We start from the raw sequence: 72,089 nt of genomic DNA, 5'->3' as shown, positions 1-72,089 counted from the left end.
CAACAAAAAACCTTTGGCTTATGGTCAAACTTTCTGGGAGAATTTATTGAACTTCTTTGAGAAGACGAAATAAACTTCCTGGAGACGCTGGCAGAAGCTTCCTAAGGTAGATTGGAAGAAACATCTGAAGAAAGTCGGAATCCAGAGCGCTTACGGAACAGTCGAAATAAACAAGGACATAATTCCGGAAGAAAGAAATTCCTGGGGGATGTTCTAATGATCCAGAAAATTTTCCTAATATTCAAAAAACATCCCTGAAGATTCCGAAATTTCCCTGAAGTTTTCGGAAAATTCCTGAAATGCACATAGGAATATTCCGTAGTTCCTCGAAATTCCATAAAAGTTTTTGTAATTTTTCTGAAATAAAGGGCTGTTTTGGAGTTCTCTGGTCATCCTCGAAGCACTCGGAACTTCCCTGATAATAATAAGACTACCGGAATATCTCTAATCATCTTAGAAGGTCTCTGGACTTTCTTGAATTTATTTTAACATCAGCATTGAAGTTCTCTGATCTTCCCGATTTTTTAATTTTTAAAAGTTATCAACACTGCCATTAAAAAGCATAGAACTTCCCATAAAATGTTCTCACAATGATCTAATGTTCATGTAACTTCCCTTACGTTTCCTAAATTTGCATGGACATTGCTGAAGTTTTCGGAAATTGCTTGAGTTTCTCGGAACTCCTTTATAATTTCAGTTCGCTGGACTTTTCTGAAATTTCCGGGTTTTCGAATTTTAACAGAAGTTAATGAAACTGTCTTTAATTTATCGAAACTTTCACAAAAGTCTGGACTTTTCTGAAGTTTCAGACCTTTTTAAATGTACCTGCAGCTAGTGTGCATCCGCAATAAAAATCTGATAGCATCCTTGAAGCTCCAGGAAAGTTAAAAAAAAAACTGGCGGGAGAAGATAAAAGAATCATTCGAGCGAAGTCTGAAGAAGCTTCCAAGGTAAGGTGGAAGAAAATTCCAGGGAAAGTTTTGATGAAACTTCAGGAAGTTTAAAAATGAATATAAACTTCCGGAAGTTAGATAATGTATACAATATATTTCTCGATTCCCTAGGAATTACCGGAAAGAGCCATCGACTATTTCTCGATTGACCGGTAGCCAAAAACGGTGAGGAAATGTAAACATTAGTCGAAAGAGTATCAAGCATAAGGCATCTTTAGAGATGATTGTTTAGAATTTTGAAGGCTCAAAAAATAGGAGGTATTCAAAAAGATACAAGTCTCTCACAAAAATTTTCTCCGAAATTCGAGCACGGGCAGGCAATAACTATTTTGATTATTTGAAAAAAAAAAACGGTATAAATCGGTTTAAAATCTTAACAATCGGTATTCTGAGGAATCTAATCTGTGTATCGGTATCTAGTTTGGAAATCGGTATATCTGGCAACGCTGGTTAAGCAGTAACGTAGAACAGCATCTTTCGCAAATACTATCAAAACTCCTCAGCCGCGTAGCTTCCGACTGTTCAGTGGATTGCGATTAGTCCCAAAGACTGTGTAAGCACCTCCAAACAGCAGTGGTGAAAAGATGAATAAAGCCAAAACTTTTTTTTTTAAATTTATTTGATAAGGTTCAACCAAATTAACTTTACAGAGCCGAGGATTCTTGTTCACTATACAATACATCTTAAAACTATAGTCAAACGGTACAACACAATAAACATTTTATCTTGCGCTATACAATAAGCCTCCTCCACCAGAACGGGAGCCGCTTCGAGTGGTTTCATTGTATGGCAGATTCGCCAACGGGGAGCAGAGCGCTTCCATTGCAGCAATGGACGCAAAACGTGATCAGCACTCACACATTCATCACGAAACGGTTGCTTTGCAAAGTCGACGACGCATCGACTGAAAGAACTGATGGAGAACAATGAGTAGGACCACACAATGGTTGCTGCCGAGTAAACAGACGATCGCGTGACACACCTTGAAAGTGATCTGCTTCTGTCGACAGCCGAGTGAACACTCCAAGCCAAAACTATCTTCGAACCTGCTACCGCGAGAAAGAAAGCGTCGATCTTAGTTCGAAGACCACGCACGTTTTGTTAGTAGATACGAAGTTGCGGAAAAGGTGCAATTTGGGGCCGATCGGTGACGTCGTTTGCTGGACAGTAGATGGAGTGACAACAGTGCTGGAAGTTAATGCACTTTCAAGCAAGAAAGAGGTTATTGACTGATTACACTTGCCTGCTAGGGTCTCTTTGGTCTCGGCACTGTACAAACCATTTTTTTTTGTTTTTAAAAACTCCTTTCACCATCAGTGTTGTCTTTTTTTAACAAAGTCTTTTTAAAAACCTAAAAGTTGGGTGTATAGGCAAAAGTGTCGATTTTTTGGACATCCCAAAAAGGTTCGAAATCGAAGCAAATTTTCTGTATTGATAGTTCTTTTTTTCATGGAATTGCTGTGGATATCGCTGTATTTAGAGTAAAGGGTGTCCACGATGAAATTGCCACACTATGAAATTGCTCTAACTTTTTAACCGTTGGGTAGAATTTAATGAAAATTTTGGTGGATTTAGTTCATAGTGCATTATTTACATACTGCAAGTTTTAAAGTCCTGTGATCAAAACTCGCGGAAATGGAGTCGAAAGAACAGCTCGTGCGTGATAAAATCTTGCGCATTCATCACGAGAACAAGGATCTCTCGCATCGTTCCATCGCTAAAACGTTGGGAATCGCGAATTCCACGGTGTCGCGAGTGATTAAGCGGTTCGAGGAACGGTTGACCACCGATCGGAAGCCCAGAAGTGAAGGAAAAAGTATTCCGTACAACACCAAAAATCACAACCGCGTAGTTGGGGCCTTCAACCGAAATCCGAACGCCTCCGTTAGGGATGTGGCTAAGAAGCTGCACCTAAGCCGAAGTTTTGTCCAGAAGGCCAAAACTAAGGCTGGGCTTCGAACGTTCAAGGTACAAAAGGCCCCTAATCGCGACGAGAAGCAGAACAAGTCCGCCAAAATCCGTGCCAGGAAGTTGTGCTCAACATGCTGACGAAAGTTGAATGCTGCATCATGGACGACGAAACATATGTGAAGGCCGACTTCAAACAGATCCCCGGCAACCTGTTTTTCACGGCCAAGGATAAGTTCAGCGTTCCGGAGCATGTCCGCACTCAGAAGATGTCCAAATTTGCGAAGAAATTCCTGGTTTGGCAAGCCATCTGCACGTGCGGGAATCGGAGTGCACCTTTCGTGAGCCAGGACACGATGAACGGACAGGTGTACATAAAAGAGTGCCTCCAGAAGCGGCTGCTTCCTCTCCTGAAGGCCCACAACGTCCCAACAATCTTCTGGCCGGATTTGGCCTCATGCCACTACTCCAAGGACGTGCTGAAGTGGTATGCGGACAATAAGGTCAATTTCGTGCCGAAAATGTTCAACCCTCCCAACACTCCGGAGCTCCGCCCCATCGAGAAGTACTGGGCGATTATGAAGCAGCACCTTCTTAAACGACCTAAGGTAGTGAAGACAGTCGAGGAACTGAAGAAAGTATGGGTTTACATGCAAAAAACGGTTGATTCACAGGTTGTGCAGAATCTTATGGCCGGGGTTAAGGCCAAGGTACGGGCATTTGCGTATGGACTGTAAATAAAATACGAGTAAAATGGTAAAATGAAGTTTAATAGTTATTTCTCAATCCCTGAAAATTTGATGGCAATCGGATGAAAACTCGAATTTTGCGAATCAATTTTGTGTGTGGCAATTTCATCGTGGACACCCTTTATTTGCTACTACCTACGCCTCGAATTTCCACTTCATTTTTGTCGATGTGCCCACGCTGGGACTCTGACTCTGATGAAAACTATGTAGGTATCAACTTGAAGTTAAATCGTAAATGAACAAGTGAATATAAATAACTGTGTGAAAAGTCAAACATATAATATGATCAGTGGCAAGTGTCAGAAAACTTTTCAGTAATTAATACCAAGTACGTTTTTTTAACTCTGTATTTGGTCCAAAATCATATAAAATTACATATCATTTAAATCTAGCTGATCCAGCTACTTAAGTAACTAACCAGCCTTAAATAATTACCAAATAAGCTAATACATAATTGGAAGCATTCTATGCCAACCAATGTATGCATTTGTACATTGTGTGACCCAGGCAAGTCCAAAAAAATTTCAGGTCGATAGATTTTATAGACTGGCCTGGATTTTGATCTCCCCACCCCCAGTTTAGTAATACCGTGCTTAAACTCATTGAAGAAAAGTAACGATTCTATTACAGATTTGTATAAAACCACAAAAGAATTTCTGTATTGTGGTTGTCGGAAGGTGTCTTTAATAATGCTGTAATGTTTATGTTCGGTAGACTAGGAAACGTTACAGTCCACTGTAGAAAGTACCATTACATTGATATAGGAAAAAAATGCACTGAATGTCTACATTTAATGTCCATGCCAGTTTGTTTGCGTGTATATTTTCAAGCCCCGATTTGGGTCGGTTAGTATATCATATTATCAATATTTCCAAACGTGCAGCCTTTTGTACGAATTTTAAAACGATTATCAAATATTTGCTGTATGTTTGTCGTAGTCAATAATCACTCCCGAACTACCAACAAATCCATTTCCACTCCCATCACTAGCAATCTAGTGCACACAGAGACTGAGAATGAAAAAAAAACTCTCAGCGACCTGTTACTTCCGGTGTCACAAATGATTTCACAAACTTTGCATGCGGTGCACCTGCGCTACGAACCGCATCGCATATAAGCGCGGTAGAAGAGAACTCTTGGCTGCTGGGCCCTATCGAATGCTAGGTGCGGTCGTCGGGTGCGTTCATGTGTGGTACCTTCCATCATACACTGGGGTTCAGGTATGTACTGTAAATCTGCACGGTAGCGAGAACGACTTCAGCCCACCAGGAACCGTATACCGAGGAATGACAAGGGGCGCGCGCGTCAAGTCATAAAATCACCAAGTATGAAAAGTTTCCGGTTTTGAATTTTTAATGCGTCGTTGCTTGGCAGCCACTCACTCTATGTTAGCACAGAACAAAAAAAAAGTATAACATACCCACAAAAGCGGCAAAGTTTGACGGGGCCATAGATGTGCCACCTGTAGAAGCGTCGAGTCGCTCGTGGAGCATACCCACATACCATGTACGGTACTGAACCATGTCCCTGGTCCCGCTGGGATATGGTCGCGTTCGCTGCTGCCGCGCATTGTGGTACTGTAAAAAGTTAAATTATGTAATATCAAACAAATTGCGAAAATGTGAAAAGTTTCTCCTGTCTGGGCTCGATCTTCAAGCATCTCTCGGCTTTGCTCTCTAGGAGTGGATTGAAATGGAAGCGAATCGATGCATGAAACCATAATCATTTCCTTGTGCACACATCGGTGTCGTGTATGAACAGTGAAGTGCCATTCACACGGGCTTTTTGCAGCATGAATAATTGAGGTGAAATATTGAGTGCCAAGTATGGGAATAAAGGAATAGTAGAATATAGTTCGAGGGCTTGAAAGCGAGCTTGGTGGAATTATTAATAAAAGCACGAAAAGTTCGCATATTGGCGATAAATTATTATATTATCATTGCGGATTCGAACAGAGAGAAATAAATTCATAAGCTTGATTGTGTTTAGTAGTTTTTTTTATCTGTAATGCAGTTTTCTAAAAATACAATTCAAGTCATTAGTTCCGCTGAACATCAAGAATTACTCTTCTTCTTCTTCCTCGCATTTCAAGCTTATTGCGTATGGCATATTAGCTTATTGCGTGCTCTCAACTTAGTGTTCTAGATGCACTTCCACAGTTATTAATTGAGAGCTTTCGATGCCTGTACCATTTTTGCATTAGTATAATTGTGTGGCAAGTACAATCTACTCTATGCCCAGGGAAGTCGAGAAATTTTCCAACCCGAAAAATTCCTAGACCGGACCGGGAATCGAATCCAGCCACCTCCAGCATGGTCTTGCTTTGTAGCTGTGCCTTTACCGACTGAGCTAAGGGACGTCCCTCAAGAATTACTCCTAAGTATTTAATCTGCCCACTAAATTTCATTCCTACTCCCACAAGCTTAAGATCGTTTAAATTTATTGGGCAAGCGTTAGAGCGTGTTGCAATCTTTCCGATACTATATTGTCAAATTAAAGTCTTACTGAGATGACTATGTCATCCGCAAAGCCCACAACCTCGAAACTTTTTTTTTTGAGAAGATCGTCAACAACTAAAGACCACATAAGTGGCGAAAGTAAACCTTCTTGTGAACAACATTTATTATCATCCTAAAATTTCGCAGAGACCGTTTTAGAAGACTCAGTTGTACCCTTGACATTTTCTCAACAACTTTATAGCATTTTTTTGTAGGACACAAAAAAAAAACTGTCCAGGATTCTTTATACTTTTAAGATATCAATTTATTAACTATGAATTTACCATGGATTCATTTATTTGTAGAATTTTTATTTAATTAACCTTAATCCGTCTGCGGATAAGTTAGATTTTATTCCTACTCCTCTACTACATTACTACAAATTCTTCAGGAATTTTATCATCAACATTAAATATTACAAACACCCATTCCTCTTTATTATAATTATAATTAATTGTTTTTAATTCATCATTTAATTAAGATAGTTTCCATACAAAACTTTCCAGCTTTTTATAATTTTACAACTTGCCAACAATTATATGAGGGGCCTTCCTTAGCTCAGTCGATAAAGGCGCAGCTACAAAGCAAGACCATACTGGCCCAAGTAACAATCCAGTTACCATTTAGCATCCACTCTGATTTATGATGGTTTTATAACGACAATGAACAATCCAATTAGTTTAAATATAGCATTTCAAAGTGTAAAACATTCCTGTTCAGTAATTCAGCTTTTGTTGTTGTAAAAACCTTTTATAGTCTTGCAAGAAAGTCAAAAACTGTCTTGTTTTAAAAATAAATTTAAAACGGTTATCAATCCCTCCTTAAAACTGTTCTGTAATTCAAGCATAAACGTCATTAGCAATTGTTTATTAATGTCTTGATAAAATACTTTATAAACGTGTTCTATCATTATAAAAGCAACCATAAAACCATTTGGTTTTGCATTAGAGCAAAAAGCATTTATTGTTGCTTTTTAGGCTTTTTAAAGTGCATCATTAACTCCCCAATTACTCTGTTTACAAATTGAGCTTAAAAGATGGTTCCTCATAATTAATAAATGCCAATTTTATGACAAAGAAATCTCATAGGATAGACGAAGTAGGATGAAAAATTCAAGTCGATTTCAGAAAAATTTACTTCCTTAGAAGAATCAGCGACTGACCATCTGGCGGAGAAGAGTAAACTGAGCGGTGCTATAAAACATTGTCGAAAGTTAAAACACATACCAGCCTTCTCCAGATCTTGCGAAGTATCAACCGACAGCAAACCACTGAAACTGTTCGTAAGCGGAGATTAGCTGGTTTCCGATCCATAGCAGCGATTTTAGAATCAAATCTTCGAAAATTTCATTCAAGCGTACATCCCTGCATTGTTGGATGGTGCACTTCTGTAACGATCCGAAAGAAGGGGATCTTTTTCGGGAACGATTGCACTTCCAGCTGTTCGACATGCGAAATGTTGTAAAACAGTATCGCAAACTATCTGAGTAACTGCTTCCAATCCATCGGGAGAAAACCGCCTGGAAGAATCCTGGATCTCACAGCGCAACTATCGAAAGATAAACAAACTTTGACGTTTAACTTTTTGCAGGCAACTTTGCCTCCTTAAATGCTGCCATAAATCGGAACGGGTTAGGATCAAGCAAAATGGCTTTAGATAAATACAATTCAGCCTGCAAGTTTTCTTGATAAAAGCCATTTTAAACTCTTATTAATTTGTTAAGTAATTCTTGAAAGCAAAACAACTTTTTCACAAATGACCCATGAAAATCAACTTTTATGCCACCGCCATGTTACAATTAGTTTACTTGTTTTTTGCAATCTTCGATTTTCAATCAATATTTTCTTAGATATAACTATATTTTGGTAAATTTAGCAATGAGCAAACATTTAAATGCGAAAATAATAAAAAAAAGTCTCGGCAAAGCTCGATCTGAAGAATATATTTTTTTTTTATGTTAAATAATTAGTCAAATCGACGTTTTACGAGGGTTGACTTAATTTTTTCGATGTTTTCACGTACATTTCACATAAAATTTAATATGGCACTTAAAACTAGGCCACTTAATGAGAACTATTGCAATAAATTTGGATATTCAACAAGATTTTTATACCATCAGTTTCTATTTTCATTATTTTGATAAGATCGGATTCATAAATCCTTTTCTATCTTGATTGATGCTTTCCTAGTGGATTCAGCATGCGGCTAGGGGAAATGACTCGGAAAGGGTTTTTATTGTTGCTAAATAACTTTTATTGTAGCTTTCAAATGGTTATCAATGCGTTCGTCATACAACCTTTTGCAGTAAATCAATCTTGAAGAGCTTCGAGAATACACCCTTCAAAACCTTCTCCAGGGTGGGCCAACTAGACATATTCTAGTCTTAATGAGGTTTTGGTGGATGCATTAATGACAAAATAGCCTTGACCAGGGTTTTATGAATGTTGTTTTATAGTTGCTTTGTAGTATTTCATAAAACTTAAAATGTTACTTGGGGGATGTGGCAAGGTTCGATTTCCCGACTTCCCTGAGCATAGAGTATGATTGTACTTGCCACACAATTATTCTAATGCAAAAAATGGTACAGGCATCGGAAGCTCTTAATTAATAACTGTGGAAGTGCACCTAGAACAGAAAGTTGAGAGCACGCAATAAGCTAATATACTATATGTAATAAGTTTAAAATGCGACGAAGAAGAAGAAAAGGAAGAAAAAGAAAAAGGAGAAGAAGAAGAAGAAGAAGAATTATATGAAGATTTCAGAAAAAAAAAAATATCTTTATTAACGAGACTTTTAGCCCTGGGCTGGTTCGTCTCCCAGTTCAGAAAAGTTGTAGAAAATATTATCAGAAGAAGCTTTGTAGAGGACGATCAGGTATACCGTATGCGTGATAATGTTTGCACCATTGAGCAATGTCAAAATTTAAAAAAATCTCAAAAATTTCGTTTTCGAGTTTTTTTATTTATTTATTTAAAGGGGGATGTTTCTCAGAGTCTTAAACTATGTTAATCATCGTTCGATTTTCCACTTGCTGCAATTACGGCCTCCATACGCTTCCGGAATGCACGGCAGGTTCTAATAATGTAGTCTGGATCCATTTCTCTCCAGGTACGGGTCAATGTTTGTCTGAAGCTTGCTGTACTCGGGTGGCGTTTAGAGCAGGGCTTGGCCTTCATGACGCGCCATATTGAGTAATCCAGCGGATTAAGATCAGGCCACATATCCTTCGCCCAGAACAGAAGATGTTCCTGCAACCACTTCTGAGTGCGGTTGGATGTGTGGCACGGAGCCCCATCTTGTTGAAATACAACATTTGGCTTCGGACCGTACTGTTCTTTGATCCACAGAAGAACATACTTACTTAAAATCCCGATGTAGACCTCCGTGTTGACCTTGTCGCCTTCTGGAATGAACACCGGGTCCATTTTTTTGCCATCGGAAGCCACCAATCCAAACACCATAACGCTAGCAGGATGCTTGGTCAGATACGGAAAGAAATCGAGCCCAATTCAAGTCACTTCAGGCGTCCCCCAAGGCTCTCATTTGGGACCTCTCCTTTTTATTCTATACGTAAACGACATATCTTACATTCTCAAAAAACTTAAATTGCTTATTTATGCCGACGACATGAAGCTCTTTTTGGAAATAAGAAATGAAGAAGACATCAATATATTCCGGAATGAAATACACATATTCTACATATGGTGCAAAAAAAGTCTACTAGAATTGAATGTAAAAAAATGTAGCTTAATATCATTTAGTAGAAAAAGAACAACTTCAAACATTTCAATTGCATTAGGAAATCAAACTGTAGACAAATGTGAAAGAGTTAAGGATTTAGGAATTATCTTAGACTCTAAGCTAACTTTCATAGACCATTACAATACAATTATTCACAGGGCAAATAACATGCTAGGCTTTATCAAGCGCTTTTGCTATAACTTTCAGAACCCTTACACAATTAAAACACTATATATTGCCTATGTGAGGTCAATACTGGAATATTGCAGCATTTTATGGTCTCCATTTTCAATCACGCACGAAGAAAGATTAGAATCAGTACAAAAACAATTTCTATTATACGCTCTTCGTAAATTAGGTTGGACTTCATTTCCTCTTCCATCATATGAAGCACGCTGCATGCTTATAAACATACAAACATTAAAAGAGCGTCGTGAATATGCAATGGTTTCATTTGTAAATGATATCGTTTCGCAGCGAATTGACTCAACAGAACTTTTATCAAAATTAAACTTCCATGCACCCACTCGGCAACTCCGAAATCGAAATTTATTTGCCATAAAACATCATCGCACAAATTATGCAAAATATGGGCCATTAAACCGCATAATGGCCTCTTACAATAAACACTGCGAAACCATTGACTTTACAATGTCTCGGCATAAACTAAAGCAATATTTTTATTCCATAAGAAATAACAACTCATAAAAGAAAAGACAAGAAAGCTGACATTACTTTTTTTTATATAAATATACGTACTAGTCTACGTTGGTTGACGAAATAAATAAATAAATAAATAAAAAAAATACACGTTCTTGTGCTCGTCGGTCACGTATTTTACCGGAAGAGAACTAATATACCGGTCGGTTCTGGAATTTGATACGGGATCGACGGCAAACATGCTCTCGTCGGTGAACAGGATTACCGGATTTTTTCGCTTAAGGAAGTTCAAGATTTTCTTGCATCGTTCGACTCGTAGCTCCCGGATGCGGTGTGTTTTTTTTCCGTGCCCTCGACTTCGCCCCGCAATCTTCCTGTACGATCTTTCGTGCCGTAAAGTCACTGATCCCGTGTTCCTTTGCCATTTTCCTTATTGAACGCACTGGATTCACCCGAATCTTTCTTTTGATAGCAGCGATAACCCTCGGAACCCGAGCTGACCTCGGACGACCTGTGGCCACCTTCGCGGATAGTTGTCCTTGCTTTTCTCGGTCTAAAACCCTTTAGACGGTCCTCCGGGACACTCCCACGGTGATTGAAATGTCATTTTGCAACATTTGCGCGTGGGACAAATCACGAATACGCTGCCACTTCGTCATGGTGCAACTGTCAAACTAAGTAAATCATTTTCTTTTATACACAGCCCACTACGGTATGAGCTATAGGTTACGTGTATGCAAAGAAAACCAAGGCATTGTATGCACAGGTGAAACGGGAACCTTATTTGTACGATGGTGCAAACATTATCACGCATACGGTAATTTTCTTCGAAAAATTGCCGGAACGTGGTGGTTAGCTCATCCGCAAGATCTGCTAACGTTGTACCGATTTTATCGGTTTAGAGTACGGTAGTTTTTAATTTTTTATCGGCGGCTAAAACTCACATCATCAAATTCAACCGTATCCAGTATCGCAGTCTTCGTATCGCGTTAGGATTGCCACTTTCGGATCGATTTTCGGAATTGTCCCCAAGGCTCCTCACCCGTTGTGAAATTATGAACCCACCTTTGATTGCAAACTTTGAGAAGCTTCTTGAGCTAAACCTTCAAACTCCTTTTACGTCATTGTACTACGTCTACATAACACAGGATGTCAGCCCTTCACAGCATAATCCTCATCGGGTATGCTTCTCCGACTTCAGCAACTCAATTGGTTTTGATTTATCCATGACGTGGGAGATTCTTGGGATGCCAGAACATCATCGTTACATGATTGTTCCGTCAATTTATGTTGCAATGTTTGGCCAAGTTGATTCCGCAAGATCGTTCTTCACTGATGGATCAATAATAGAGGCATCCGCTGGTTTTGGTATTTATAACGAATTTCATAGCGCCTCTCGAATGCTTCAAGCTCCTTGTTCCGTATATGTTGCTGAGTTGGCGACAATACGCTAGAAACTATCGCTTCCCTTGCACCGAATGATTTTTTCCATTTTACGGATATTCTCAGTTCGGTAGAGGCTATTCGCTCCATGAAGCCGATAAAGCACTCCTAGTATTTACTTTCGAAAATACGAGAGCTCCTAAGTGCTTTATCTTTAAGATTTTTTGTCATCACCTTTGCATGGAGCCCTTCTCATTGCTCGAATTCGGGTAATGAGAAGGCGGACTCGCTTGCAAAGGTGGGCGCTATGGAAGTAGATTTACTATCGACAAATCGCCTTGATCGAATTTTTCTTTATTTACCGTCAACAGTCACTCGCCTCCCTTAGCTCAGTCGGTAAAGGCGCAGCTACAAAGCAAGACCATGCTGGAGGTGGCTGGGTTCGATTCCCGGTCCGGTCTAGGAATTTTTCGGGTTGGAAAATTTCTCGACTTCCCTGGGCATAGAGACTTGCCACACAATTATACTAATGCAAAAATGGTACAGGCATCGGAAGCGCTCAATTAATAACTTTTTTTATATTTAACTATTTTTTTATATTTATTAAGGAGACTTTCAGCCCTGGGTTGGTTCGTCTCCGCAATTAATAACTGTGGAAATGCATCTAGAACACTAAGTTGAGAGCACGCAATAAGCTAATATGCGATATGCAATAAGCTTGAAATGCGTAGAAGTAGAAGAAGAAGAAGAAGTCATTCGCCAGCTGGCAACATAAATGGAGTGAAGGGAGTTTGGGACGATGGCTATATTCAATCATCCCTAAGGTGTCGAAGATTCCTTGGTTCAAAGGGTTGGAGATGGGTCGAGACTTCATTCGTGTGATGTCTTGCCTCATGTCCAATCACTATTCGTTAAACGCTCACTTGTTCCTTGTTGGCTGGGGGACAGCAGTCTCTGTGAATGTGGACAAGATTACCAGGACGCCGATCATATTATTTGGACATGTGCTGAGCATCGTGGAGTCAGACCTGAGCAATATGATTGTTTTCGGGCTCGAGGTAGACAACCTTATTTTCCAGTTCGGGATGTTTTGGCTGGATGCGATCGAGAGTTTATGAATCTCATATATGTTTTCTTTAAGAATATTAACCTTATACCTTGTAAGCTTGATTAACCTTGTGTTTCGATTGTATTTTGTGAGTGTGTGTTTGTATTTTTGCTCTGTAATAATTGTATAATTACAAAGCTGATATAACGTTGAAAGGATTACTACATAGTGTATGTTTTAGAAATAGTGAAATTTTTGAATAATAAATCGTATCCAAATCTCCTTCTCCCTCTCCCCATCCATACAATTGCCATCCACTAACCTCGAGAAGACCGCGAGTAATCGGTTCAAATCCTTCAGTTTTAGATTTAAGACATAAATAATGTATAACGCAAATGATAACTTGGCTCTGTAAAAATTATTCGATTGAGCCTGTAAAAATAAATTAATTTTCATAAAAAAAAATTGCTTGCAATTGAAATTTATGTTTTCCGGGATCTTTTGAAATAATTGTATTTTGTTTGAAACGTAGTCGGAGTCGGAGTTGAAGTGGATTGAACAAACAAGAGCACTAAAGCCAACTACAATTAATTCATAGTTCTATTTTATCTTCTTTCCAACAAAAGCAGCGAAACATCATCGTTACTAATCTAACTCGGCTACGAGAACAACCGCGGCCTAATAAAATCGAGTGATTACAACGGTTACATAACTTTCCAGCAGTCCTAGATCAAAACCCAAATCAGAATCAGTGAAAAAACTACAAGGGACAGCCCTTTGGGGTTGTACGGAATGGTGACGTAGGACTACGTGGTCTTATATAATAAATCTTATTTGTTAACTGCAGGAGGAGCATGTGTGTTTTGTAGGAATAGGAATTTAAGCGGAGTTCTCTTTGCTTATACTCTTTAGTGTCACGCGCTTGGCATAGATGGTCCACAGCGACTCACGAAGAGCTACTGATTCCGATCAATAGCGGTGCGGCTCCTTCAATGGATACTCATGTCGGCTGCAGCTCGCTGCTTGCAAGCAGCCTTTCGTTGTGTACTGGAGAACAATGTTGAACGTCACGCGTCGAAAGCACTGCTGCAGATGCCGACGACCAGACACTACCACACTAGACTGGCTCATATTTATATTGGAGATTTTTTTATCGTTTTTTTTCAACGGCCAACCCCCAGATTTGTGTCATTAGGTGAGAAAACCACTCTCTAAAAATTTCAGCTCATTCGCATGTAACACGAGCTGGCACTTATGGCTTAAAGTTAATATGGCGATTTTTTCGAAATGTATGGAGAACTAACATCCCTTCACTCTTTCGTGCATAAAACTTGTCCAACAAGCTCCTTTAAGCTCAGAATTTCAGCTCTTGTAGCTTTATCTATGAGAAACAACTTTGTTCAAAGCAGTATCATGATTCAAGTTAGTATTATGGAGATATTCATTCTTGAATTTATATGCGCATTTTGTTCGTATATTGCAGCAAAATACAGGCAGCTTCTGCAACGTATCAACTAGATTACCACTAAAACAATAAAAGTTCAAATTTTCTACAGGACAACATCCAGTCCCGTGTCAGTATATGAGATAACCACTCTCTGAATGTTTCAGCTCTTTTTGACGTTGCTCGGAATGGTGGTTTTTGTTTAATGTTCATATAGGAGATTTGGTTGAAATTTTCATATATAAAATGCTCATATATATTCAAAAGCAAATATCTCAATAAAACTAACCGGATTCATAATGCAGTCTCCAGCAAAGTTGTTGCTTATTGTTTGAACTACAAGTTTTGAAAATCTGAATCAAATCGAGAATAAGGGATCTTTTTTATGATCGTTAGAGTGTAGGAGTGTCGTTTTTTCATGTATTTTATCCAAAATCCCCATACAAATTTCAAACTAAAAGCGCCAGCTCATCCTACAACCAAATGAGCTAAAACTTTCAGAAAATGGTTTTCTCACCTAAATGCACAAATCTAAAGGTTGGCCCGTGGAAAATTAGAACTTTTATTTTTGTGGGCTAGCCTACTACCACACACGGTGATTGGAACTGAATCAGATCAGCGGTTGAGGCCAGTCTTGATAGCTAGCTGCTTGCGGGGAGCCTTTCGTTGTGTACTGGAGAACACCACCACTCACCACGAGGTGATCGAATAAACACCGTTTGGTGAGACCGGATGGAATTCAACTTTGAAATGATAGTATCATTGCAACAATTGCACATTCGTGCAATTTTCAATAGTGACATTTTGAAACATGATAAAATCTTAAATTTTCAGATGCGTAGACATATTTTTGGTCGATTGGTGATAAAATTATTGAAATTGGTCCAGGGACAGCTGAGTTATTAACGTTCAAAATCTTTCATAATTTTGTTACATGTTCCATTTTCGGTTTTCACAAAGTGTACCCCCATATATAAATCACAGACGTTGTCCTACGTCAAAACCCGGGCTCCCAACCTATTTTTATTTATTTTATGAATTATTTTTATAGCCGTTAAAACCACGTACACTCTTTTTACATTGTAAATTTCTACCCCTTTTGAATTGTAAAATAAGTGTAGAGGAAACAATGAAAAACATTGTACTAAATATTACTGTTTTTGCTGTACAGTTACAATAATATTTGATGTATTTTTTTTTTCGGAGCGGCATATCTAAGGAATCTCATGAGAATGACAGATTGATGAATTGAGTTCCAAAAATAGATATTCCTCAGAGAATCTTTTCAGGAATTGCTTATTTACACCTAAAAGTAACAGACATTCGCCGACAAAATCATATCAAAATCAAAATTTCGATCCCGCCATGATAAAAACCGACTCCGTAGCCCTCGCTTTTGTTCTAAGTCTTGATTGGTCGCCGTTCGATATCCCAAGAGCAATCCACTCATCCCGAGCAACCCAGAGCGCCACAAGGGAAGCAGGTTAGCAACGAGCGCTTTCCTCAAGTGCGTACTCACTGCCGATGACGACGATGGCGAGAAGCGTGTGCGTGTTCGATCCCCTTCTCCGTACCGGATGGCGGGTGTTATGGTTATATGGCCTAAGGACAAGGACGCTTTCACGAAACCGTGCGTCTGCGCTACTTCTCCCCCCGTACCACACTGGAAACAGGAGACGCAAAGCGAAGTTTTCTGTACATCCTTAGGATTTGGGGGGGAGGGGGCTGCTGCTGCCTCTGCTCTCTGCGTGAAACTCAATTATGTATACATGCTGCAGAAATGAATTAGGCATCGGAGGGGATTTCCTTTCGGTGCGAAACTCGAAGGCGGAAGTGCCATAAAACAACCGCTCGAGTTAGTTGCGTTATTTTTTCGTCCAAGACGGAGCGACGGTCGGTGTGAGGACGTTAAAATATTCATGGCTCTCTGAAATAGAAGGTTTCTTTTCCATCTTCTCCGAACCGAGCCGGCACAAGCTGGTTGCCGCATTGATAAGAAACGCAATGAGCTGTGAGGGGGCGGGTTTGAGAAAGTGGAAAACGAAACCTTTTTCCATGGGGGAGTTGGAACACGGAAAAAGAATGGATCTTGTTGGCGGTGGTTCGGTCGCTAACGGTGATGGAGTCTGGAGTAAATGTTTATCGGTGGGACGCAAGTATGGGCTTCTTTAATCCACCTTCAACCGATGGTGTACGGATGGACAGTTAGGCGCTTTGTAACTTTTTATCTGCTAGAAACACTCTCACTTTTTTTGAATGATTAAAAATATTGATGGAAGAAAAAGCAGTTTATTCCCGAGGAAGGCACTGGGTAATTTCTATGTATACCCTGTGTTATGAAATTCAGCTTACAAGGCTGTTGATCCATAGTATCATTATAAAACGTAGCAAGTAATGGACGCCTATTCCAAGAGCACTTTATTGCACACCTAGTGCGCGATGGAAACGCATGGTTGAACACGTCACTGTCTATCTGAATCCCGCTTCGCCCTTTGCTACGGTTCAGCTCAAGAATCGGCACGAGTACCCTGTACCGAGAAACGCATCAGGCCGAGGTGCATTTCATAAGCTGCATCGTGCACTCAGTCAATTTGCTCTGCATCGAACGAACCCTCGTAACAATCGTAATGAGACGATGATGGTGAAAATAGTCTGTCACACTCTTGTTGGGCTCTTGAATGCACCCACCGTCATCATCCTCGTCCAGGCAGCATGGCGATTTCAGTGAAATATAAAAAAAGGAGGTTGTCAACCATGCACGAGTGCATTTTGTGAGTGTAGAAAACCGCAAGAACTGCAACGGCAAACGCGTGGCCTGGAAGCTACGACAGGGCAGTGCATTCGTAATGAGTGACATTTATCTCTTTGCATTTGTGAATTATTTTTTTGCATTTTACGGAGGTCGTTTCGAAACTTTACGCTTACCTTCGCCTCTGTACACTTCACCGTGCTTGAGGCACTTGTTCCGCCAACTCAGTCAGCGCTCTGCGGCAACAAGAGTGCGCTCTTCAATCATAATTCCTCACAAAAAAAAAGTGTATCCAAAGAATTTTTCTTTTCCAACCTGCCATAGCCTGATGAGCGGTTTCTCCTGCCTAGACGAGCTGAAGGAACCAACCACATCAGTCTTTGCTGCTCGACCGGCTTGCAAAACCCATTCTTGGAAGCTCATTTGCAACCACACCGCGCATAATGATGAATCATTAAGTATACATTGCAGTCGCGCGGTTTTCTGCCGTTCGTTAGTTATGATTTTCATTTACATTTTAACGCGCTTTCATTTTTAGAAATAAATTTCGGTTCTATCCCAGCCGAGAACATCGGGGTTTTTCTGAGGCAAACACATCTCTGGTCACGCCTTCCTTCGGAAGGGAAGTAAAGCCGTTGGTCCCGGCCCATGTGTTGCTGGGTTCGATAAGATTCCAGGTGTGAAAGTCGCCTCGTTGGCATACGATTTCTATCAAACTGACTTTAAATAAAGGAATCAAGAAGAAGAAGAAAAAAATACAGAAATTTATTATCCTCGCCGTTTATGTAAATTTTATCAGAGAAATTCTACTATTTTGTTTCAGTAAAATTAACGTTGATCTATGTCAGTAATTCAAGATCCCACGGGTGGAAATAAAGCTGTTATAACCTGAAAGATTTTAGTTTTGAATATAATTTTATACTTTAAAAAAATTTAAATAACACATTTGAAGGTGTAAGCATCGAAACCGTTCGAATCGCGATTAGGAAGTATGGTGATGAAGCAACTTTCCTTCCAGGACAAGTAAAAATCTGGACGTAAACCGAACCCTGTTGACCGAAATCTGGACCGGAAAATCGTGCAAACTTTCACTCGCAAGAAAAGCGCTTCAGTTCGAGACGTGGCTAAAAAGCGGAATCCACGAAGAGTAACGTCCAGCGGGCCAAGGCAAGAATAGGTCTAAAGACGTATAAGAAGCAAAAGAAGCCAAAACGGAGTGAAAAACAAGCCGCATCCGGCAAACCGAGGGCTCGGAAGTTATACGACCAATTGCTGTGCGACAAATCTATGTGCTTGATTATAGACGATGAAGCATACGTTAAATTTGATTAAAAAAAACTCTTCCTGGTGATCAGTACTACACCGTCCGTGGTGGCCAAAGTGTTGCCGACGCGAATAAGTCGATTTTAACCGAAAAAATCGGTAAAAAGGCTATCAAACAACGGAGACAATGACAACCGATGTTTACGTGCGTGAGAGTTTAAGGTGATTCCCCGTAGCGTCCTTTTTCGTGTTACACTTAGCAATTTCACATGTGAAAATATTAAGCTTTCTGTGAATGCACGTAGCTGAAACAACTACTTGTTGTTTGCTGCGGAGAAGCAAGCAATGTCTGAAATTTACAGATGCATAAACCTCGTAGATCTTGAGTTGTGTGCTCATGAAATTGTGAGGTGTGATGGAAAAATGGACTCCACAAGGAAACACCTTAAACAAGCGTCTGTTACCCATGATCCGCAGACACGACACCTCAGTACTGTTTTGGCCGGATTTAGCGTCGGTTCATTACTCCAAGGACACGATAGTCTGGTATAAAGCCAACAAGGTCCAATTCGTACCCAAGGAGATGAATCCGCCAAACTGTCCCCAGGCGAGGCCAATCGAAACTTTTTGGGCCCTGACCAAAGCATATTTTCGAAAACATGTAAAGGCAGCGGATTCCGGTACAAAGTTTGCGGAAGACTGGGAAAAAGTATCCAAAGTAGTTGGAAAGCCATCTGTGCTGAAGCTAATGAGTAGCGTGAGATCAAAAATCCGAAATGAATACGAAATAAATACCGAATTTGCTGTTAACAGAGTTACGATATCGTTTTTTTTTAAATCGTGCTTAGACATTCTGGGACACCCTAAACAACATAAATTATTCTTGTAGTAAACGAAATTGCAGTTACTTCTACTACTATCGAGAACAGTATTGTTAAGCATATTTATGTTTAGTTATTTCTACTGTCAATCTAAAATTGCATTGATTTGAGTCTTTTTGAAGATTCCAATGTATTAAAAAAAATCATCTTTTATGAAAACTTCTATGAAACTGGAATTCCAGAAAAAAGATGTCCTGAGAAATAAGTTAGAATTAAGGTTTAATTTATTTATTTTAAATAACATCTGCAAAAAACACAAACTGAATGGTCCTGGTTGAGCAATGGAGGTGGTTTGATCCGGAGACCTCGGCAGAGACTTTGCAGGACTGAAAAAAGGCGGTATCGGTCAGATCACGACGCTTTTATCAAAGTGCATGTTTGTGTCCGTTATTCGATCTGGTTTAAATCCTGCCAACAATCGAATATTAAAAGTAGGATATTAAATATATCGGTAGTTTAATTTCGAAAAACCTACCGATTTTTAGGCATCACATGAAAGAGCTTCGTTTTTGGAGCACTATGATATTTTTAATCGATCCCATAGGGTAGAGCGCTACTTCGTCTTAATCGCCCATTTCCGTTCTATCGATCAGAAAAGATCAATAATATCAATGATTTCAACGTGCACAAATCAATAATAGGTTTGTTCCGATGCGCTAGTTCATTAGCTACAACATAAATCCTGTTAGAGTGCATTGTATGAATATTTACGTTATCGGAGACGAGCCAGCCAACGGCTGAAAGTCTCCTTAATAAAGATATAAAAAAAAAAAAAAATTACGCTCATTGTTCTCAAAACAAAAGAAGCGCTCCTAGCGAATCCCCTTTTTCTACGTTTATCCGTAGGACGAAGAAGATCTAATGGCGTTTCAATGCGTTAGGACGGAATTGAAACTCGTAGAACGAATTTAGAATCAAGAAGCAGTGTTAGATTTCAGACAATATCTCAACAATTTGTGACTCTTTATCAAATCCAACGGTACGTATGGAAAGGTGAATAAATTTGCAAGTCATATTTGACAGAAATATTACATTTTTTGTTTAAACTCGTTCAGCAAAGAGAGGTAAAACGCGGGTTGTGCTTAGTAGGACGGAAATTAGTTCAAAAACCCTATACACACAGCTTGACTTATAACAAGATTTTAATTTTTATTGTTGACACAAAATCTAGCAGTTGACAGTTCACTCCTGTACAAAGTCCCACCGAGGGAATTTAAATCAAAAATATAAATGTTTATACTCTAAACATATGAATTAGCTAGTAGGCACTTGCCACGAGCGAACGTGTTTGTTTTTTCACTATCATATGTTTTCACACGTTTCGGCTAAAATTTCTGCACAAAGACAAATATTCAAATACGATTCCTCTACAGTGAAGCGAAAGTGACCGTTCACCGCTAAAAAACGTATCATTGTCAGATCGTAGTCCGTGTGTTCTACATATCAATCGCCGCCTGTGCTGTGCACCAAGCCCATTTATTGTTCCGAAAAGGGATGGAAACTCTGATATTCTTGGACTGCCGAACTACTAATTATAGCCACGACTCTTGGCAGCCAGTCAATGGACGTGTGTGTGATTTCACTTTCACACCAAAAAGAAGCGCCCGAAGGAGTAGGGTTAACTACCCCATTTCCGGCCTATTAAGCATAACCCTCACTTACTCTTTCTTAATCTAGTGCAGTTTAGCACCAAACGGAATGTTATTATTTATAATGGCTTCCAAATTTATTTACCTTTCCGTACATACCGTAAGATTTGATAAAGAGAAACCAGTCATTGAGATACTGTCAAAAGTCTAACACTGCTTCTTGACGCCAAACTTGGCCTACGGATTCTAAACTCGGCCTATCGGATGAAGATAAAAATTGATTTGGTCGGAGCTCTTCTTTTGCTTTTGGAAATAATGGGTGCAAACCTTCATATCACGCGTTTTAAATGACTTCGTTCGGTAGCTTATTAACTAAAGTATCGTACCAAACGCATAATTGACTTGTTAACTCTGAAATCATGGATTTATTTGAAGTTTTTTGCTCGATAGGCCTAAAATGGGCGATTAGGCCGAAGTAGTTCTCTACCCTACTGCATTTGAAGCTCGGAAAATTTATGATCACAGTTAAGCAGACCAGTTTTGGTGAGATCATTCCTTTTTTATCTATAAATTAGGAATTTGGTGTACCTTGGAGGCATTTGGTGAAATCCTTCGATTATACTATAGTTATAAACCATTAATTTCATCACATATGATTATTCAATTCACTCTTACACAACTCGGAGCTTTTGGTACGGTATGTCCACGCATCCTTCCACCCCTGTAGATTCACGAAATGAATCGCTATTTAAATTCATTTATTTCAACTCGAATCATTTCACAGAATCATCATTGCGGCAAATGCAACGCAGTAGGCCTGGCCGTTTTGATGTTTGTGTCATATCTCAGATATGCTGCAAACACCAATGTTGACAAGAAAAATGATTAGGCGTTATCTAATCTAATCATTTTCCAGGATGCTTTCTCGTACTGGCTGCGTCTGTAATAGATTATATTATATTATATTAGATTAGATTAATACAAGTTTTCGGTATTGAAAATGTGATAGCGGCAAAATACTGTAGAAAATCCTTGCCAAATAGCGAAAAAATAAACAAACTCAGAATTCCATGAAACTTTGCATAACTGTTAGCTAGGGGCAATAAACCACGTTTGTGCAGGAATTCAGCCATTTTGATTCTCAACTGATTATTCAAAATGAGGTTTTGAAAAATTTTCAATAAATCATTACAAGAAAACGGCTCGTCTAATCGGATGATGACTCCCCAACTAACAATTTTCCCAACGTAAACGCTTTGCTCATTTCATTTATACAGCCTCAAGCTGTATTCAAATGCTACACGATATGAGTTAAGCTTTACTCAACCTCTATACAAGCAAATCTGGCGAACTTATAATATATTATATTATATATTTAAATAATTTAAAATGGTTCGAGAAATTGTTGTTTTTATTTCAGTTAACATTTGAGACCTTGAACAAATATTCTCTTATAACAAATAGCATGCTAAGAGAGTCGTCGTTCAAAGTTGATTGACTATTTAATGCAAAGATCTCAGACACAGATAATGCTCTTTATGAATAAGTTAATATAGTCGGCCGAATCGTTTTTAATGCATCAAATAGAATGTTTAAATATTTTCACATGTGCCCTTTGACTTAAGTTTCACAATAGGGGAAACAGTCCTATTGTTGCGGTACGTTAGAAGCGCTTGAAGCCTATTGTTGTTTATGGAGGTCTCCATAAACAACAATAGGCTCCTAACGCTTCTAACGTATCACAACAATAGGACTGTTTCTACTAACTAAATTCATATCGTATAACCTTCATTAGTTTTCGGTATCAGAAAGATGTTATACAAGTGAGACGAGGCTCGGTAGCTTACCATTTCTGCTTGCTGAGTAGAATGTCGGGAGTTCAATCCCAGGCCTGTTCTTTTCCTTGTTATTTGTCACTATGCCAAATTATATATCTCCATTAGATTTAAATAAACAAATCTGCTTGACCGATCGCATCACTTACTATACCATAGTGAATCCAGATTAAAAATAACCTGACCAGCGAATCCAAAAACATAAAGCAACCAACGATACAGACAAAACGGTTGCTACGACTACCATGACAAACTCGCTCTGTAACATAGCTCGATCCGAGTGGTAGAAGGATAATGATATATTGCTTGCCTGCTTTGTTGCAATATACACGGATGAGGACATAGCTTGATATGAATCGAGAAAAGACATAATAAAAAAAAAATCCCATTAACACACGTGTATCATCTTCGGGTTTACTTCGTGAAGCAGCTTGCCAACAATTTGCTCGTTTCCTTCTACCGCCCCGAATGAGTTGTGTGGCACGGGCTGCTTGTCATGAAAAAGAACGAAAAAGATTATATCATTATTGCTTTCCACTTCTGACATAGCGTTATTATTCGGTTCGTTGATCGCTTGTCATTCTGTCATTTGGAGATATTTTTGATTCCTTGAACCTGACCCTTACAACTTCCTTTCCAATGGTAATCGTAGAGACGCAGAGGTAAACACGGTCTCTATAACAACGATTGTCATATTTACTAATCATCCTTCACTGAGGCAAAAGAACGTAAGAATTCCATAAGAACAACTTATTAATTTTTTTTTTAATAATTACTTTATTTGTACAGGCTCAATTGAATAAACTTTACAGAGCCGAGTTATCATTTTCGTTATACATTATTACTGTCTTATATTTAAAGTTAAAGGAACTGGACCGAGTACTCGCGGTTGTCTCGAGATTTTTTGGATGGGAAAAGGGAGAAGGAGGTTTGAAATGTGGTTTACGATACAAATATTTAATTAATCCTAAATCATGAAATTATTTCTATTCATCTTGAAAACAAACATTTAAAAAAAAAATCCACACGTACAAAATACAAACTAAACACAAGGTTAATCAAACTTACAATCTTTCGTTGCTGAGCTGGCAGCAATCAACTTCGCATTGGGGATGATTTCCAACATGCCCGCAGACCATTATTTCATCTTCTCGGATAGTCTCAGTTCGATTGAGGCTATTCGGTCGATGAAACAAGGTAAGCACTCATCTTATTTCCTTTCAAAGGGAAGGGAGCAGATGAGTGTGCTGGTCGAAAGATCATATATGATTACCTTTGTATGGGTCCCCTCACATTGCTCAATCCCAGGCAATGAGAAGGTGGACTCTCTCGCAAAGGTGGGCGCGCAGGAAGGCGAATTTTATGACAGGCAAATTTCACACGATGAATTTTACCATTTAGTGCGTCAGAGTACCCTTTCGAGTTGGCAAACCGATTGGGACAATGGAAATCTTGGACGGTGGTTACATTCAATTATTCCTAATGTTTCTTCGAGAGCGTGGTTTAAAGGCTTGGACTTAAGTCGTGACTTCATTCGCGTGATGAGTAGACTTATGTCCAACCACTACTCGCTAGATGCTCATCTCAATAGAATAAACCTCGTGGACAGCAACATCTGTCGGTGTGGAAACGGTTACGATGACATCGATCACGCAGTTTGGCAATGTACGGATAATGACGCCGCCAGAGAGCGACTTTTGAATACCCTCGAGGCCCAAGGAAGACAACCCTATGTTCCTATCAGAGACATGTTGGGAACTCGCGATATCTGCTATATGCAGTCGGTTTATGAGTTTCTTCAAATGTCTAGTATAAGAATTTAATTCCTTTGTCTTTTGTCTCTCTTTAAAAGTTTTTATTTGTCTTGTCCCCCCGTCTCGATGAGTCCCATCGTCGCCCACTGGTCACCATAGCCGGTCGAACCCCAGACGAAACTAGAATCGCACTACCGTTAATACTGGCGACAACGCTCTGATGAGACAACGAAACCTTACCCCCAAGCTCCTCCCCTGATCCTATCCTTCAAAAATGTACCTCTCTAACCTCGAGTAAGCCGCGAGTATTCGGCCCAACTCCTACTAGACATAGAATTAAGTGAATTTTGTTACAAACAGAGAAGAATGAACTACCGGCTCCGTAAGGCTAACGGGATTGAGCCTTCCAAATAAACGAACTAGATACAATCTAAGGTTAATATTCTTAAAGTAAACATATATGAGTTGCATAAACTCCAGATCGCGTCTAGCCAAAATATCCCGGACTGGAACATTCGGTTTTCTACCTCGAGCCCGAAGGGAATCATGAATTTGTGATCTGACTCCACGATACTCCGCACAAGACCAAAGGATGTCATCAGCGTCCTGGTAACTTTGTCCATATTCACAGAGATTGCTGTATCCCAACCCCACATGGAACAAGTGAGCGCTTAGACAATAGTGATTGAACATGAGACGAGACATCACGCGTTTGAAGTCTCGACCCAAGTCCAACCCTTTGAACCATGCAAACTTCGACACTTTAGGGATAATTGAATGTAGCGTAGCCATCGTCCAAAGCACCCATCACTCCATTGATGTTGCCAGCTATCGAGCGACTGCTGACGATAAATAGAGAAAAAATCACTATAGGCGATTTGTCGATCATAAATGTCGCCTTCCATAGCGCCCGCCTTCGCAAGTGAATCCGCCTTCTCATTGCCCAAAATTGAGCAATGCAAAGGGATCCACGCGAAGGTGATGATGAAAGAGCGCACGGATAAAACACTTAGAAGCTCTCGTATTTTCAAGAGAAAATACGAGAAGTGCTTTACCGGCCTAATGGAACGGATAGCCTCGACAGAACTGAGACTATCCGTAAAAATAAAGTAGTGGTCTGGAAGAAGTGAAGCAATAGTTTCCAAAGTGCAGTGAATTGCTGCCAGTTCAGCCACATGTACAGAACAAGGAGCTTCAAGTTTTCGAGAGGTGCTCTGAAATTCACGAAATACACCAAAACCAGCGGACTCCTCTATTAGAGATCCATCTGTGAAAAACGTTCTTGCAGAATCAACATGGCCAAACTTTGCAGAGTATAATGACGGAGCAATCATAGGACGATGATGCTCTGGAATTCCGCGGATTTCCTGCATCATAGATAAATCAAAATCCACTGAATTGCCGAAATCGGAGAAGACTACACGATTGGGAATATTTCTTGAAGGGCTGACATCCTGTGTTGAATATAGGTAGTACAAAGTCATAAAACATGTTTGCTCCAGAAGCTTCTCAAAGTTTTCGATCACCAGTGGGTTCATTACTTCGCAACGGGTGAGGAGCCTCAGAGATAACTCTGAAAAACGGACGGATAGTGGCAACATGACTTATTGATTTTAGCCACAAGAAATCGGTATGAATTTCATTGATGTGGCTTATGAAAAATAATTTTAGCAAACAAATAATAAAATGAAGCAGACTGGAACCAAACCATGGACGTTGACATTACGGGGGCCGTCTATTGACAATCCATATTTCAACGGTTTGAAAAACTAAATGGTTAAGGAAATCATTTAAATGGACCCCATCTATCGACCCATCAACTCATGTATACTGAGGCAAAAGAACGTAAGAATTCCATAAGAATCTTATGAATTTTTGCCACTAGAAATCGATATGAATTTCATATATATGCCTAATGAAAAATAATGTTGACAAAAAACAATTAAATCTAGCAGATTGGAACCGAACCACAGACCTTGAGATTACGGGTCCTGTGTCTGACCACTCGTCTGGCAACGCTTGTGAAAATGAAATGGCTAAAGGCTACCTTACGTTAGTCGAAAATCTTTCATAAGTTGCGCTATGAAATTCATATGGGTCATATGAAATTTTTAAGTCTATGTTTACCTCAGTGTACCGGAGAACAACGGCTTTAATTCCTTTCCGAAGAAAGGCGTGATCCAAGATTTTATGCCTCTGAAAATCCTGGCAGCGTTGACTGGGATTGAACCCAGGCCCTATGGGATGAGAAGCAGTCACGCTTACCACTACACCACCGGCACCGCTTAAGCTTATTGCTCAGCGCAAATCAGCCCTATATAATAATCATATGATTGTCTTTCACTCTTTTCAACTGCTCATCCAATCTGTTTCGTATTTTTATTTACTCTTGATTTTGCAATACAAGCGTAGCAATTTGAAATTAAAACTTTTCAAAAGGTAAATGCAGTTCATCCATAAATCAATTCATCAAACTAAATGAAATATTAAATTTACCCGTTCAAATTATCAGTTTTAACTTTTATTTTAAATATTAAAAAAATTTCAATTTTCAATCTTAAATTAATATACAGGTTGACTGGTAATTCATGTGACACCCGAAAAGAGGTGAAAGTAACCACATTTTCAAAAAAAACGAAGAGGAACCTGTATTGAAACCTAGATATTCCATTGTTCGTCGTATTCGCGTCAAGAAATTGCAAGTTGCTGGACCTGATACTTGGCTACCTTCACTCGGATCCAGCAATCGACAGCCGATTATCTTTTATCCCAAGCCGGAGGATCACTACACTTGGACAATTCAAACTGGTTATACATTGGACGTGACTAGTTTATATTGATCCCCATCAAGCGAACCGTCTTTGATTGGAACTACAATGTAACAATAGCACGGATGCTTCCTGTGGATTCATTTGGACTAACTTGGTGAGATCGTATCTGATTTTATCTGTTTAAACTAAATTTACATGATTCTCTTAAAATTAACAAACTCTTAATGGAGTTTTATCCACGCATCCCATTTTTTGTGTCTTTGAAATCATCATTGAACGCCAAATGGATTGTCTGCACATTTCTGAGCATGTAGTGGAACATTACTGTAAGTCATATATGTTAATATATTATTTTATATACTGGGTTGGGGGGGGGGGGGGCAGCCTAAGGGAATCAAAGGATGTGTTGACTGGACGAGGGCTCGTGGATTTGCCAGTCCCTTGTCACGTGATTACAGATAGCCATCTGGTCGTTTGTCTTCCAAAGGTCTTCGATGAAGCTGATTAACCCTGCTGCAACAAACCATCAGGCAGAACTTTACAACCGGTTAAGTATCTGCAGACATTGGTAATCCTTGCACTGATGGTGGGTTTCATTCACATCGCACATCCCATTAATTTTCTACTGATTCAAAGTGCTTCATTTTGATCAGGTATTCATAAGCAATCAAGAATGTTGCACGACTATAAATGTAACATTAAACGGTTAGAACCTGATCAAATCTATCCGAAAGTAAACCTGTGGCACTAATTGAATAGAGTGGTTAGTAAACAAAGATTGATCATAGTAGCCAAGCAATGCTTACTCCCTGGTGGGCTTTGGTAATATTTGCGAGTGCCCGAGCAAAAAATGGTAGTGTTGCTCGGCAATAATGTAATGATAGGGTTACGGTATGTAATGTGGGTCTAGTCCTTTCATTCGGCCTATCACGCAAATAAATAATTAATTAAGGAATATTACACAAAAAATAAGGAAAATATTGATCACTGATGGTTGATAAATGTGTACCACACACAAATCAATTTATATCACAACATTTCAATACATTTTCAGCTCTCGTAAGTAATAAAACTGGTTGAGAATATCACAATGTTCGGAGTTTTTAGCCGCCATGACTTATAAGGTTAAGATGGGAAGGTTGACTGACGATCATCAAATGGCCTGATTATGGCATTTATTGATTGGAATTACCTGATAATACACACTAGACGTAAAACTTACAGTTGCTGTTTGAATAGTTTATGTTTATTTTAATTGTTTAACAACGTTTTCACAAGTAAAACATGGACCCAACTTTAGGGACACATTTCTTTTCTATGTTCCTAACTATGGCCCATGAAATTCATTTGACAGCATATAGCAATAAGAGTAACGTCAACAATGTTGTTTTGCATTTGGATGATAAGGAACGAACAGGAAGGGAGATTTTTTCTGCCAAACCTGTATAATGAACATCACAATGTTCTGATTTAGATATTCTGCGGTCAAAAGACGATAAGCGAAATTTTTAATTTTTAATTTTTAAATTGAGTGATTTAATGTAGTTTTCGTAAAATTTTCTCTAAGAAATGTTTTGAGGAATGAAGAGCATTAAGTTAACAGTGATAGTGATAAAAAAAAAATACATCAGAAAACGTTACCAAGAGCGTTTTTTTGAGGATCAAACAAGATAGGACGAAGTTGCATCCATAAATAGACCCAATTTGGGGACAATAGACCCATATTACATACATTTCCCTCGTGAGTTATTGTCTTAAAAAAAGTAAGTTTTTCAACTTTTCGTGGTTTCTGATAGCAAACGACATGATAAGCATATCTAAGCATACCATTTAGCAGTAGAATATCGTTTGCAGGTAAATTCATTGATGAGTTATGATTAAAAACGTAATCGATGGCTGCATATTAGACCGAGGTTAGGGACGTATACCCTATTTTGGCCTACCTTGCCATACATTTTTTTGCAGCAAATGTGGTCTACTTTTACCTCTTTTTGGGCGTTTTTTTTTTTGGCAAGGAGGAAACTTTCAAAATGGCCATCGTGCCACCGCTTGACGACTGGGCGCACAGTCGCGGTGACACGGTGTGTGGGATTCTTGCCCTTTCCCCCTGAACCACTTGTCGTATTACTTCGGAGGGGGCCGTGCATTACGCACCTAACTTTACCTCAGCTAATTGGCGCTTCCAGTTCGCTGATCGCCTCTCCAATTTGTTAGCCATTTAGTTCCCAGCGTCACGTTCTACTCGGTTATCCCCGGTGGTGGATACAGTCTACTCTGACGGAGAGTTCTCCCGGCTTCGGCTTTCAGTTCGCACTTGTGTGAGCACATTACTACTTTCTAGTTGGTCTTCTCGCCATTTTCACTGCAGCGCTGACATGATCTGCGTTACTGCTCTGCTGACGGCGTTAAAGGTGCCCTCCTCTCGACACATTTCTTCGACGACATTCTCCGTGCTAAGGGCGAGCATATTCTCTCGCACATCATCAAATCTAGGACATTCGAAGACCACGTGCTCTGGTGATTCTTCCACATTCCCACGCTCCAGATAGAAGGGTGACGTTGTGTGTCCGAACCGATGTAGGTACTTTCTGAAGCAGCCATGACCAGACAGGAACTGCGTCAAGTGGAAGTTAACTTCTCCATGCTTCCTGTTCACCCAGGACGAAAGAGTCGGTATTAGCCTGTGTGTCCATCTACCGTTCTCTACTGCATCACACTCCTGCTGCCACTTAGCCATCGACTCCTTTCTCACCATTTTTCGTACTCCTCTGGTTTCTCTCGTCATATCGCACTCGTAGTCGATAACGGATAACGCATACTGCCTCCATCGAAATGGTTCTGTGCGCACTCACGACTCGCATGGCCATGAGCCGGAACGTACTGCTCAATTTCCTTTGGTTCTGCTTCGTTTTCAGTGCTTCAATCCAGGCTGAACCTCCGTACCTTAGTATTGATGAGGACACACTAGCCAGAAGACGCCTCTTGCTGCTGCTTGGACCAGAATGGTTCGGCATGATTCTGGCTATTGCGTTGATGACCTTCGCCGCCTTCTCGCAAGCATATTCGATGTGACTATTAAAGTTTAGCCGGTCGTCGATCATCACTCCCAGATACTTTAGCATGCGCTTCGAAGTAATGGTGTGCTCTCCAACGATAATTTCTGCCCGCTGCACTGCTTTGCAGTTACTGACCAACATCACTTCTGTTTTGTGGTGGGCTATCTGCAGCTTCGCTCCTTGCATCCGGTTACCAATCGTATCTATCGCCGCCAACATTTCCACTTCTTCCAGCGTCTCACCGGTTACCGTCAAGACGACATCGTCCGCAAAGCCAACGATCTCAACTCCTTTGGGCAGCTTGAGCGTCAGCACGCCATTGTACATTCCGTTCCACAGCGTGGGACCTAGAATGGAGCCTTGGGGAACTCCCGCCGTGATTCTAAGCGATTTCTGCCCCGTGTTTGTCACGTAGACCAGGACCCGGTTCTGGAAGTAACTACTTAGAATCCTGCAGAGGTAGTCTGGAACCCTCATTCTATGGAGCGCCTTGGCGATGGCCTCCCAGCTGGCGCTATTGAATGCATTCTTCACATCAATCGTAATCACGGCGCAGAATCGATTTCCACTCCGCTTCTGTTTAGAAGCTTTCTCGGCTCTGTCAATCACTGTCCGAATTGCATCCACCGTCGATCTCCCTTTCCGGAATCCAAACTGTCTCTCCGACAATCCGTGTTCACTCTCCGTGCATTTCGTCAGCCTGTTGAGGATGATCCTCTCCAAGAGCTTTCCGACAGTATCCAGCAAGCATATTGGCCTATACGATGCAGGATCCCCCGGCGGTTTTCCGGGCTTCGGCAACAGCACAAGCTTTTGTACCTTCCACCTATCAGGGAACTGACCCTCGTCCAGACATTTCTGCAGCACCATCCTGAACATGTCCGGGAACGTCTGGATCGCCGCCTTCAACGCCACGTTGGGAATTCCATCCGGGCCGGGAGCTTTATTCGCTTTCAACCCTTTCGCTGCTGCTATGAGTTCCTCGTTGGCGACTTGTTCAACGTTGTCTTCATCTACCTCGCCATATGGTGTAGGTGGCCAGTTCGTTGGGTCATGCTGTGGGAAAAGTGCCTCCACGATGACTTTCAGCTTGTTGGGACACATTTCAACCGGCATCGTTGGACCTCTGATCTTCGCCATCGCGACTCGGTATGCATTGCCCAAGGGGTTGGCATCGGCGTCACGGCACAACTCCTTGAAACTATTTGACTTGCTCAGCTTTATCTTTCGTTTCAGTGCAGACCTGGCCTCTCGGAACACAACCCTGCGCTCTGTCTGCTTCTGTTCTTGCTCTCTGAGTACGCCTTCTGACTAGAAGACAAGTAGCACGGAGGGTGCTAATTTCCTCGTTCAACCAGTAGGCTGGACGCCGCCTGTTCGTTGGCTCCAGTTTTCTCGGCATAGTTGTGTCACATGCCCTTGCTAATGATTCGGTCAACTCGTTCGCGCTTAGGCCCGGGACGCTGCTGTCTACTCTTAGAGCTTCGATGAAGAGATCCTTATTGAATGCCTTCGTCTTCCACTTCCGCTCGCTTACTTTCGTCCTCCGCATTTCCACCAGTGTCCATTCGCCGATACTGTACCGGATCACCTGATGGTCACTATGGGTGTACTCCTCGCACACTGTCCAGTTCATATTTGCCATTAGCGACGTACTGCAGAAAGTGACGTCGATAATGGATTCCCTACCATCTTTGCGGAAGATGCTGATGGTTCCTTCGTTGGTCAGACTGACGTTCAACTTTGCCAGAGCTTCCAGCAGGCTATATCCTCTTGCGTTGGTACATCTGCTCCCCCAATCCACTGCCCAAGCATTGAAATCTCCTGCAATGACGACTGGTCTCCGTCTAATGAGCTCTCCGGGCTCGATATGGCTCTGCAATGATTGCAACGTCGCACTTTGTTTCCGTTGTTGACTGCCACAACAGTTGCTGTGCTGTGTTGTAATGATTGAGATTTATTTGGGTTACCTTCATTATTGCTGGCCCACCATCGCCTTCTTGAACTCAGGGCACCTGAAATTTCCCGTCACATGGCCGTTTCCGTCCTCCTTTTTGCAGAGCATGCACCTCGGTTGCTTTGTACAGTCTTTTCCAACGTGCCCCTTCTCTCCGCATTTCCTGCACAGATCAGATCTCCTTTTGGGTGTAACACGGATTACCAGTCACCCTGTTTTTTTAAATATGTTTATGATTTACAGAATCAACCATTTAACCAGAATTCTTGGAACAAATTTTAAGATTTTATTAGGATATTGAGCATTTCTCACTTCATTTTTCCAACGCAAAATGAAATACAGTTTATAACTAGAATTAAAATTAACTTTTTTTACGTATCTACAACAAGCTTAAGCTCTATTCTATCGACTGCTTCAAAAAAAAACTATGTTTCGTCAACTCTGTGCAAACTTATTAGCAAATGAGCAGTCCGTAACCAAAACTGTGTATGCCAAGTATGGCCCCAGGGAAGTGTATTAGGGCCCCTGTTATTTATTATGTATATTAATGACTTGTGACGTGTTTTATAATTTGGTGACATTAATATTTTGCAGATGATACTGTGTTATTTATTGCAGCTAAGGATTTAGATGATGCCTTTTTACACTTTAATGAAGATTTGCGTTTTCTAAGTAGATGGTTGAAGTATGAGCAGTTGAAATTGAATACAAGTAAAACTAAATTTATGGTAATTTAGCGGAATCGATTGAATGAGAACGTCTCTGTTGTAATTGGTGATGAGACTATTGATCGCGATCGGGAGATTAAATATCTTTGCGTGATTATTGATGACAAACTTAAGTTCAACTCTCACATTGACAATGTCATCAAGAAGTATGGAATTCTATGTCGACTGAAAAACGATTTAACTATTGCCAGTAAAATACAGCTGAACAAATCAATCATCTCTCCTCATCTAGATTTTTGCCCTTCCATTTTATTTTTGGCCAATGCAACACAAATATCGAGATTACACTGCTTGCAGAGTAAAATAATGCTTTTGATTTTGAGATGCAATAGATTCACTTCCTCAACTTTGATGCTAGATGCCTTACAATGGTTGTCAGTGAAGCAAAGGATTGTATATTTGACTATGATGTTCATTTTTAAAGTAGTTAACGGTTTGCTGCCTCGATATTTGTGTGATGGAATTGAAAGAGGAAGTGACTTTCATAGATATAATACTAGAAACGCGGTTGAAATAAGAACACCACATGTCTTGACTTGTGCTTCACAAAATTCGTTATATTTTAAAGAAATAAATGTTTTCAATTCTATGCCTACACATATCAAACGTTCAGCAACACTTACAGAATTTAAAAGACACTGCATTTCACACGTTAAAACTGTCTTTTGAACAGTTATCCAGTGTTTTTTTTTTATGAATTGACAAATCATGTATCTTTTTTTTTTCCTTGGTTTGTTTTCCGTCAATCTTGTTTTCCGTGCTGAGCACCAATGCTACCGACACCAGGAAGGCAGCTCCCACACCTGGACCCTATCTATCGATCCATCAACTCATGAACCGGAGACCAACGGCTTTACTTCCCTTCCGAAAGAAGACGTGATCAGAGATGGCGGCACCGACTGGGATTGAACCCAGGCCTGCTGGGGTGAGAGGTAATCACGCTTACCACTACCCCACCGGTGCCGCTAAATTTTGTATCTTAACGAAGTTATCTCTAACGAATTATTTTGAAAGGATAGCTGTCATAATGACTTTTTAACAATTATTGTAGCATCGCAAAAACTATTTTGTTATATATATTACTCTTAAAGAGGCTATGAGAACCTTTTGTAGAGTATGGGGTTTTCTGGTAAAAGGTTTTAAGACAGCTTTATTGTGATTCTCAAACACGCTTTATAAACCTTATCAAGAGTGGTCCACTAAGCTGGAAGACGATCTTATAGCGGTTATCTAGAGGTTGTGCTGGAGCTATTAATTTTATTGACGGTTTTATAAAATTGATCTCAATAACCACTAATAGAGTGCAATAAAACAAGAAATGCTACTTGGGTGGTGATGATGAATTTTTGATATTTGATTTAATAGTAGTAGATTTATAAAAAAATAGTCTACAAAGGTTTGAGCCTCGCGCGCGTATTACGGATATAACAAAGCTGAATTTAAAATTTGATAATATATGCAATTTTGAAGCTTATTTGGAGGATACCTTGAGTTAGTAATAAGTTTTCTAGCAAATGTCAGGGGTTCGTGAGGATTCCTGATATTGATGAACATTATGATAGCATCAGATTGCGGGGTTACTAGTGTAATAGGATGCTTTGTTGATTGTTCATTAACTCTTGATTGCTTGTATTACTTATGAATATTTTAGGTGGACAAAAAGGCAAACTAAGAAGTGGACGCTTGAGCTTTTCTACATTTATATCGCTGTGATTTTACATCTGTAACTGTAACCAGTTCGATTTTATTTACAAACCTGGTTAAATTGTCATATTTAATTATCTTAAAGATAAATCGGCCTGCTCAAACCTTTGTAGTGGTAAGAGGTGGGACCATCATCATCATCATCATCATCATCAACTCAGATTAAGAAAAAATTGTATGCGCTGAACACTAAAAACACTAGATCCACAATTTTTCAAGAATTTTGGTCTAACAATGGTTTCAATAATTCCAGAATACACTAAAACACACATAAACACACAATATGCCAAGTTCCAATTTTATAATCCCTTCTTGAAAAAAATTCTACTATTTTGGATTGTGCTTCAAGGAACTGAGTCGAAGAAAATTCCAGACTGGAAAATATGCTTAAAATTCTGGCAGAAATATTTAAAATACCGGGTTATGATTTTTTTTCTTCAATAAAATCCCCTAGAATTGAAAAACAAAATCATAATCGCAAGTAGTCTTAATGAAATTAACGTTACAAACATGTTCCTCCTTCTTTTATATATGAGCAGCCCATGCTCATGCGAGTTGAATTTCAGCAAAGTTTATATGAATCGTAGAGTAATAACTTATTTCTAGTGTTCAGAATCATAAGTGCCTAATTGCGATGATCGTTTTTCTTTTTGAATTACACAATTGAGAAAAAAAACATCTTTATTTGTGAACAGGAGCCGTGAACAGTTTTCATGAGCGTTTTTTTTTCGTTTATGAAATTGATTGGTGAGCCCTAAGTTGAGGGTGCATCTTTAGTTCACGTCTGTACCGTAATGAGCAATCCCGTATCATACAGTACTCTCATTTTTCTTTAATCTTCAAGACTTCCTCTTCCCACCGTCTCGACTGTCGCCTGCAGGAAAGCTATTACTCTGAAAACTTCTTCCTTGCCCAAATGTTCCAACCAATAACGCCACACTTTAAAAGCAACACGGTTCCCCAAATTGGGGGGAAAAGCCAGTCAAACACATCTTGTAAGCACTGAGATTTGCTGCCCAAAGTAGAAGATTATAAGAAAATTAGACACGAATGATATATTTACCTCTGGCAGAATGTACGGAAGTTCAAAAGAATGGAAAGAAAAGTTCCCATTATGATGCTCCCGAAGCCGGCAGCAATTTCAGCGCCAAGACGCAATCCGAGCCAAGATTATGAGAAATTAGGAAGTAGGAATTTCCTTATTTTTATTAATTATGATTAGTCGTTGCAGAGGGAGTCGAGATGATTTACGATCTTGAACCGTTTGCGTTGTTGAGGCGTGGGTGGATTTTCCGAAGCACTTTTCCTTGTTTTGCGTCTTTCGGTCGGTGGTTGCAGATTTGGTCTGCCAAGACGGATGCTGCATTAGAGAGCTAATGGTGTGCCACCTGCTTGTTGGTAGCCGGGGAAAGCCATTAGAACTCTTCGGCGAAAATCCAAACGACCTACACGTCGTTAGTATGGAAAGCTGCGGTCGTCCCGTACGTGAGAGTGTATAGATTTCGAATAAAGGTGAAACGATAATCTAGATAATACATGATTTTCATCTTTTCGAGAGAAATTGCTTTCTTTCCCTTTCTTATATATGTAGCAGCTTGAGACGTCTTATCCGAAGCGACACTACTGCGTTGCTGGCGTAGAGTTGTTCAAGGTGCAAACACTTGTTGAATTCTTCCGATGCGTCCTAAGTGAAATGTTTTGAACGTGCAAGAAAATATTGGTTCGGCGCAGGATCAACCAATACATAAAATAATCATCAACAATACTGCTCTCCCAATTAGAACGAAAAAAACATTGATAAACTAAACGCTTGATAAAAGTTTAGATTTTGTTGATGCTGAAAGTTTAGCTTCATGAAATATTAGGTGTTGCGGAGAAAGAAGCTGGATTCCTTAACAACAAAATTAAGGTATGACACTGATAATGTCCATGCATCAGAACCCTAGTCTTAATCACTTCAAACTAGGGAACAACGAATAGAAGATTAAGAATCACATAGATGAAGACTAGATAATTAATTTTTTCCTTGTTTCAAGATCATCCTCGGTGGACAAAGCCGAGTGTTGTCACTATCAACAAGGCATAAAAAGTAACAAGGGCTAAGATGTGTTCCTTGTATTACTGAAAAATCCTGTTCCCCTAGTCTGAAGCAGTCATGACTTGGATTCGATGGAAGATCTTACATCCCGTAACCTACCACGAAAAGGTGATCTACCCACGTTACGGGGAAAGTTAAACTAATAAAAAATTGAGGAGTACGCTTAACTGTTTGTATATACATGATTTGTCAGTCACAGGATGCGTTCAAGATTATATTATACTTTTAAAAATAATCACAGGGATAACTGACTTCCGTTTCAATTAAGCTCACATATCAACTTGCTCCGGTGTACCTTATGACAAAAATGTTATGTTTTTGAACAGAAATAATCACAATTTCGAAAATAATCAATACTTTGATTTCAAACACTTTGTTCTGATAGGTCGCACTTGTTCCGGGTGTTGAAATATACCGCTGCTTCAGGTACGTATGTATTTTTGTTGATAACTGTTTGAAGCTTGTAGATTTAAAATACTTATTGTGATCACCTGCTATCAACAAAATATGCTCTTTTTTTCCTTGATTTTTTATCCGTCGATCTTGTATTCCGTGCTGAGCACCAATGCTACCGACGTCAAGGAGGCAGCTCCCTCACTTGGACCATACCTATCAAACCATCAACTCATGGACCGGGGACCAATGGCTTTATTTCCCTTCCGAAGGAAGGCGTGATCAGAGATGTTATGCCTCAGAACATCCCGGCGGCGCCGACTGGGTTTGAACCCAGGCTTTTTGGGGTGAGAGGCAATCACGCTTACCACTACACCACCAGTGCCGCTGGAAACACGCTTCGAACTCAAAGTGACTTGCAAGTAAACATTGCATCCTGGCAATAGGGATAAAAACAATAATTATTTTGTTGTATCCAATGTAAGCGTTGACATTATACCTATAATCTTCATGTGGGTAAACAGCCTAGAATTTTCGTTATATCCACCATTCCCACTTATCCCGTATTTCCACTTGCCCCGGAGGTCCTAATCTGATTTTGTCAATTGATGGATTTCATTATAATGGCTAACTTCTTCAAAGGCACCAAGCCTCGAAAATGCTTCGTTTAAGAGTTATCGGTTTTGTCGTCTAAATTGCATTTCTGGTCCACTGTTCAGAGATATTCCGAAGATTTAGGTCTGGTCACAGCGGTCAGTATTTGGATCTCACGGACAGAATATAAGCATTAGGGTTGGTCAACTTTAAAACCCTCTTCTTTCTTCTTGTTCCTGTTGGGTCGCTTTCTAGAACCATTTTCACTGGGTCGTCGTGCGGCATTCTTACGACGTGCCCAGCCCACCGTAGTCGCCCAATTTTTGCAATGTGGACGATGGATGGTTCTCCCAGCAGCTGGTGCAATTCGTGGTTCATTCGCCTCCTCCACGTTCCGTCATCCATCTGCACTCCACCGTAGATGGTACGCAACACCTTCCGTTTGAAAACACCAAGGGCGCGTTGGTCCTCCACGAGCATAGTCCAGGTCTCGTGGCCGTAGAGCACCACCGGTCTAATCAGCGTCTTGTAGACAGTCAACTTCGTGCGGCGGCGAATTTTATTCGACCGGAGCGTCCTCCGGAGTCCAAAGTAGGCACGATTCCTTGCCATAATGCGTCTTTGAATTTCTCTGCTGGTATCATTTTTGGCGGTCACCAGTGAGCCCATATACACGAACTCATCGACCACCTGGATTTCGTCACCGTCAATCTGAACTCGGGGTGGCAGGCTAACACTGTCTTCCCTAGAACCTCTTCCTTTCATGTATTTTGTCTTCGATGCGTTGATGGCAAGTCCAATCCGTCTAGCTTCAGCCTTCAATCTGATGTACGTTTCCGCCATCATCTCAAAGTTCCGTGCCATAATATCAATGTCATCGGCGAAGCCAAGAAGCTGGATGGACTTCCTGAATATCGTGCCACTCGTGTCTATCCCGGCTCTTCTGATCACATCTTCTAACGCGATGTTGAACAGCAGACACGAAAGTCCATCACCTTGCCGTAACCCCCTTCGAGATTCAAAGGGACTCGAGAGTGTCCCCGATACTCGAACAACGCACATCACCCGATCCATCGTCGCCTTGACCAATCGCGTCAGTTTGTCCGGAAATCTGTACTCGTACATAATCTGCCATAGCTGATCTCGATCGATTGTGTCGTATGCGGATTTGAAATCGATGAACAAATGATGTGTGGGCACGTTGTATTTGCGGCATTTCTGCAGAACCTGCCGAATCGCGAAAATTTGGTCCGTGGTAGTGCGGGCACCCATTAATCCCGCCTGGTATTGCCCCACGAACTCTCTTGCAAATGGTGACAGGCGGCGGCATAGAATTTGGGAGAGTACCTTGTAGGCGGCGCTCAGCAGTGTGATCGCGCGGTAGTTGCAGCAATCCAACTTGTCGCCCTTTTTGTAGATTGGGCATATGACACCTTCCATCCACTCCTCCGGTAATATCTCCTTCTCCCAAATCCTGGCAATAACCCAGTGCAGCGCTCTAGCCAGTGCTTCACCACCGTATTTTAATAGCTCACTTGGTAGTTGATCTACACCAGTTGCTTTGTTGTTCTTCAGCCGACCGATCTCCTCCTCAACTTCTTGAAGATCAGGGGCCGGTAGCCTGTCGTCTTCTGCGCGTGCTCCAAGGTCTGTTGCCGTGTCACCTTCGTTTTCTGCTGCTTCACCGTTGAGGTGCTCGTCATAGTACTGCTTCCACCTCTCAATCACCTCACACTCGTTCGTGAGAAGGTTATCGTCCAGGTCCTTACACATATCGGCTTGTGGCACGTAGCCTTTGCGCGAACTATTTAGCTTCTCATAGAACTTCCGTGTGTCGTTTACGTGGTACAGATTTTCCATCGTCTCGCGATCTCGGTCTTCCTGCTGACGCTTCTTCCTTCGGAAAACCGAGTTTTGTCTGTTCCGCGCTTGCCTGTATTGCTCCACATTCAATCTCGTACGGTGTTGCAGCATTATCGCCCGTGCTGCATTCTTCTCCTCTACTAACAGTTTGCATTCGCCGTCAAACCAGTCATTTCTTCGGTCCGGGATTGCAGTACCTAGTGCCGCTGCAGCAGTACAACCTAAGGCTGAACGGATGCCCCTCCAGCCATCTTCAAGAGATGCTGCGCCAAGCTTCTCTTCCGTGGGTAGTGCAACTTCCAGCTGCTGCGCGTAGTCCTGGGCAACTCCGGCGTCCCGTAGTTGCTCAATGTTGGGTCGTGGCGTTCGACTTCGACGGGTGTTATGTACCGTCGAGAGTTTTGAGCGCATGCATACTGCAACTAAATAGGTAGTTGTCCGAATCTATGTTCGCACTGTGGTACGTGCGGACGTTGATAATGTCGGAGAATAATTTCCCGTCGATTAGAACATGCGGCATGCAGGCTGTTTGGCCCGATTGCCGGTCTATACATTGCCTCCCGTCCTACCTGAGCGTTCATGTCGCCGATGACGATTTTGACGTCCCGTTGCGAACAGCCGTCGTACACCTGCTCCAGCTGCCCATAGAACGCTTCTTTCTCGTCGTCGGGTCTCCCTTCGTGTGGGCAGTGCACGTTGATGTAGTTGAAGAAACGGCCCTTAATCCTCAACTTGCACATCCTCGCGTTGATCGGCTGCCAACCAATCACGCGTTGGCGCATCTTACCCAGCACTGCAAAGCCGGTTTCCAGCTCGTTGGTGGTGCCACAGCTCTGGTAGAAAGTAGCCACTCGATGCCCGCTTTTCCATACCTTTTGTCCCGTCCAGCAAAGGTCCTGCAGTGCTACGACTTCGAAGTTGCGTGAATGAAGTTCGTCATAGATTAACCTATCGCAACCCGGGAAGCCGAGCGATTTGCAGTTCCATGTTCCGAGTTTCCAATCGTAGTCCTTATTTCGTCGCGTAGGTCTGTGCCGATTTTTCCGATCCGTATTTCTTTCTTCAGTATTTGTAACTTTGTTTTTTTTTTAGGGTGGCTTGTTGGGCCTGCCCCAACCCCCTGTCTCGCCGGGGGATCATCGTGCACAGCACACTGTTTAGAGTCCCACGCTGGCACTAGAAAGGTGATCAGCCGCTCCTAACATGGAAAACAGACGCCGTTTTGAGCCGCACCTCCATGATGAACAGACGCTCAGGTTTGGTGAAGCATTTCCTCTATCACCGTACTATGGTTACCGCGCCAGTGTTCACGTCACACCTCTTCACTTTGATATTGTCGGACTGGCAACATTGCCCAGGCTACGCCACCCAGCTGTGTCCATGTTTCAGCTGGTAGTCTTTTGTTATCATATGACTCGGGAAGGCGTGAGGTAGGAACTTGTGAGGACCAGGGCTAGGTATTCCACTCCTTCCAGGTTATCAACTCACCATTTTGTAGCCCAAAATGTATGGGAAATGGCACGATCTTATTAATTTGCACATCCCGGACTTATATTGAGAATACTTTACAAAATAACTTTGTCGAAGACTGCAAATAAAATTGTTTATTTATTTATTTATTTATTTCGTCAAGCAAAAGTAGAGTACATACAATGGTTATAATTTACTTACATACTATGCATTATTTCTATTATGTTTGAGTTGGGTTTTAATTTCTTCTTTTGACATAGTGATGCTAATGACTTCACAGTGTAGGTTATACTGTCACATCATTGAAATGAAGGGGCCATTCTTTGCGTAATTTGTTCTGTGTGATTTTTCTGAGAATAATTTTCGTGTTCTTAGATGCCGACAGGGTGTGTAGAAGTTTAATTGTGAAAGAATTTCTGATTCTATGCGATGTGAAATAATGTCATTGATTAAGAAAAGCATTGCAAATTCGCGGCGTTCTTAGAGTGTTTGTAATTTGATGAGCATACAGCGTGCTTCATATGATGGAAGAGGAAACGTGGTCAAATTCAAAGGGCATATAAAAGGAATTGTATTTGGACGGATTCTATGCGTTCCTCGTGTACGGCAATGTTCGGATTCCATACTAGGTTAAAGTATTCCAGAATAGGTCTTACGTACGTAATAAATAATAATTTAATAGTGTATGGGTCTTGAAAGTTATAGCTGAATCGATTAATGAAGCCCAACATACTATTTGCTTTCGTTATGATTGTATTATAATGTTCTACAAAAGTGAGTTTGGAGTCTAGGATTACACCTAGATCTCTTACAATTTTACATTTTTCTACTTTTTGGCTGCCTTAAAATATTTAATTTTATAAATAGAATTGCGTTGCATTTTCTTTACATTGAGTTAGAGTAGACTTTTACTAAACCAAGTGTTAAATAAGTTTATTTCATTCTGGATTTTTTCTATGTCGCTAGAATTACTTATTTCCATGATGAGCTTCATGTCGTCTTTTATTTTTTTTAAGTATGTAGGAAATCCCGTTTACGTACAAAATAAAAAGATTTGGACCTAAATGAGAACCCTGGGGAACCCCAGAGGTGACCGAAATAAGTTCGGAAAGTTTATTTTGAAAACGAACTATTTGTTTGCGTTGCGTTAAATATGATTGGAGCCAATTCAGAAGTCTAGATTTCATTCCTATTTTTTTTGTTTCAATTTAAAGAGTAATAATAGTATGTCGATTCGGTCAAATGCTTTACTGAAGTCAGTATAAAGAGCTTCCACGTGCTTGCTATTGTCCATTGCGTTAAGAATGAAAGTTACAAATTCAAGAAGATTAGATGTATCTGAGCGAGCTTTAAGAAAGCCGTGCTGTTTGTTTGTAATTTGATTTTTTAATTACTGAAAAAAGTAATGGGATGCAAGATATAATGGTGATTCCACGATAAATACGGATGTCAGATTTCTTGCCTGATTTGAAAATAGGCTAAAAATGAGACGATTTCCAAATTTCAGGGAATTTCCCATTTTTCAGAGACATATTAAAAAGGCGTTTTAAAGGAAGGGTGAGTTGTTCGGGGCTTCCCTTAGCTCAGTCGGTAAAGGCGCAGCTACAAAGCAAGACCATGCTGGAGGCGGCTGGGTTCGATTCCCGGTCCGGTCTAGGAATTTTTCGGGTTGGAAAATTTCTCGACTTCCCTGAGCATAGAAGTATGATTGGACTTGCCACACAATCATATCAATGCAAAAATGGTACAGGCATCGAAAGCTTTTTTTTTTTTTTTCCTTTGGTTTGTTTTTTCCGTCGATCTTGTTTTCCGTGCTGAGCACCAATGCTACCGACGTGCCAGGAAGGCAGCTCCCACACCTGGACCCTACCTATCGACCCATCAACTCATGAACCGGGGACCAACGGCTTTACTTCCCATCCGAAGGAAGGCGTGATCAGAGATGTTATGCCTCAGAACATCCCGGCGGCACCGACTGGGATTGAACCCAGGCCTGCTGGGGTGAGAGGTAATCACGCTTACCACTACACCACCGGTGCCGTTATGCATCGAAAGCTCTCAATTAATAACTGTGGAAGTGCATCTAGAACACTAAGTTGAGAGCACGCAATAAGCTAATATGCGATATGCAATAAGCTTAAAATGCGAAGAAGAAGAAGAAGAGTTGTTCTGAAAGATTCTTCAAGAATACAGGTGCAAATCCGTTGTCCTTTAGATGCGTTCCAATTTTTTAGTGCATTGAGGACTTCATGTTGACATATTTGATTGACATATTTGATTGACATATATGTTGTTAGAGACTTTAGGAATGAATGCAAAAAAATCGCGATCGTGGTCTTTTTCAGAAAATGTGGTATATACTTCCTGAAAGACATTTGCAAAGAGAATGCAGATTTCAGAATTATTTTCAACTACATTTCCATCAAAATGCATTCGTGATGGAAAATTATTACTTTCAATTTCGTTTTTACATAATTGAAACAGTTATTAGGACATAATTCGACTTCATTTTCGACTTTTTGATTATATTCTTCATGTGCAGTGTTCATGGCTGTGTTGAGTTGGTTGCATATGTTATGGTAGTTTCCTTTTTGTATAATTTGTGGGCTTTCTGCTTTTTGTTCTTCAAATGTTTTAGTTGTGGATTGAACCACACTGGCAGGTTGTTGTTTTGTGTTCGCCTTCTTCGTTTTATTGGTATGGTTCCTGAAATTAGGTTACGAATAATTGAATGACATATTCCAACTTCAGTGTCGACATTTCCTTCAATACTTATTATATTTTGCCAATTGATTGTACATAGTCTACGTTTGGCTTCTTCGAAATTTTCTTTATGATATTCCAGCACTTTCTCGTGCTCCCAGTCGCTGGGGGAAGAAGTATTTTGTATGAAGATTGAATATTCAATTGCTGAGTGGAACACTTCATTTTACCATAAAGGTGATAATGATGCATACACACAGAAGTCTTCAGTACAATTTGTAAATAAAAGGTCTAAATATGCAATTTGGCTGATTTTTTGTTTGATTAATTTTATGTAGACTTAAATATGAGATTTTGTCAAAGAGAAATTTTAATGTTTTGTCTTCACCTACGGTTGGAAGTAAAAATTATTCGTTTTCAATTTCAGTGATAAAGTCTTCATTGCACTGATTGAAGTCACCATAAATATGCAGTTTTATATCTGGTTCCATATTTGACATAACAGTTTCGACAATTTGGAAAAATACTTCAAAAGAATGTTTGCTCTCATGTTCAGGTTGGAAATACACAGAAGTAAAAATATGTGTTTCACGAGCAATAAGTGCTTTAGCCCATACATGTTAAAATGTTGTGTGCTTATTAGTTTGTATTTCCTCGGAAGTAAAGTCTGCATTGATGGCAATGAGCACACCACCTCCAGACTTTTTCTTACAAAGATGTAGATTTCGGTCGCGCCGGAATACATTGAAATTGTTTCCAAAAATTTATTCGCTTTTTACGCTTTTGTCCCAGCTAGTTTCAGTTGCAAGAATTAAATTGAAACATGGAAATAAATTTTTTTGTTGCATTTCGTTAATTTTGGCTGAGTGTTTAATGCGATTGAAATTTTGGCAATACACCAGGATTTCATTCACATTCTGTTGAGAAGACGAAATTTTTTTTTGGAAGATTATTTATGCATACATTTCTAATTTCTTCTGAAAGTGTCCGAAGAGTGTTGTCGTTTAATGAAAGGTTCCTTCCGAAGCGTGCGTCAATGTCGATGAACATTTTGGGTGCTGTAGAATTTATATATGGCTTCCCGTGTGTGCTGCAGTCCAGTGCTGAGATTTGTCTTTGTCATTGACAGACTTTCACACGATGAATTATTCATCACATAGTCACCGATAGACTTGATCCTCAAAAAAAGCTTTGTCAAAATCTTATTAATTTTTTCGTCAATGACAGAGATTCACTAAGTATAATTTTGTGCATTTTGAGTCACATTATTGTTATCCAAGCAATTTAAATAAAACGTATATTCTTCTGCACTTCAACGGCTCCATGTAATTGTTTTGCTCAAGTCATTTATTACGTTTTAAATTTAGCTGATACAAAAATCTGCACATGTTTGTCACTGACAGCATTGTCACTGAAAATTGACAATTGGTTTGCTTTGACGATCACTGTTTGCTCAAATGAGTGACCAAAGTAGAATTTTGAATATCGCCGTGTACTGTCAAGATTTTTCAGAACTGCTGCAGGCGTTGTGTGCGTTCACTAGATAAGAACGCACGGTGTGATTCCAGGTCTGCCAGGGCGTCAATGCGTGGGATTCCAAGTTCTTCGTGGACGTCCAGTCTGCGGAGCAATAGGCCGAAATTAATATAATAATAACTTTTTTTCTCAGAAGTCTAATCGATATGCAGTCGTCGACAAAGTTGTTCCGCATAGTATTCCCAATCTATTTCCGAGATTTTGCGAATTTGGAGCAATATTTGAATTTATGGCAAGCTTCATTTCGCATACATTTAAAATTATCCTGCAAATACAGATCATAACCAAATCCGCTCAAATTTGACACCGTTGTTTGGAAGAATATTGGAGAATAAGGGGTTGTGATCCACGATACTAACTTGACCCACTCTAATGGGCATGATACAAATCAATGCTCGTCAACTTTCTTCGGTAAATACCATTGAGATAAGGACACGTGGTTTAAGATCCAACAAACATTGAAACCCGAAAAAGAGCTTATCCAGCATAAAATGGCTTGCTCAGTTTGTAATCAATTGTTAGTTGTGTATATAAGATACAAATATTAATGTATCTGTTTCATACTTGATTCTGGTGTTTCTTTTTTTATTTTGTTAGAAACTGAACATCACCATTTACCTCCGGAGCAATCAAGGAGTTCACCTCCAGTTCTGTTTCCGTTACCTCTTTGAGGACTCAAAAGCCACGCAGCAACAACCATGCCACAGATATCACAGGAGTGAGTCTCGGTAGGCCCAGGAATGGATCCATCGCCACAAGAAGACGAGTTGCAGATTAAAAACACATCATGCATACATCAAACTCCGGTCTATATCAGAACTTTTAGTCCTGGTGCTCTGACAGACCTAGGAAGCCAGTGAGTGTGGCAAGTAAGTGGTGGCAAAGAAAACGAAATTGAGATGAACCCGTAGCTTGGCATACATGATGGATCTACCCGCAGACGCAGTCAGAAACCCATCCCAGCACCGCAGAAGAGGACTTAGAACGAAACTCATCATTCACCTTCAATGAAGGATGTTGGCTCTAATCCAGCTTATCTGGTTCTCGTTTGTGCGGAACGCTATCCAAACAGCTTTATTGGGACGGGAAGGAAGTCGCCTCTCGCTTCGCTTGTTGCCGACGACGCCCATGTAGTATTCAAATGATAAGAAGAAATTGATTCATGCGTTGCTGGGGAGCGCATCGAAAGCAAGGACTCGTTTTCCCCTATGGTATCCTGCTTAAAGCCAAGAAAGGTTCAAACCATCGATGTAGAGGAGAGTTGCGATTATCTCGTATTATGCGGTTAAATTGCATTCTTAGTTTAGCTTACAATATTTAGAACAGAGCTATCTTAGTTTGACAAAGCATCAATATCCTGGAAAAACTACTATAGGGTTTAGATCTAATTTTGGGCCTACTAGCACAACCCGCACTTTAATATCTCTTTTTCGAGCGAGTTTTAACACAAAATGGAAAGTTTCTACCAAAGAGGATTTTTAAAATTAATTACCTTTCTTATACGTACCATAATATTTGATGGAGTCAAAAAATTGTTTCGGTAATATTAAAAATCTAACACTGCTCCTAGCGCATTGAACCGCCATTGCATTTTCTTCGTCCTACGGATTAAGGTTAAAATGGAATGGAAAAATAGATTCGCTTGGAGTGCGCTTTTGATTTTGAGAAAAAGGGTATAGGGTGGAGCGTTGCTTAGACCTAATCGCCCATTTTGGACCTATCGAGCAGAAAACATCAAATAAATCCATTGTTTCAGAGTTAGCAAGTTAATTATGCGTTTGGTACGCTACTTTAGTTCAAAAGCTACCGAACGAAGTTAATGAGAACGCGTGATATGAATGTTTACACCCTTTTTTTTCTCAAGAATATAAGAAGCGCTCCGACCGAATTAATTTTTATCTTCATCAGATAGGCCGAAGAGAATTCAGTGGCGTTTGAAAGGTGCTTCAATGCATTAGGCCTAATTAGAAATCCGTAGGCCGAGTTTGGGGTCAAGAAGCAGTGTTAGATTTTTAACAACATCTCAATTTTTTTGTCTTTTTAGCAAATATTACGGTACGTACTGAAAGGTAAATGAATTTAGAAGTCATCTGCAGTGCAAACATTCCATTTTAGAGGCAAAGGGCGGGGCTGTGCTTAGTAGGCCCAAAATTAGATCTAAGCCCTACATATTCATACTTTGCGCTCTTAATTTTTTTTTTTTTGTTCATTAATTTATTTGATAAGGCTCAACCGAATTAACTTTACAGAGCCGAGGATTCTTGGTCACTATACAATACATCTTAAAACTATAGTCAAAAGGTACAACACAATAAACACTTTATCTTCCGCTATCCAAAAAGCCTCCTCCATCAGAACTGGAGCCGCTCCCAGTGGTTTCATTGTATGGCAAATTGTTGTACGCCAACGAGGGTCAGAGCGCGTCCATTGCAGCAATGGATGCAAAACGTGGTCATCACTCACACACTTATCACTAAACGGTTGCTTTCCAAAGTCGACGACGCATCGACCGAAAGAACTGCTGATGAAGAACAATGAGGAGGACCACACAATGGTTGCTGCCGAGAAAACAGACGATCGCGTGGCACACATCGAGAGTGGCCTGCTTTTGTCGACAGCCGAGTTAACACTGTTTTGCGCTCTTAATGACTTTGTGTTGTAGATGAACTAGCCATAGGCTAAAAATCTCCTTAATAAAGAATTAAAAAATGTAGCTTTTGGACTAAAGTATCGTACCAAACATACACGCAACCGGTAAATGTAAGATCATGTTACAGATTTACATGAAAATAATGCAGATTTTGCAATGTTTCGCGACATAGACAGATTCTGTAATGTGGTCGCTGGATGGTTTTATATTTTATGTTAGCTTATTTCTTGAATAAAGTTTATTCCTTCAAATACATTACGTCTAGAAAATCATCTCGTGACAGTTTTATCGCCGAAATCAAAGGTATAAGTAATGTTTCGCCGTTATCGCCGAAATCATAGATATAGGTAATGTTTCAGACTCGATAGGCCCAAAATGGGCGATTAGGCCGAAGTAAACTGTTATCCTACCTACATAGATGTATATTCAACGAAATGTTCGCACCACGAAGAACACCTAATATCGATGCAGTTAATGAATATTTACCGAAGCAAATAACCCGTACCCGCTTGAAGCAAAGCAAACCGAACACCAGTCGGAAATCAGCGTAACCGGTAATTGAATTTGGGAAACACGCAGCATATTGAAGCAATCATCTTAAATTTTATATTCGTTTATATCGACCACAGCCACAGACAGTTTTTTTTTCTTCTTCCAACACACCCCAGCAGAACCTAGCTCGACTTTCATAGGGACTTGCATCGTGACGACGACGGTACGGCGGTTGGTTCCTGATGATGACGATAATTGAATAATAAATTAGAACAATCCCTCCCCCTACTTGAAGTAATCCTAGCGTGGCGGAATATCCAGGAGGAGTAGTGCGAAATATTGCTTGTGTGTGTGTGGGATTCGCTGATTTCAACGACGGGTGTCTGTGCAGTGATTTTTGGAAGGGAAGATTATTCAACTAAAGACACACAACAACGGCAACATCACCTCTCGCGTGGAAAGTGAACCCTTCGGTATGCAATCCAAAACAGTCTGGCGCTCTGCTGCGAGGGAGGGAAGTGAGGAAGTTACAATGAACGATGATGATGTTGCGTGTGTCAGAAAGTCACCAGGGAAATGCTCTTCTCCCCCTGCGTTCGAGATTTCCCGGGTGGGCTGGAAGGTCCTCACCGATGCCGTGTGCGTGTTCGAAGGGTGCTAAAAGTTGTACTTGATCTGATTTAAGTGAAAATTTATTGCATAAATTATTTATTGAATTATCCGAGTACTCTGGGGAACGTTCTTGGTGTGCTGACTGTCTAAAGGTCCGTTTGCCGAAATCAAAGCGGGGATTGACTTCTCTGTTGACGCGCTAAATTTCAACTGTTTTTGATTGAGCTGTATCACGGTGGTGGTAGCTTCATTGCACAGCGGGTGTTTGTTTTTATAATTAAATTGTTGCCCGTGAGTGGCATCTGGAGCGAGTGTATCATTAGTGAAGGGTGCTTGGTATTGGATGACATTACATACAGCAGCAAATCAAATGCTGTGCAAAGTGACATCACTGTAAATATTTGCGCAATATAAATAAGTCTATATGCATATGTTTATTGAATAAATATTTGAAACAATTTGCAATCTACAATTCAGTGGTGTACTGGTTTTATCATCTCGAATTCAGGTATAAGTGGAATAAGTAACATTGTGGCTGCAACTAGCATCTAATTACTGACACCAGAGCGTTCCAGGTAGACGCACTTAAAACTCCGCAAAACCTTCATAAGTAAACAAGAAAAAAGAAGATCATCTACTGGACAAATGGTGAATGATGAACATATATTTATTGCATCGACTCGACTCTATTACTTAAGTAACCAACAAGCCCGATAATTTCTCGCTAATCGCCCTTTTGCTACCGATTTTTAAACCTACTAGTCGTATACTGGCTGGAATCACATATGTGTGCATTGTGAATTTTTGTCAATTTTGAGATAATAATGCTGTCCACTATGAATTGACATCTACTTTCGTATTATGTGATAAAACTACGAACTTTGATCGTGAAAAATGTGAAAACAACGTCAAGTCAGTATGTCTCATCAAACAAAGTAATCACGCATCAGTCCCATCATAATATTACATCGTCTTTTTGAAATACCATATTTTTCGATGATATAACAAAGTATTTGATGAGCAACTGATTATAACTCGAAAAAAATATCAACAAGGCCGGAACAAATATCAACTTTTTTTTTCAACAAAATCCCCCTCCCCCCTCTCCCCCCTTGTTGTACTCCAGACCGTACTCACTTCACCAATCGCAGTTCCTCAATTGAATATGATCTGTACATGAAACAAGTGATTCATGGGATTCCAGATCAACTTCGAACTATTATTATCCCGCGTATTTTTACTGAAAAGTACCAACACGACAATTGCGTGAAAAGATATTTTACAGACGGGTCACGTCTCAATGGATCCACTGGCTTCGGTGTCTTCAATGAAAACTCTAGCGCCTTCCGCAAACTTCAGGAACCTTGTTCCGTTTATGTTGCTGAGCTGGCAGCAATCAACTTCGCATTGGGGATGATTTCCGACATGCCCGCAGACCATTACTTCATCTTCTCGGATAGTCTCAGTTCGATCGAGGCTATTCGGTCGATGAAACAAGGTAGGCACTCATCTTATTTCCTTTCAAAGGTAAGGGAGCAGATGAGTGTGTTGGTCGAAATATCATATATGATTACCTTTGTATGGGTCCCCTTGCCCCGTAACGTGGGTAGATCACCTTTTCGTGGTACGTTACGGGATGTAAGATCTTCCATCGAATCCAAGTCATGACTGCTTCAAACTAGGGGAACAGGATTTTTCAGTAATCAAAGGAACACATCTTAGTCCTTGTTACTTTTTATGCCTTGTTGATAGTGATAAGTCCTCGGGTTGCCTGGACCGTGGATGATCTTGAAACAAGGAAAAAATGAGTTAGTTAGTCTTCATCTATGTGATTCCTAATCTTCTATTCGTTGTTCCCTAGTTTGAAGTGGTTAAGACTAGGGTTCTAATGCATGGTCACTATCGGTGTCGTTCCTTAATTTTGTTGCTAAGGAATCCAATTTTGACTGACAAAGGGGCGCGCCTTTGGAGGGTGTTCTAACACTCCGAAGGGTATAAATAGCGGAACCTATCAATTAGAATCGATTCCTTGCGATGAAGGCAAGAATGACAACTGTATCAAAACCGAATACTTCATCATTTTTCAATAGTGATGAAGTAATACGACATGCACTAAACTAAGGACACGGGATATACTACAATAGATCAAATTACTGGTCGCAGTAGTTTTATGTCCCGTTTTATGTCTCGAACATCACTCCTAATCTTGTTTGGCAACTCAACATATCCCGAAAGAATTGGTTTCGCATTTTCTGAAGAGAGGCAACATTAGCTGATTTAATCCCTTTCCTAAAAGAATCCAAGGTTTCCTGCATTGATTCAACTTTTTCCGAACTGAAACCAAACTTGTCAGGGACACAATCTTGCTTAGGTCATCTAGCTTTCCTAAAATTGTAGTAAGTTTTGCGAATTGAACCGACACTTTTTTTAGATTAAATTTTCCAAATGAAGTCCAACCTTTTCTGAAGTGGTTCAATACCTTCCTTAGGGAGTCCAAACTTTTCGGTTGAGTGATTGAATTATATATATAATGTTTGTCTGAGCTTTCCTGAAGTGATTTAACTAACTTTTAACGTAGATTCCGCTCCCTTAGACCCCTTCATCGTTCTTGTGAGATTCACATCTTTTGAAAATTAAGCTGAGATATTAAAGAATGGACCTTCGTGTGTTCAAATCTGATGGTAGATTTTATTAAGCAAGCACAATTGTTGAGTAAACTGGGTTCACATCCACAAAAACACGTATTTTTATAGAAATGGGTTTCTTGATCAGCCAAGTTGGATTTTGGCTCCGTCCTTTGAAAAATAGGCTTGGATGTTATAGAATAGCCCTTTGTGAGTTCATACGTGATGGCAGACTTGTTTGAAGCCAGGTTGGATTTCGGTTCTATCGTTTGAAATGTGTGCTTGGATTTTATAGAATGGAACTTGATGAATCCATACGTGAAGCACGAACCTGGTTAATGTTCACAAAAGTAGGTATTTTCATAGAAATTTGATTTTTCTGTTTCCCGAATTGAATTTTGGCTTCTATCTTTGAAAAATAGGCTTGTATTTTATAAAATAGAAGTTGCTGAATCCATACGTGAGGGTTGAATTTCTTCATTTTTTTTAGAATACCGAGCTTAAATTCAAAAAAGTACGTATTTTCATAAAAACTTTGATTTTCTGCTCTGCCAAGTTGAATTCCGGCTCCGATCTTTGAAAATAGACTTGGATTTTATAGAATGGACCCTGCTGAATCCATACGTGATGGTACATTTTTTTAAGCATGCACAATTTTTCAGAAAAGTGGGTTTGAATTCTCAAAAATACGTATTTTTATATAAATTTGAGTTTCTTGACCAGCTAAGTTGAATTTCGGCTCCTTCCGTTAAAAAACAGGCGTGGATTTAACAGAATTGCTGAACTCATACGTATTTTCATAGAAATTTGGTTTTTCGGTTCTGCCAAATTGCATTTCGGCTCATATCTTTGAAAAATAGAAAAATAGACTTGTATTTTATAGAATGGACCTTGCTGAATTGATATGCGATGATTATTTTTGACGTAGGACTACGTCTTTAATTTCTATACTGGGGTACACTTTGTGAAAACCGAAAATTGAACATGAAACAAAATTATGAAAGATTTTGAACATTAATAGCTCAGCTGCCCCTTGATCAATTTCAATAATTTTATCACCAATCGATCATAAATATGTCTACACAATGCTTGCAACTGATGATTTTCAATTTTCATTATCCAAAGTACAAAAAAAATGATAATTTTTTCACTGTTTTCATGAAATAAACTTTGTTTCCGCAGTCGTCATAATCATTCTGTTTTAACGTGAAAAGATATAAAACAACGCTGCTGTCTAGCCTTTCGCTTCGGACGCCGTGTTGAGCAGACAGAAGAAGCAGCAAAAGCAGTCGTTTGGCTCACCGTGGCGGTGTCAAACGTGTCTCCGGTCTGATCTACGAGGTGTGCTGAAGGTGTTCTTGGAAAATGAGATCTGTGATGCTGAACACGCCAAGCGTAAACGGCCATGGATGTATCGTCTACGCTTTGAAGCGACAGACGCACTCTGTACGGTTTCGGAGGTTAAATCATCACCAACTTTGTTAACAAAATGGCCCTTCTCAGGGCCACCAAGCTTATTACAGTAATGAGTAGGAATAGAAGTGATCTACCTGTTTGTCCATATTCAGCACCACACGCCCTCAACGACCACCCAAAATGCTCTTGTAACCAAATTTGAAAGCAGAGGTGCAAATTATTTTGATCGATTCTCTTCACCAACTTTCAATCGCCACGGCCGGATATTTTCTACACACAGTTCGATGGAAGAAGCAAAAATCTAGCTTCTAAATCGACGAAGACGACAGGAAATATTTTTGAAGCCGAGTTTTTTACGAAAGAGAGAGGCGATGAGAATCGATCAATGTAGATAGGACCTATTGAAAAGTAACGCAAGATTTGTTTTCAGTCGATCTTGTTTTCCGTGCTGAGCACCAATGCTACCGACGCCAGGGAGGCAGGTCCAATACCTGGACCCTACCTATCGATCCATCAATTCATGAACCGGGGACCAACGGCTTTGCTTCCCTTCAGAAGGAAGGCGTGATCAGAGATGTTATGCCTCAGAACATGCCGACTGAGATTGAACCCAGGCCTGCTGGGGTGAGAGGTATCCACGACACCACCGGCGCCGCTTACTTTCCAGGTGTTGACATTGACAAACTGCGCTAGAGGAAAGGACCCAGTGTCGCTACTTGATAGCAAACTTCTCATGATGGGAGGAGTCTTTGTAGCTTACCGGCGTCGTCATAATCCAGTACCACTTGGTTGCACATCATTCTGCTTTAACCTGAAAAGATATAAAAGAGCGCTGCTGTCTAGGCTCAACTCAGCTCATTCATTCGCTGCCAGACTGTTGAGCAGTACAGTCGACGTTTCTTATCTCGCTCTCTTCGTTCGTTCGATTGCGTTGTTCCGTTTTTTTCGCATTGTCGCACGCTATTGCTGACCCAGCCGTGGGTAAAAAATCGCGCGGTGGCGCGAGTTCTGATAATCCCAGGAAACGGTCTAGGCCTGAAGACAACAGTGGCAGTTCGACAGCCGCGAAGAAGCTGCTCGACAACAATCGGTTCTCCGTTCTGAAGGACGGTGCAGAACCGGTGACGGTAACAACAACCCTTCTACGTGAAAGCCTTCCCTCTCGAACTGCGGGAAAAAATAAACTTCTACATCACGAAGGGCGTCCGGTGCACCATCCAGCTGTGGATACAAATTGATGGTTGAACCATTACAACGCGGTTCAGGCCATGCTGAACCAAGCATAGGTGGAGTACTTCTCCCACGACATCAAGGCTGTTAAACCGTTCAATGTGGTCCTGTGAGGACTATACGACATGGGCACAGGCGTCCTCTTGGAAGAGCTGGTGGCTAATGGACTAAAGCCGGTCCAAATTCACAAGATGGCCCGCAACAACAAGGCCGTCAAGTACCGCGACCAGCTATACCTGGTCCACCTTGAGAAGAACTGAACAACTTTGATGGACCTCCAAGGCATCCGCGTCCTGTTCAACATTGTGGTGAAGTGGAAGCGGTACAAGCCGGTCAGCCGTGGAGTCACTCAATGCTCGAACTGCCTGCTGTTCGGGCATGGAACGAAGAATTGCCATATGGTCAGCCGCTGCATCAAGTGTGGCAAACAACACAAAACCGACGCCTGCGACAGACTCGTTGAAGCCGATCCCATTTGCGCCAACTGCGGTACTGCTCACAAAGCTACAAGCAAGGCCTGCCCGAAGTGCGCCGAGTACATCGAGATCCGGAAGAAAGCATCGAGAAATCAGCCCGGCCGCAAGAAGGTGTCGGAAATGAATGATCAGAACTTTCCACAGGTTCCACGACGACCGATTCCAGTGCTGCCACTCAATCAACGATTGGCTGCTGCTCGTTCCACTGCTACTGCTACTCAAGCTCAAACTTCCATCGGTGACGGGGTTCCACAAGGAAGTATCATTGGCCCCATTCTATTCAACCTGTTCACCTCCGATATGCCGGCTCTCCTTGATGGTGGATCGTTGTCTCTGTTCGCAGATGACACATCCATCGTCTACAAGGGTAGCGTCATCGGAGCTCTGACTGCCAAACTTCAGAGAGGCCTGGGTGTCCTGTCTGAATATTTCAACAGCTGGAAGATCCGTATCAACGCGGCAAAGACCCAGGTCATCATCTTTCCACACTCAAAATCTCCCAGACTTGTTCCGTCTGAGAATAATAAGATCTGCTTAAACGGCTCATCCTTCCCGTAATAGATTACAGAATGCCAATCTGGGAGAGTTGCATCAAATGCCATCACCTCAAACTCCAAAGGATCCAAAACAAGATCCTTAGGATGATCCTTAAGAGTCCCCCGCGGGCTAGAAATTCTGAGGTCCACCGCCTGGCTGGTCTTCAGACACTGGAGTTACGGAGAGCTATTCCATCGCAAGGTTCAGAGATTGCTGTAGGCGATCCGATCAACAGATCGTCAGGGATCTGGCACGTTAGGTTAAGTTAGGTGAAGTAAGTAGAATACGAAATTAAAACTATCAAACAAGAAAATTGAAAAACATTACACAGTAAAACACAACATGTACAACACAAAATCAAAAAGTTCACCAAAGATGAAGATCCCCTCTGGCTATATAAAGAAGAATTTTACTACTAGCTTCAACTCTAGACTTGTTCCGTCGGAGAATAACAAGATCTTCCTGAACGGCACAGTGGTGGAATGGTCCAAAGAGGTCGTGTACCTCGGGCTAACACTAGACAGCAAGCTTCTTTTCAGGGAGCACGTTGGCAAAACAAAAACCAAGTGCAACATCTTGATAAGATCGTTGTATCCACTTATCAACAGGAAGTCAACCGTGTCCCTGAAAAATAATTTTGTTGTCTACAAACAAATCATCCTTCCTGTAATCGAGTACGGTATGCCAATCTGGGAGAGTTGCGCAAAATGCCATCACCTTAAACTCCAAAGGATCCAAGATCCTTAGGATGGTCCTAAATAGTACCCCGCGGACTAGACATTCTGAGATCCACCTCCTGGCTGGAATTCAGACATTAGAAGAACGGAGAGTATTCATCCTGGAAAGGTTCAGAGACACCTGTCTGAGATCAAATCATCAGATCATACGTGATCTAGCACGTTAGGTTAAGTTATACTCGTAGTTAGGTAGGTTATCACTTTTTTCAATTCAAATAAAACACATCTCCAAAGGGATATTCTGTAAACTAGTTGAAAAACGCAAATATTAAATTAGAATATCAAATTAAACAAAGATGAAGAGCCAAGTAGGCTAATTAATTAAAATGATAAATCAATGTACCACCATAATCAACAGAAATAAACATAATTTTACTACTACTATTACTAGCTTCAACTCATTTTCGCTTCGGACGCCGTGGTGAGCAGACAGCAGAAGCAGCAAAAGCAGTCGTCTGGCTCGCCGTGGCGGTGTCAAACGTGTCTCCGGTCTGATCTACGAGGTGTGCTGAAGGTGTTCTTGGAAAATGTCATCCGTGATGCTGTCACCTATACTGAACACGGCTTGGAGGCGAACCAGCCCAAGGCTGAAAGCCTCCCTAATAAAGATAAATAATAATAATAATATACTGAACACGCCAAGCGTAAACGGCCATCGATGCGCTTTGAAGCGCTTTGAAGCGACAGACGAACTCTGTACAGTTTCGGAGGAAAAATCATCACCAACTTTGGCAACAAAACGGCCTTTTTCTGGGCCAACAAGCTTATTACAGTAAAAAGTTAGAATAGAATTTATCTGCCAGTTGGTCCATATTCAGAACCACATGCCCACAACGACCAGACAAAATGCTCTCCAGACTCTGGAGTCCAGAGTTGTGATCTTGTAACTAAACTTGGAAGCAGGAGTGCAAGTGATTTTGATCGATTCTCTTCATCAACTTTCTCTTAAAAAAAATACTACACATTTGGTACGCCTACAAATTAAAAACGGAAAGAGTTAAGATAATAGATGATCGATCAATTAAAAGAACTAAATTTTCTTCACATTTGTTCCGAGCTCCCGTTCGTGCCCACAGACCCTTCTACTTTTTAAATTTAAAATAAAAACTTAAAAATCGTTTTTCTCAAACCAGATTCTTTGTATTTTTATACTGTATTTATTTTGGAACAATGGAGAACAAAAGCCGTTTTGAGCCGCACCTCCATGGTGAACAGATGCTCGGGTTTGGTGAAGCAATTTCTCTATCACCGCACTATGGTTACCGCCAGTGTTCACGTCGCACTTCTTCACTTTGCTATTGCCGGACTGGCAACATTGCCCAGGTTATGGCACCCAGCTGTGTCCATGTTTCAGCTGGTAGTCTTTTGTTATCATATGACTCGGAGAGGCCTGAAGTAGGAACTTGTGAGGACCAGAGTTAGATATTCCGCTCCTTCCAGGTTGTCAACTCACCATTTTGTAGTGCCCATCATTTTGAGCAACCAAAAGCATAAACCCTTGATCAATTTTAATATGAAATTTGACGCACTTTCCAAATCTGCAGGTTACTATTAATTATTTTTTTCAGTTACTGTACAAACCCTGTCAAAAAATAAGGCCAAAACGTTGAATTCATCCTGATAGAATGTGTCAATAACTGTATGCACAGAAGTCGAATCGATCTGCGGTCTTGTTTGTTTGCACAGTTCAAATCGAAAGGGTAATGGGGCACGGTACCATTGAGACGGTCTCAACCCAAACAAAACTATGTGTGTAGATTAAAAATATTACTTTTCCCAACAATCGATGTAAAGTCTTGGTTTTTGACGGTAGTTTCTGCTTTCTGTACACAGCAAAAAAATAATTTTGATATCACGTCAAAGTGGATGCACTACAATCATGTCGAAAATATGGTGTAATATTACTTGCTAAAAAGGACAAAATTATCATTAATACAATGCATGAACTGACATTACACTGCTTTTACTGCATTTGTTTATTTATGTGGTCATAAAAATTACATGAAATTTTCGACATGATTGTAGTGCATCCACTTTGATGTGATATCAAAATTATTTTTTTGCTGTGTAGTATTATTACTCAGTATCAATTAATACATAAACTAATGCGTAACTGCACTCGATCACATTCATCCAACAGACCAAAATATAGGCAGATAGTTTTGTTCTGTTACGATGTTACAATCCAGTGATTTTGCAGTGCCACAAAGTGCTATGGATGGACATCCACTGACAGTGAAGCTGGTCTAATATAGGTACAAACTGGTACTGGTTGAGATCCATCAATTTGAGGAGAGGGATTCGAAACATTTTCACTGTGATTGGATGGCAAGTAATCCGTTTATCGTAGTTCGAACACGGATGGACTTTGAAGCTTTGAATCACCGCAATAGATTCACACTTAGGGTTGGCATGAGGAGTATGTGCCTCTGAGGGTATGTCGGTCCGAAGCAGTGGAATCGTAGAAAGCTTACTGACTTTCGAATGAAATGCAACTGTGAGCCATTCGTGAACATATTTGCATTTGCTATAGGACCGAAAGGTGATGCGTTTCATTGGGTAATTGATTCGAATTCACCTATTAAGTCAATTACAGCTGGATATTTTACTTATATTGAATGAGTATTATTTTTACCTGCTCTAATGAAGGACATTTATGTGACTTTTGGCTTGACGAACCAAAACACAATTTTGAGTTGATGACAATACGTTTCCGTGGCCACCAGCAAACCCATTTGGCAGGTGTTGCGAACGGTTTTGGGATTCCGAGCAGCTTCATAGGATTCCATCATTGCTCAATGGAATGCGCTTAAAGCATCCAGGCAATGCAAAAGTGGTAGAGCGAGTGCCATTAGAGATATAGGATTTAGTAGCATTCACATCAGAACGGGAGTGCCATAGCGATATACGGGGCGCAATATGCGTTTAGTGCCATACGAGCAGTCCTCCCACATATGTGCTCAACTCACTGGTCTGCTGAACATGGGGTGGGGGTGCTCGGACGATGCTGCATCTTCATTTGGTATGACCATCGCAATGGCAACCATTATTGAGCAGGGAGTTGTAAAATTCCATCAGAAATGGACTTTTTCAGATTGCTTACAGAGGCGTAAGCAAACGGAGGCAATGTTTTGTTTGCGACCATCATCCGTTCTGCTGACACTTTCTCTCGGAATTAGATTAAATCCTCCAATCCGGACCCGGTCCGATCCGGTTCGGTTCGATGAATTTAAATTATTCTACATCAATTTCGAGAATGGAAGCGCGTTCACCGATACCTACGATGTTGGAGCTCCAGAAGAAAGCAAGCAAGATTAAGATTCTCTGCACACCTGCAGAGCGTGAAGTGAACACAGGTGGATGCAATTAATTTGAATTCCTGTAGGGATTCAACTTGATGGTGGTGGGTTGGATTTTCGATTTGTTGAAATTTCTATTAAGAAGCTGTTTCTTGTTTCTAGGGAAACGCCACCAATAATGCCGCTCATCGCAAGTCGGTCCCATTTGCGTTTTTGTCAAAACTAAGTTTTCTGATAGAAGTAGTAGCTAATCACCCATATTTTCATAATACTCGATGAACTCAACAACTTTGTTCTGGAAAAGTTTGGAAAAACAGCTAATTTGTGCTATGGGACGGACTTGCTATGAGCGGCAGTATACACATACTAATCATATATTTTGAGCACAGTCAACAAGGTTATTCATGCCATTCAGCTGCTAAAAAGTGATTTCGTAGACCCTAGAAGCATCATAAATCGAAAAAAAATTATTACAGTATTATCAAATATATTAAACAGTGGCTTCCCGTTTTGGGCAATTGTAATTTGTATTTCTTTAGACTTTTGGCTGTAAGCTCAAAAACTAGACATAAAGTATGTTTCACATATTACAAATTAGCTGGTTTCTTAAAAATAACCTAAGTCTACTTCGAATCAATTCTGGCGTGATATTTGTAGAAATTACATCTTGCAGTCTGTTGAATTCGTTCATAAATCTGCTTGTAGGCTAGTGCTGCGTGTAGTTTCTTGGCTGGTATTGAAGCTGAGCCCATTGTAGAGGCACGGACTCCTTGTCAGTCCGATCAGCATGGTTTTTTCCTTGATTTGTTTTTCGTCGATCTGCTTTGCCGTTCTGAGCACCAATCCTACCCATGCCAGGAAGGCAGCTCCCACACCTGGACCCTACCTATCGACCCACCAACCAAAACTCATAAACCGGGGACCAACGGCTTTACTTCCCTTCCGAAGGAAGGCGTGATCAGAGATTTTATGCCTCAGAACATCCCGGCGGCGCCGACTGGGATTGAACCCAGGCCTGCTGGGGTGAGAGGTAATCACGCTTACCACTACACTACCGGCACCGCTTAGATCAGTATTCAGCAGAAGAATCAGTTGACATACTGATACCATTGATACCGAAATCAGATCTAGCACGCATGATACTACACCACATCAAAGGCCTTGCTCATGTCCGTATACACACAGTCGACTTGGTTCCCTTTGGATATTTAATCCTTAACCATGGAACTGAATTCAGACAGGTTCGTGACGACTGACTTTCCTTTTAAGAACCCATGCTGTGTTGTAGAAACACGTTTGTTGATTCTCTCATAGAGATAGGAGTAGACAAGTCGCTCAAACAGTTTTGGCATCGCGGACTGAATCGATACACGCCGGTAGTTCTCAGCATCATAACGAGAGCCCTTCTTATGGATTAGAGTTATGTGTGAGATTTTCCATAGAGGCGGAAAATAATCAGACGAAAGCGATGAATGGAAATGAATAGACGGGGGATCGACGAGCTCATCCTTGAGTTTCTTCAAAAACTTATTTGAAAATCTGTCTGGAAATCTGTTGACTCTCCGAGAAACCTTGTCTCACTTCTTCACGAAATAATTCTAACGTGTCAGCGGTTTAGTTGACTGGAGAATTGATTTCATTTGAGTGATCGTTCCGATAAACACTCCGTATAAGTACTCCGCAAAAAGTTCAGCGGTATCTTGTACTCCTGTTTCTATACTTTATCACCTCCTGAATTCCGATGTTTTTACGACTGCTATTCACGAACTACCAAAAAGATTTCGGATTTTCTTTAATCCCATTCTGAATCCCAGTTATGTATACTTGATACGCTTCTCTGTGTAACATTTGGAACGTTCCCAGTAGTTGTTTGTAAGAAGCAATGTTCTTCGGGGTGCTATCCGGCGCTAATAACATTGGCAAATAATATTGGGCAAGCTTTCCAAAAAAAAAAATCGACCTCGCTTAAAATACTTACATTTTTGGTCATTTTGACGAAACTTTCATCAACATGTAGGAGGAATATGAAGGGGGAAAATCGTATATAGGGTGTCTCAGAATGTCTGAGCACAATTAAAAAAAAAAAGAATTTTGATCTCACGCTTCTCATAAGCTTCAGCACAGATTACAACAATTTTGGAAACTTTTTCCCAGTCTTTCGCAAGCTTTGTAACGAAATCGGCTGCCTTTACATGTTTCCGCAAATATGCTTTGGTCAGGGCCCAGAAAGTTTCGATTGGTTTGACCTGGCCTGGAGACAGTTTGGCAGATTTATCTCCTTGGGTACGAATTGAAAACGAAACATTTCAAGTTTTATCGTGGTTTTAAAGTGTTCTACAAGTCTAAATCATGATCTTCAGAAGCCTCATAAAACTCAAATTGCTATTTGGGTTGTTTGCGGATCATGGATCACAGACGCTTGTTTAAACACACACACGCATGTAAACATCGGTTGTCATTGTCGCCGTTGTCATAAACGGTTTGGGAAGCATACCACACTCACAAATGGCTTGCTAAATCATAGCATTTTAACCGAATTTTTCGGTAATAATCGACATATCCGTGTCGTCAACACTTCGACCATGACGAGCGGTGTAGTACTGATCACCAGGAAGAGTTTTGTAATCAAATTTAACGTATGATTCATCGTCCATAATCACGCACACCGATTTTCCGCACAGCAATTGGTCGTATAACTTCCGAGTCCTCGGTTTGATGGATGCAACTTGTTTTTCACTCCACGTTGGCTTCTTCTGCATTTTATACGACTTTAGACCAATTATTGCCTTGGCCCGCTGGACGTTACTCTTCGAGGATCCCACTTTTTTAGTCACGTCTCGAACCGAAGCACTTTTCTTGCGAGTGAAAGCTTGCACGATTTTCCGGTCAAGTTTTCGGTCAACAGGGTTCGGTTTACGTCCAGATTTTTGCTAATCCTGGAAAGTTGCTTCATCACCATACTTCCGAATCGCGTTTCGAACGGCTCCGATGCTTATGCTTACACCTTCCAATTTCGCTAATTGACTCAGAGAAATGTTGAGGATAGTACACAATTTGTGCACGATCTGTTTGCGCTTTTCCGGAGAAATGCTTCGCATTGTCACGGAAATGTGAAGAACCGACACTGATACACGAAACTGTTGGTTGAAATGTAAACAATGATTCAGCGTTATAATCAGCTGTTCAAACGTCATCTGAAACAGGCAGGGGTGTTCCAAAATTTGTGCTTAGACATTCTGGGACACCCTATAATTCTATAATATTTATCAATAATGATCGATACAGTCAATGTTTGTTGTGTTTGAGATCGGAATGTAAAGTTACACAAATGACACAGTCGAAGGATTAGCATGTTTGGAAGCATGCATGTTACGGAAAACAAGATCGGCGGAAAACAAATCAAGGAAAAAGAAAAGAAAAAGAATACCTATTCCATTTGGAGGTGTCACATGATAGGTTTTATCCGTTTTAGGACGGATCATGGTCCTTACAAACCGGATCATGCTCCGGTCATATCTCCGGATCCAGTTGACCTGTTCCTAAAATATTCAATAGTGTGAATATAGCCTGAGAATATCCGTAAAAATGAAAAAGTGATTCGGTGGAAGTGAGGCGATAGTTTCTAGCGTATAATGTATCGCCGCCAGCTCAGCAACATATACGGAACAAGGAACTTGAAGCATTCGAGAGGCGCTATGAAATTCGATATAAATATCAAAACCAGCGGACGCCTCTATAAGTGATCCATCTGTGAAGAACGGAATTGACTTTGCAGCGAAAACTGCCGGAGCAATCATGGAGCGATGATGCTCTGCGAACTCACGAATCTCCCACGTCATGGATAAATTAAATTGAACAGAATTGCCGAAGTCGGAGAAGCAAACACGATAGGGATTATACTGTGAAGGGCTGACATCCAGTGTTATGTACAATGACATAACACGAGTTTGAGGGTTTAGCTCAAGAAGCTTCTCAAAGTTTGCGATCACCAATTTCACAACGGGTTAGGAGCCTGAGGGACAATTCCGAAAATCGATCCAAGAGGCAACATGCCCGCCAACACTTCGAGACTCATCGTATGAGTCGAGTGCATTCATCCTAACGCGATACGAAGACAGCGTTCTCTAAAACCGATAAAATCTACAACGTTACAACGGTACAACGTTAGCAGATCTTGCGGATGAGCTCACCACAACGTTCCGGCAATTTTTCGAAGAAAATTGATCCTTTGTTGGCATTTCTATACCCCATGATATTTCAAGGACATAGAATGAGTGATCGGTTTACCCAAAAGTTTAAACTTTGGTTGTGCTGGGCTATGCTTCGTAGATAAAAAGAACGGATTCAGTTTTCTCCGTGAAGAATTCGATACCTAGCTGAATATCCCAAGTAGACAAACTGTCTAAGGTCGATCCCTTTGGGCCCTGTGACAGACACTACGCCGTCATCTGCAAGTTGTCTCAACGTGCAGTTGTCACTAAGACAATTATCAATTTCTCTGACGTAGAAATTATGCAAAAGGGGGGTTAAAAATGTATCTAAATCGTGAAACTGTAGAGTTTCCGTGAGAAAAGCTTATAAGCTTCTCTGATAGCAAATTGTACAAAAATTTATTAATCAATGGAGAAAGACCACAAGCGTTGCGTTTGTCTGAAAGGACTTCAACCGATACTGAATCAAAATCCCCCTTGATATCCAAAAAAACAGAAGCCATTTACTCGTTTTTAGCAAAAGTCTACTGAATTTCTGTAGAAAGCAACGCGAGACAGTCATTCGTTCTCTTACCCCTTAGTATCTGAGAGTAGGTGGTTCGTCTCAACCCATTTGTGCAGGTGAAAAAGGATCATTTGTTCCAACAATTTGCATATACACGACAACATCGCGGGTCGGTATGAGTTGTAATCTGACGAGGGTTTGACAGGCATTTTAATGGCTATAACTCTAACCCGCCTCCAACCATCCGGAACAATATTGAGCTCCAGGAACTGACCAAACAAGTTCATCATGCGCCTCTTAGCGACGTCTGGGAGGTTTTTCAACAAGTTGAACTTGATCATATCAGTCCCCGGAGAAAAATTGCCACACGAAAGGAGCGCGAGTGAGAGCTCCAGCATTGAAAAAGGCTGGCTGAAAATGTCTACCGAATTCGTCATTTCGCGAGGATTCGTCCACACTTTTCGTGCGAACTTGAGAATCCAACGATCTGAGTACTCCTCGCTCTCGTTGTTTGAAGACCGATTACGCATCCCAGCAAACAATTTTGTTAACATTACTCAGTTGCAATTCAGTTAGCTGTAGCCTTATACAATATAAAAGCATCGTACAAGATGCATGAATTCCTTATATGCGTACAAAAGTGGAGGCCATATACGTACAAATAGTATTTAGCGCAAATATCGTATAAGAGATGTCTTATGATTTCATTAGTATGATTACGCAATCTGTTATTTTTCGTCTTGTATTACATAACGTGCATAATGCAATTATATATCAAAGCTTATATAACTTTTCAACACTGAAAATGTATTTTCGTTATTTCTCTGAAAACCGTTTCGTAAAAATCAATATCGTACATACAACACATCTATCATAAATGGTACGAAACATTCGTTTTCCCTGTCATCTGGCGCAATGTCAATATTACGCCTTATTCGTATAATATATAAATTCATCTTCGTACAATCAAACCAACAACTGCGCTTATTGTCTCCTAAAGTTCTGATTGTGTGTTGGAGATGGGGTGCTGGTTTGACCAATACATGCAAGCTACCATTATAAATCAAAATACTGGTCACGGTGGTTTTATGTCAGAGAAAAAAAAATACATGCAAGCAGCAGAAAAAGCAAACGAAATCGAATTACCGCTCCATGAGTACTTCTTATTTGCCTTTAGCCTTTCCCCTTTCACGTAGCACAGATAGAGTGATGGATAAGGTGCAGATCTGGCCAGTGGAAGGTCCATGATTCGAGTCCGGTCTGAAGCCAAATTTATATTTTTGTCATGTTTATCGCTTACAATAATGAAGTTATTTTTACCCATCCTCACTAACACACTCCACATTTTTCGGTCTCCACAACCAACACTTGTGGCCCGCTGGTTGGGTGTAGCGATAGCGAGTGTGGCAGTTCTAACGAAACTAGCTTCATACAATGTACAAATCCATTTCGTTGCAGAAAACAACGAATAAATTCGTAGAACAAACGAGCGATTTCGTTGTATAAACGAAAATTTATTTTCAGTGAAGTTACTGTATTGTACACATTATAGGATATGTTAAAAAACATATCCGCAGATGTGTATATATATATATAATCATGGTTAAACCGCAATGCATTGATAGTTCATTTGCATCCATACTTTTACGAAAAAAAAAATCCTGCGGGTATAAATCAAATGATATGGATTTTTTTATATTACATATTACTGAAAATTCGAGAATTTTTTAATGATCTACATGATAATTGGTTTGAACACATACTTTTTAAATAACTCAACGCATACCTGGTTACATTAGCCTCGATCCTGGTGTCTTCATATCTGCATGGCAGCTACTTATCCATTAGTCCATATACATATTAATCAATCAACGAATTTTTGTCTATCTTACAAAATCATTAGATTCTAGATTAAGTTCAACATCTTATAAGACTGTTGTTGAGTTTATTATAATTTTATATGCCAGTAACGCTATACGACATTGTTTTGATCGAAATACGATGCATTCCCAATTACATCATAACATATGTGATTATTAGGACACTGCTACGATCATTAAATGGACCGCTAAATGATTAAGGAACAGCAGCAAAATGCTTTTTAATCAATGTTCCCAAACCAGTGGATACTAGCAATAGTACAAATTCGTCACACCAATTATTACTCCATTTTCATAGATTATTATGTGATAAGAAATTTCAGTTTCAATAAAAAACAGTTTTGGTTGATTATTGCAATTCACTTCACTCTTATGTAAAGGGAACTGTGTTACATTATAAACTTTAAGAATGATATCAAAATAACAAAACTGGCTACTCTGGCACTTCATCAGTAGTGATCGGTAAATGTAAATAAACATTCGTTTTCCACTACACTGTCCTCATCGCATCAAACAGCTACTTCTTCTCGTCGATTAATCACAGTAAGTTGAATTAAAACTTTATCCTCTTAAATAAACTAAAAACAAAAACAAATCTTTCAGATGTACGGAGTTGCGCAGTTTATAGAAAACGGCCGATTTCAGGTTCTGGCAGTACCCATGAGCTGGATACAAAAGGAGTTCCGATTGAAGTGATCCTAAGAATGAAAGTACAGTTTTTTTTTAAATCGTTAAATTACTTTTAGTCAAATTTGGTTTTACCTTGGTATAGTTCATTTTCAACTATATCTTCTAAAATTTCTTTCGAATCATCCATACCGTGAGTATTCATTTCATTATCCAAAGCTTCCGTGGCCTCATTAAATTCTTCAGAGGTGACAGAAGTAGAAGAAGAAATCGATGAACTAGAATAATGCTGTTGGTCCACATCGTTATTTTTATCCGAATTATTTTGAGAAATCTGAGGGATGATCCTTTTTTATGCTTTTGAAGCAAGCGACTGTACGTTCCACTTTTGCGGATTCGCGTCAACTTATTTTTTAAAACAAATGTATTCATACTCCGCCTGATTTTCCTGATTTTCCGAATATTTGTTTTTAATCGTAGATTGAACAATGATTCCACAATCAAATAAATAAAAACAGACAGATATGCAATATAAAATAACTTCATGTGTATCTATATGTAATGTTCATCAACTTTCTCGCAATATGATTTCGGGTGGACAAATACGGTGATTTATGCAACTAGGGAAAAAAGTTTTATTTCAATCATAAAAAATCGTTATATGTAATCTTTTTACAACTTGATGCAATATTGGCTGCCGTTATATGCAATTCTAATTTAATATGCGTGTATATACGACTTGATTTGAACATTCTTTTACGATTTATGGTTTGCTGGGATTCTTCGCGCCGCGTTCCAAAGTATATTCGTCGACGTTTCGCACGATAATCCGTCTACGAATTAATCATTTTGTTCGACCATTTTCCACAGAGATGGCGTGTTCCGCTGGTAGGAAGTGATAAAAATCCCCATATATAAATTGAGAGAAGTGGGAATAATTCGCTTTCGGTGCATATGTAGGTCAAAAAAAGTGAACGACAACCTAAAGAAATTAGTCGGGTGTTTTGTCGTTTAGTTTTTTCCCGGAAATTAATGCATAAAAAGCTTCAATTAAATGAAAATGATTTTTCCCCATACAATTTTACCTGCTTTACTACCAGTCCCCAGAGAGCCAAAAAATTCAAATTTGAGAGAGAAATTCTCTCTCACGAGCTCAATCTCTCAACATGCCATGTATTTTGTCGACACTCGTTTTGTGATTTCCCTTTCACAGATTACAAAATAGAGTACCTGACACTACAAAACATGTCTGGTACCTCTATATATGCATTTGCTTTAACATTTGAAGTCCCTCCTTTTTTACATATTCTGCGCAAAAGATACTTTATGCCCCGTCCCATACATAAAATTCGGCGGGAAATTCTGTGAGGGGTGAGCTATTTTGTTTTTCAGGATGTGTAAAAAAGGAGGGACTTCGAATAATAATCTAAATGCATATATAGAGGTACCAGACATGTTTTGCACTGCAGTGTGCCCTGTGAACAATTATAGGAAAACAGATTGTTTTTAGTTTCCAATAGAATCCAGGTCTGCAGAATCCAAGAGGAGTAGAAGCCTTATTTTTTCTAAGCTGATTTGGGGTTCTTGATTTTCAACTTTCCGCCAACAGATGCGTCTTCGTTTCCGTGCAGAACCTTCCGGAAAACTGTAAGGGGTGCCCTCCTCAGCCAAGTCAGAGTCAGTCTCATCATCTGACAACAGAGAAAAGGGATTTTTGTCGTTGGTCGATGGCGTGGCTGTGTTAAGCATTTCTGCAAAAGACTGCTTGGAACGTTCTTTAAGTGAGCGTTGTAATTTCTCCCCGCGTTGTTTGTACACCGGGCATGACGAGATACCATGAGGAGTTTCCTTACAGTACACGCATTTTGGTGCGGTAGCTGCACAGGTGTCATCCCCATGCTTCTCTCCGCATTTGGAACAGCGTGCCTTGCTGCCACTGTGGGAGGCCGTATGTCCCAACTGCTTACAGTTTTGGCAGTTCATGTCCCGGGGAACGAACAATCGCACAGCTAGTCGAAGTTTTCCCAGCTCGATGTAGTGTGGAAGGGCTGAACCAGAAAAGGTCACACGAAACGAGTCTGTGGGGGTAAAACTCTTTCTACCCTCACTGACAGATACTGACCCAACTAACATTTTCGGCTTTATAAACCAACTTATCCAGTGTTGTGCTGTACAGTAGCTGAAACAAAGCTGTAGATACAGCTACAAGCAGAAGCAAGTTCACACACAACTAAACAGCAGGATAAAAGCTATATAAAAGCGTAAATAGATATGCAATAAAGGCTTGTCCCAACCACCACAACAGCCATAAGTAGCTGACTACCCAACAAACAATTTGTGCTGATTAAAGGCTGAATAAGCCATTTTTGAGCTGAAGAAGCATATTTTTGCCTGAATAAGCGCTTATTCTACTTCCAATGTTTGTTGGGTAAGTTCGCCAAATTTGCTTGTATAGAGGATGAGTAAAGGTTTCCTCATATCGTATAACATTTAAATACAGCTTGAGGCTGTATACATGCAATGAGTAAAGCGTTTACATTGCGAAAATTGTTAGTTGGGGAGTCCAGTTTTTGGACATCCAGTATCATCATCAGGGGAAGCAAAGGGTTCTTGAAACGGCCAATTGCCTGCTTCTCCAAGATGTCAGACTCGCTTCGGTGAACACACCTTCGATCTCCATATTTTTCGTGATTTCGGTCACAACCCATGGACCAGTCGAGTTATTCGGGTAGGTCGCGATCTGGTGCTTTTCTTAGCCTGCCCTTTGACAGACTGAGATGATGAACCACGGATGACATCCTCAGATGTCTAAGATGATCGGTCATCCATGTCGTCTTCCGACGAAACATCCATTTTGTGGTATTAGTGGAAGCGCAAAACGCTCTACCACTGAAACGATATTAAAAATCACACAGACATAATGCACAGAAAACACTACAAACACAGAAACACAAAATGAATATTTAACTGATGAAGGAGGAAAAGAAACAAAAACAAAAATTTAAATGATAATCCTATACTACTACCACCGAGCGTTAAATGTGTAGGCGTTTACACAGATGGCAGGGAAGCAACGCGCAGATATATGAGCAGGTATGCGTGACCATGAAACCTAGTTGGTTTGGGAATTGCCAATCGCACAGAATAATCTTTTCTTCGATGCTGCCGAAAACCACACTTTCTTTAAAAAAAAAACTCACTTTTCGATTACTTTGTCGGGAACTTTGCCAGGAGTCACTAAGCGAGAAAAAACTGATATTTTATACCAAGAGAATACCGAGAAAACTTCAAAAAAAACGGAGTGCGAAACAAGTCGACCGTATTTCTTGCTAGGACGCAGTGGAGTGAAAACATATGAAATGTTCCATAGAAATCGCCGAAATTTGTGAGGCATAACATCTCTGATCACGCCTTCCTTCAGAAGGGAAGTAAAGCCGTTGGTCCCGGTTCATGAGTTGATGAGTCGATAGGTAGGGTCCAGGTGTGGGAGCTGCCTCCTTGGCGTCGATAGCATCGGTACTCAGTACGGAAAACGAGATTGACTGAAAACGAATCAAGGAAGAAAAAAAAAATAATGTAAGAACCAGGTCTCTGACCGATAGATCAAGATTTTTATTTTATCTGTACATAAGTATATAGAGTGACCCTTTTAATTTCTTAATTACATTGATTGAGCAGCAGCCACCAAATGAACACCTTTTACACAAATTAATGAAGAACAGACGTTTGCCCATGTACGATCAGAAAGGTTGCTTTTTTGTCTGTGGCTGAGCTATTGAAATTTTATGGGGCAATCATGTGAGAAAATAAGTTATTATAAAAATTCGGTGATTTTTCAGAAATTATTTAAAATTAAAAAAATATATTGGGGAATTTACGTATTCTCGGCAACCTAAGCAGCGACCTTCTTTCTATAGCCTTTTTCTATAAGGAACGCACACATATGCAGTATTGGTTTGTTTACAATCTTTTGCTGCCAGCTGCTCTAACAATTTCAGTCGAAAGAATTGTCGAAAACTGTTTTGAAACGCTTTTACAAAGCTCCAATCTTCTCTAGTGAGAGCGAGTATTGTCGGCAACCAGTTTTTCTTCGGCAACCGTTCCATTTGAACTGCATGTAAATCTGCTGTTCTATTATCGGCAACTCGAAATCAGCTACAATTTGTAGTGCGTGTGTTTCATTTCAAGAAAACCTTGCTAGATTGCTTTTTCTCAGTGGTAAAAATATAGTCAAATTGAAGCTGAAGGCATAAAAAATCGTTTGCATGCATTCAGCGAAGTGTTTTCGTAAAAAAAAAAAACAGTGAAAATAGGGATCAATTTGGGTTGCCGAAAATAGTCTGGCATGCCGAAGCCGTCATTTCCCTATATACATTACTTGTTTCTAACAGCATTTTAAATTAAGGCAAAATAATATATTTTTCTAGTCTTTTTCACTAGTTTTGTGTCAAAAATGATTGATCATGGATCAAATATAAGAACCGTAAGACGGAAAGATATTGTGCAAAACTTTAAAAATGTTTACTGATGCAAATATCTTGAATATTTATATAGAACATAATGACTAGAATATGTTTCATGAACTTCTGAAGTAAAATATAGATAACATTAGTCAGTAGTTTTATTTAAATAGTGCAGTAAAGTTAAGTGACACTTTTATGTGGATAGACAAGGGCTACACGTGATCTTTAACCATACATACGAAGAACATAACCAAATTCCCTAAATAGCTACGAAGAACATTCCCTAAACAGCTACGTTACATTTACATATTTTAAGACATTTTAACCAAATGTATGTCACCCCCATAAGGTTTTTGAATTGGTCTATTCTTTATTTAGTAAAATGAGAATTCAAGCTCAATCAACCATTTCCATTGCTGAATATATTCACATTTTTTAAATTGTTTTCCTTGCTAAAATGTGAATATTGTAGGGAACAAACATTTTTGATCTATTGGCCCAATGTCACCCCCACTTACGGTAGTAATAATTTGTGACCATTACCAACAGTGTACATGTTTGCATCAGAACTTCTTGGAACACACATGAAATCTTCTCCTATCGTTAGGAACATTTGCTCTAATGAATCCCTCGAGACGTTGTTCGCCAAATCAAATATTCACGAAATTAGATTTAATTGCCCCAACAATCAGCGACCTTCCGTTCTGTCGTCGATTGCACGGGATTGCGGCGGGTTGCACAGTTCGCAATCAACTAATGAACTGGCTCCCTTCGAATGAAATTTGCTTCGGCACTAGGAGACCCCGATTGATACTGGCACAGAAGGGGAATGTATCCCAGCACAGTAGCAGCAACATTAGCACATGGCCTGTGCCGGGTTCGAGAATCGGGAAGTTGTGAGCGAGCGAAATTAAATACCACCACGCGGAGTTTATTTGATTCTGGAACCCGCGCCGAAACAAGGGGGCGTTACACGTCAATCAAGCATGCATTGTGTAGTTG

The sequence above is a fragment of the Ochlerotatus camptorhynchus genome, unplaced genomic scaffold (assembly GCF_037179485.1).
Source record: "Ochlerotatus camptorhynchus isolate MF236.1 unplaced genomic scaffold, CSIRO-AGI_Acam_v1.1 ptg000284l, whole genome shotgun sequence".
Taxonomy (NCBI): domain Eukaryota; kingdom Metazoa; phylum Arthropoda; class Insecta; order Diptera; family Culicidae; genus Ochlerotatus; species Ochlerotatus camptorhynchus.
The sequence above is the reverse complement of the archived record's forward strand: the minus strand, read 5'-3'. Positions refer to the sequence as shown.